Source organism: Pinus tabuliformis, chromosome 5_2 (genome assembly GCF_031772625.1).
Source record: "Pinus tabuliformis cultivar Carrire ecotype Pingquan chromosome 5_2, CPIR1, whole genome shotgun sequence".
Taxonomy (NCBI): Eukaryota; Viridiplantae; Streptophyta; class Pinopsida; order Pinales; family Pinaceae; genus Pinus; species Pinus tabuliformis.
Window position 1 is genome coordinate 964,947,095 of NC_142306.1, and position 72,089 is coordinate 965,019,183.

General features: G+C 37.2%; 1 protein-coding gene across 1 annotated transcript; it reads right to left on the reverse strand.

Moving 5' to 3' along the window:
• Nucleotides 1-13,088: 13,088 nt before the first annotated feature.
• Nucleotides 13,089-17,997, reverse strand: LOC149162507 (uncharacterized). Its single transcript, XM_089437305.1, has 2 exons — nt 13,793-17,997; nt 13,089-13,708 (listed from the first exon to the last, which is right to left on the reverse strand). Exons 1-2 carry the CDS (start codon nt 17,769-17,771, stop codon nt 13,260-13,262), a joined length of 4,428 nt encoding a protein of 1,475 aa, XP_089293431.1. The 5' UTR covers nt 17,772-17,997; the 3' UTR covers nt 13,089-13,259.
• Between the last annotated feature and the right edge of the window lie 54,092 nt (nt 17,998-72,089).

A 72,089-nucleotide genomic window follows, 5' to 3' on the forward strand; every position in this document is an offset into this window, starting at 1 on the left:
CATTATCGCATTGTCACTGTATTGTGAGATCGCAATATATCAATATCGCAGAAACGTTATATATGACAATCTTTGTTAACCTGTTTTCTACAAAATGCGATTTGCGATCGGCGTCATCGCATATCGACAAATTAAAGTGTTTCAATGTAAATTGTGCTTGATGTATGCGATGTGATACTTTATTATCGCGTATCGCGATATCACAATATTGGAATTCGGCTTGTAAGGTAGTATCTTGTCATCTTTTTGCGATGCAATAGTTCCTAAGGAAAGATTTTTACTTACCTTATCATAAAACTTAGATTTTTAGATTTCTCAAAGGGGGTTTTCTAAGCTTATGATGGTAATTTTATTTGAAAAGGAAATTTACGCACTACTTTGATTTTTTAAATTTTTAACTAAGGGTCCCCACTTATTTAGTATTAGGAATAACACTATCTAAGAAGGGTGGTTGTTGTTGGCCACAACAGGGCCACTACAAAATTGGTAATTAAATTTTGAGAAAAGTCCTCTAAATCATCATCACATATAAATTAGGCCCTTTGAGCTTATCACCTCATATGATTATAAATTTTCATGATTATATTAAATCTCCATATAACGAAAAAATATAACATACAATTTCTATCTGTAAAATAAGTTAATAAATAAAAATCTTGAATAATTAACTATACATAAATCCCAAAACTAATACATGGTCTTCATTTTACAATAAATTTTGTTTAATAATAATTATTCTTAACAAAAAAGTGTGATATAAAAATTGAAGGGGTCTTATTCAAACTATTCATAAATTTGTTTTCAACAAAGTCCCTTCCCCCTTAATATTATAAATTGTATTGAAAACCATTAAAAAAATATCTCATTCAATAATCATTATTCTAAACCACTAAGAAGCATCTTATTCAATAATCATTATTCTTAATGACTAAGAAAGTATCATAGCTTATAAAGAGATTTTTCAAATGGAAATATGTATATTTCCTTTTTCCTATACTGAAGGGGAATGACATACAAGAAAAAGCTATTTGAATATAATGATTAACTAAATTATCATATTTTAATTATAATTTTAGAAAATATATTTACATTATTAAATACTAATACAGACCAATACATATATATTACTTCAATATAAATAAATTATTTAGATTGCATAATCAACTAATTGAGCAAACTTCTCAATCCCATATCAATATAGAGAATTAATTAACTAAAAATTATCTTTGGACCTAAGTAAGTCTAACCAACACCTAAAAACTAAAAGCACACTCCTCTAACATATAATCACATCTAAAATAAAAATTATATGATATAACCATTCAAATTAATTGGAATAATCTAATAAAATCATTTTCCTCAACAAATATGTGTTAACCATTAAATGGAGTAACATATTCTAATCATTTTCTTCCACAAACATGTTCTAATTAGAATATGGAATGATTTGGTTAGTCCCTTATCTAAGGCAATTCAATCTATTTTTTGAACTCTTATGGATTTTGGCAACCAATTGCTCTAGTGATGCCTCAACCTCTTGAAGGGTCGGTCATTCATGAGGATTTGCTTTGGTACACATCATTATTATATTCGCCAACCACACAAAAATTCCATGCCCCATAATTTCACTTACATCACGTGATTCTTTTCTTCATCTTCTTCTTCCTTCCTAATCTCCTCCACCAATTTCTTGTCAATCACCACCAATAATCTATTGGGGAATGCATCGCCACCCAACTTTGAAATGTCAAACATGATTCCCTTCTTTTGAGAATAATGGATCTATGGGCTTCTTTCCTGTCATCGTTTCCAACATCAAGATGTCGTAGCTATATATGTCCCCTTTCATGGATGGGTGTCCTCCTATACCATATTTTGTAATCAACATATATATAACTTTTATCAATGACTCATATATATTCGATATACAATATTTCTCAACCAATAAAGTGTATTAGTGTTTACCTAGTGAAATGTAACCAACAAATCCTCTCACAAGACTAGAGGTGTCCCTTGAGATTACTATTGTTGAATTGGCATGCGCTTGTGATGACATCATCAAGCATGAAATATTGAAATCGACAACATGGGATATCATCGACTCATCCAATAAAACATTGGAAAGTTTTAGATTGCAATGAATAATGGTCAAAGATAAGTGATTGTGAAGATATGTCATTCCATGAGCCATGTCCTTGAGAATGCTTAGTCGTCCTTTTTAAACCCCACCTGCAATTATTTTGACTACAATGCAAATTCTTATCTAGGCTCCCCTCTGAGATGAACTCCATAACCAACGATTTTACTTGCAAACTTCAACATATGCCCAATGTTATCACCATATTCCGATGTTAGACTCTTCCCAACATCTTGCATTCTTTTATAAGCCTCCTGTATGCACCTCATGATGTGGCAGAGTGTATAAATTTGAAAGAAACGAGTGTGCCATTGTCTAATTTGCCCTTATACACTGACCCATGGATGCCACATGATCCGAACTTAAACATGAATGCAAAAAATTATAGAGATAACCATAAACACATATATGCAGCGGAAATAATACATCATTCATTAATGTAAAATACTGAAATATGCTTACAAACAGTAATGGAAATAAACCAGCTAGGGCGATGGTAGCTTATCTCTGAGAAGAGATGTGGTCGCTACATGCCTCTAAACTGTGTTACAATGAGGTTTGAAGGCCTATTTATTGTTGAGAAACAATGGAAAACCCTTAACATTCTAAAACCTAACCGTAGAAGATGAAATGTCAAACTGTGGGCCCTGTTTGGGTAAATTGGTACATCAACTTCCCTGGGTCGTAACTTTGGCATACGATCTCCGTTTGACACGTACAATAGCTCGTTAGAAAGATCTATCCGAGCACTACCACTTTGGGAATGGAAACATGGGTCCATGGACCCATGTTACCCCCAGATTTCCTAGAAAATGTCGTTTAGGGCCTCAAAACGGCTCCGAAAGTTCAGGACCCGAAAAACTACTAAAAATAGTGAGTTGTGCTACAATTAAGGAAACTAAAAATGCTGAGAGAAACAATGGTGGGGGTCCAGGTGGACTTGGCAGGTGGCCACCAATATCCACTTGGATCATTCCTCCCCTGTTAGGAAGCAATGGTCCCCATTGCATTGAGTTCCTCCACGAGATGAGGAAACGTTTGTTGAACTTGGTCCCTCGTGAGCCACTTGCCCTGGTGAAAGGAGTTGGCCTGCTTTGACAACTCAATACAGTTGGATATTATGTTGGTGAGTGTTCTTGATCTGTGTGTCCATGATCTGATCAGTTGCAACTTTTTCCATGCAATCTGGAGTTAATTCTATGGGTATGAGCTGTTATGCAATGTCAGATGTGTCTAGCAATGTTGGAAAGTATGGCCGAAGGTGGTCCACATTGAACACTAGGTGCAAGCCAAGGAATGGGGGAATGCTGAGCTCAAATGCATTATCTCCCATAGCCTTAGTAATGGTGTAAGGACCATATCAGTTTGGTCTCAGTTTCCGATAGGCTCCAGTAAGGCCTTCCTTTTGCAAATGCAACCAAACTTTGTTGCCCACTTGAAACTTGTGTGGCACCCGATGTTGATCATGTTGTTGCTTGTACTTGGCATTTGATTTCTCCAAAATTTCATGGACCTACTGGCGAATATGTTGGATGTGCTCGATGAAGCTGGTTGCCTTGTCTGTTTCGGACTAGACATGAGCCGAATCTGTGTGAGTAGCGGCAAGTGGCATGGCCACATCAATGGGGTATAGTGGCTAGAATCCCAAACCCACCTTAAAAGGGCTGTGGCCAATCAAGCTGTGAAGAGCTCGGTTTTAGTTGTGTTGAACATAGGGGAGGCTCTCGTCCCATGTGTGTGGATGCTTTGAGTTGTACATGCGCAAAATGTGTAAAATCATCCTATTAACAACCTCTTTCTGGCCATCAGTTTGAGGATCGAAGGCTGTAGACTTAGTGAGTTTGGTGTCCAGCATTGACCAGAGACTGGACCAAAATGTACTAAGGAACCGACTGTCCTGATCTAAGATGATAGACTGTGGGATCCCAAAGTGCACTCGCACTCGTTCAAAGAAGAGTTTAGCAGTGGCTTCTGCTGTGATATTCTTCTTGCAAGCCACCATAATGGCCATCTTCGAGAACCTGTCGAGACCACAAAAACACAGTCATTTCCATGCTTAGTTGAAGGATGGCTTGACATGTAAGCCATGGAAATGGATTCCCAAGGTCGACTAGGGGTACGCAGCGGGGTATAGAGGCCTTGCTTCTTGATGGACGGTTTGGCAATGGCACAGGCAGTACATGATCTGATGTACTTCCCAACATCCTGTCGAATATTCAGCCAATAGAAATACTATTGTAATACTGCGACCATTTTCTTGACCCCGAAATGCCCAGCAACTCGACTATAGTGTGCTTCCCAAATCATCTTGGCACGCTCGCTTGAAAGAACACAAAGGTGACCTAGGTGGCATAACAAGGCATCCTGGAGGTGAAAGTCTAGAACATGCCAACCCTCCAAGAGTGTCTGGTATGTGTGGTCGAATTCTGGGTCACTTTTGTAGAGAAGTGTCCAATCAGAAGTCTCGTACCCACAAGAGTTGAGGACGGTGGTTAACCCCATGATCGGTGGTCGACTGAAACAATCTACAACATTAATGGTGATGCCATTCTTATAATTGATATTAAAATGGAACTGTTGCAGGTATGTAGACCACTTCTGATGGCGATCATTCTGCAATTTCCCTTGGGTCTGTATGAACTGCAGGGGTCGGTGGTCTGTGTGGATGACCGTTTCCTTCCGCAAAATGTAATGCTTCCATTGTCGGCAGGCCTGCACAATGGAATACATCTCTTTATCATAAGTGGGATACTTCCGGACTTTGTTTGAAAGTGTTTCACTGTGATATGCCACTGGATGCCCATGTTGAGTAAGGAATGCCCCAATAGCATAGTCAGAGGCATCTTTCTCGATCTCAAATGGTTGTTGTAATTTTGGTAATGCGAGCACTGGTGTCATGCAGAGATGATATTTCAACTTTATGAATGCCTTCTATTGAGATTCAGACCAAAAGAATTTTGCTTTCGCTCCTCCATTGGTGACTTGACTCAAGGGCCAAGTGATATGAGAAAACCCCAACACGAACCTGCTATAGAAGTTGGCAATACCTAGAAAGCTGTAGAGCTCTATCAGAGTGGTTGAAGATGGCCAATCCCCAATGACTTGGATCTTGGCTAGATCCACATGCACCCCCTATTCATCAATAATGTATCCTAGATACTGAACCTGGGTCATGCCAAAAGTGTATTTCTCCAAATTGACATATAGCTTGTGTTGCCGCAGTGTTTGGAGAACCTATCGAATGTGGTGGAGGTGCTCTTCCCAACTCTGGCTGAAGATCAGAATGTCATCCAAGTATACCACTACAAATGAGTTGGTGAATGGCCGTAAGATTTCATCCATTAGCCTCATGAAGGTTGCAGGAGCATTTGTCAATCCGAAAGGCATAACCAACCATTCGAAAAGGGCCTCCTTGGCTTTGAAGGCAGTCTTCCACACATTAGAGGGTTCGATTGGTACCTGGTGATATCCTGACTTCAGATCGATCTTGTTGAAATATTTTTCCCCCTTTAGTTTGTTCAGGAGGTCATCAATCTGCGAGATCGGGTACCTATTATGGACAGTGATCTTTTTCAACACCTGATAGTCAATACAGAGTCTCCAAGTCCCATCCTTCTTCTATGGCAACACGATCAGGCTCCCACAAGGCGATGAACTTAGATGGATGTGACATTTCTGCAGTAGCTCCTGAATCTGCCTCTTGATTTCATCGTTCTCCAGAATAGAGCACCGATAAATTGGTCCATTGGGTAGTGACACACCTGGGGTTAGATCAATGGAGTGCTTGACCTGACAGTGCAGAGGAACCCCTGCGGGGGAGGTGAAGATGTCCTCGTACTCCTCCACATCCTTGTCCATCTGTAGTTGTCATGTGGAGGGGCCCTGTCTAGAGGTCGTGGCCACCGTCTTCTTTTTTCCTTGAGGGCATATCATCAGGAAAACAAATTTCCTGGTTTTGGAAATGAGCTTGCTGCATTGTTTTGCAGTAATCAAAGAGATGGTGATAGGCAGTGCTACCTCTGGTATCCTGTACAACTTATTTCTCAATGTAATAATAACAGTAAGGGGCCTTGATTCATACACAACATGTCGCTTCCACAAGTATGGTTGTCCTAATAATACATCACAAACTTCAAGGGGAGCAATGTCACACAATACCTCATCCGTTAAGGGCTTGATGTTGTATGGAAGGTGACACTGTTGGCTCACATGAAGATCTTGTCCGTAGTGAAGCCACCCGATAGTGTATGGCCATGGATGTGTTGTGGTCAGTAAGCCCAACCACTTCATGACCTCCGCTGAAATGAGGTTCTTTTGGCTCCCACTATCGACAATGAACTGTAGTGGGGAGCCCTTTACCCACATCTGGGAGTGGAAGAGATGCTCCTCCTCCTCTGGATCTTCGGGTTCATTTTTCTGGATCTTAGTAGTAGCAACAGTGGCGTAGGGATCCGCATCAATGATCTACTTCCCTTTGTCATTCCCCTTGTCGGGTTCTGACTCAGAGTTGGAACATGCATATGATTCTGAAACCTTTACCTCAGCCACCAGTGACTACTTGGCCCAACACTCACTTGTGTTGTGAGTGGAGCTCTTATGGAACTCACACCATTTTCCCATGTCCTTTTTCGGCTTCGCGGCGCTGTTCTTTGCTTGCAGCTTTGGCAGGTTTTCTTGGGCTGCCCCGCCTTGGCTTTGTCCTTTGTTTTGTGGTTTAGGGGCACCTTTCCCTTGCTTCGGATTTGCAGATCCAAAGTCTCACTTCTTTTGTTTAAACTTCTGCTCGACCTTGACGGCATACGGTATGATATGCCAAGCGAGGAGATGTTCAAAAATTCTATTTCTTCCTGGATGTACTTGTGCAGGCAGCCACGGTATTTGAGTATTAAATGCTAATCTGAATCATTGACACCCAACTTTGTGCAAAGGGTATGGAAAAGATTGGTGAACTCCAGCACATCTTGGTCCCTTCCTTGCCGCAGCATGGTCCACTTTATGTATTCATCCTCATAGCTTCTAACAGGGTAGTACTGCTCCTTGATGGCATCCCGGAATGAATTCCAGGTGGGTGCGACTGAAAATAGTGAGCCGATATTTTCATCCTTCTGCTCGCAGTAGGTTTCCCACCAGTCCTTGACATGGGGGGCTCCTTTGAGAAGAGTGAAAACAATCTTTTCCTGATTCGAAAATTCATGAATAGAAAAATAACCCTCTAGCAGACTTAACCATTTATCTACGGCATCTACGTCTATCTGACCCTCGAATATGGGGATTTCAAAATTAACTTGTACCTTAAAGGGTGTGGCATTTCCAGAGTAGCTATTGGAAGCCGATGCATCGCTTCTGGGTAGTCGCTGAAGGATCTGGGCAAAGCTATCCATCATCGCATTCCGTTGTCACTCTAGGGCTTCTTCGAGCAAGATTTTGATAGGATCTCCTACCCCCTCATCCTTCTTCTCATCCACCATGGGAGGTCGTCAGGATTTGTGAGGTTGGCCTTGCAAAGGTTCGATCAGTTCAAGCCCTAGCTCCTTATATCCCGACCTCGTTGGGGACATGCAAAGAAAAACAGAGAAAAAGCAAGCCGCTCTTATACCACTAATCTAGACTTAAACAGGAACGCAACAAATTATAGATATAACCATAAACACATATATGCAGCAGAAATAATACTTCATTTCATTAATGTAAAATACTGAAATATGCTTACAAACAATAATGGAAATAAACCAGCGAGGGCGATGCTAGCTTATCTCTGAGAAGAGATGTGGTGGCTACATTCCTCTGAACTGTGTTACAATGAGGCTCGAATGCCTATTTATTGTTGAGAAACAATGGAAAACCCTTAACAATCCAAAACCTAACCCTAGAAGATGAAACGCCAAACTGTGGGCCCCGTTTGGGTAAATTGGTACATCAACTTCCCGGGGTTGTAACATTGGCATACGATCTCCATTTGACGCATACAATAGCTTGTTAGAAAGATCTATCCAAGCATTACCACGTTGGGAAGGGAAACATCAGTCCATGGACCCATGTTGGCCCCAGATTTCCTAGAAAACGTCGTTTAGGGCCTCAAAATGGCTCCAGAAGTTCAGGACCCGAAAAACTGCTAAAAATAGTAAGTTGTGCTACAATTAAGGAAACTGAAAATGCTGAGAGAAACAATCGTGGGGGTCTAGGTGGACTTGGCAGGTGGCCACCAATATCCACCTAGATCATCACATCCCACTAGGTTATCCCAGTTAAAACCTTTATTTGCTTTGTTAACCACTTCCTCACTTATAATCTTTGTCTCATGGAGTTGGCTCTTGAGCATCATTCCTAATCTCACTGAAATAGTTTCCAACCATGTATATTCTATAGTACAAAAATATATCAAAATCATTAAGACTAGACAAGATACCTATAAAAAGCTAACCTAATTGAAGTGACCAAGGTAACTACCTCTAGGACATTGGTACAACATCTTGGTAGAAATTGGTTGGTTCCAATATAGCTGCCACATCAAATGGAAAATCCATAAAAGATGAGCCCACAATATTCTAAGAGAATAAACCATTCTAAACCAATACTTCCCTTAATGGAGCATCACCCATGTACTATCACCCAGAATACCAAAGAGGTAGACTCATAACAGTGTTAATGTCAGAAAACCTAGAATAATGATTTTCCAACCCCCCACGACTTCACTAGAAGAGTAAATCTAATTCCTTGGAGACCTGGGCTTTGACCCAACTAGATAACCCAGAGGCCCAATATAAATTATGCACACATAGGGCTCCAATCTAGTCCTTCGTCAATCTAGAAATAAAAAACACTACATTTACTTGAATATAAAAGACAATAACATAATGAGAATTGCATTCTCTCACCATGGGATGGAGAGATTTCCCCTGATTGATACCAGGAAATAAGGATAAAAGTACTAACCCAAATTGACTGACTACCCCCTTCAATCACAAACAAAAACAACCAATTTTTTTTTATAGCAAACAACTTCAGACCCAACATGACGGAATTAAATGGGATGGGAGGATAAGGAACATAATGACTATATTCATGAAAACTATTAAAACCAAACACAAACAACCCCACCCAATTCAGAATAATAGACACAAAAATCAAAACCCTCCTCCCCTCGAGATCCCAATCAAGCCAAATACCCCCACAACCATCCCAAAGGACCTAAGCCTTTCGAACGAGCACCAAAAATAACCTTCTTCCCCTAAGAAGAAATAATAATATAGATAAAGATGAAGTGAAATAATATACCTAGTAGCCTTGAAGAAAAATACCCATTTCCCATGCAACAGTCATGCACCCATCATTTTTTCATTCCACACTGTTGTTACGATACCACGAGTTTACATGTCACTGAGTTGGACCCAACATTTTTGTGGAAGGGGGGGGGGGGGGGGGGTGTTTCTATAGCACAAGACTAGAGATTCAAAATAATCCCCATTAGCTAGTAAGTTTCCTGAACTCTAAGAGAAAAAGTTGCTCTAGAGCTCAAAGACACCAAGGAAATTATAAATCAACAATTCCCCAATCTCTTCATCCAGCTTCCACAAACACTCCCCATTCCAGGTCGAAGATAACAAAATGCCTATGTCTCAAAGGCATCCACCCCTGTCCACTCACCCTTCTAAATACTAGATCTTTCTCTCTTGGTCAAATAAACCTATCATACAGCCTGCTCTCCACTGCTTGTCATAATTTCAAATGAAAACCTTCCATAATTTCCCCCTATTGCTCCACACTAGTGCATTGGTTTTGAACACCATACACAACTCACACAAATAGCTCCATACGTGATGCTAGTAATCAACACATCACTCATGTCTGAGGCCTGTGATTAGTCTTCATTACACTCTTGTGGGGTTGATGCCATGTTTCCACACATGTTTTCCAGGTGGGGTGGCTATGTTCCGCTCCTCCCATTTGTCAAGCTTGTCACCCCATCTGAGGGGGATCATTTACTATTATTGATATTAATACTATTGATTAATATTTTAGTGATTGTAATAATAATTTACACTTATTGTTTGTAAATTATCGATGGTATTATAATATTTATAAATCAAAATAATTTTGATATTAAATGTCATTCAAAATGATATATATATTGATATATATATATATATATATATATATATATATATATATATATATATATGTATATATATATGTATATGTATATGTATATGTATATGTATATGTATATGTATATGTATATATGTATATATGTATATATATATATATATATATATATATATATATACAGAGAGAGAGAGAGAGAGAGAGAGAGAGAGAGAGAGAACTAACCTTCAAGTCTAAAGTCATGTGGGAAGTACTAACTTTGATAGGTTGAGTTGACATTGCATCATCAATAGTCGTGACTTGTCTCTTGAGAATATTAAAAACCTCTAATTACAAAACTTTATCGTGTGTATGTTTTTTCTTTTGCAATATCAAAATTGTTTAAATAAAACTTCCATGGAGGAAAATTTATGCAAATAGAAAATACATAATTATTTATGACAAGTATGAAGCCCACCTATATCTTTCACTTTTGGAATTTTTTATAATGCCAAAATTACCATTATTCACCAACAATGGGTGCAAACCCTATATGATCTAATAGAAAAACCATTAAACATATTGCACTAAGTAGAAGGAGAGTGTAGCAAGTCGAAAGTGGGAAATAATGATGCAATAGTTCATAAAGAATCCACCAACCAAATCCATGTGGATTCTTCATATGGATGACATGTGGTGGGGTGTAATACCCTATAAAGCAAGGTGAGATGGAAATTTTCCATAGGGAATTGAAAAATGTTGAAAACTTGGAGAGGAATTGCCCCTTTAGAAATGAAGAAGTCTAAAAAATTACTTTATAAACATTTTCTACTATTCAACACCAAAATCTGATTAAGCTATGTTGGTTAAATTCCAATTTAATTTGCTTAAATTTCATATTTTAATGTAACAATGGATTTAATACCTAGAAAACCCTTATCACACCCAACTTGTGTAATCAAAATAACACATATTTGCAGAACCAAAAATCTTCTAAATTTCTAGCTAGAATTTGGGTAAAAGTGATTAGAAAAATGTACCGAGGAAAAATTCAAAAGGTAGAATGTTTAGTACTACTTTCCAAATGGAAAGATAACATAAGTAACATACCTTCAACGTGGAAAAGGGAGTGCTAAAGTGAATCCAATTGGTTACATTTCTCAAAGATAAGAGGTTATTTTTTTGGATGGTCCATGAATAATCGATAGATGCTTCACTCAATGTCAAATTTAGGAATGATTTAACGGTCATCAATTATTTTAAGCTTATTTTTTTGGGTGAACAATACAACTCAATGAGAATAAAAAAGTATTAGAATATATGAGATCAATATGCCACAGTGCAATAAAATCAAAGAAGACATTATCCTTGAGTTCTTGCATGGTGATTAATGCTCATTTTTATTTACCCTCTCCCCCAAGCTTATCTTCCTCTCCTTGTTAGTGAAACCACAACCCTTCTTATGTTCTCTCCATATCCACTTTGGACCTTTCTATTAAATTTTGAAATAATATTTACATATCTTGAGTACATCATGGAATATTTTACCATATGTTACATATAAAACATGCTTAGCACAATTAGTTGCATAATCATTCACTAGTTGGTGCTCTTGCAAGTCTATGCACTAGGAATTTCTTACACATATGTTCGTTTATTTAAGCTTATATAGTTTTGTTTCCATCACTGTAAAGAATTATTTACAATTTATACATAATTTAATTCAATAGATCCAATTGGTCAAAAATGGGTACAAAAATTAGCATACTCATATAGCATTATCAACAAGGAGAAAAGAACAACTCCCAAAGATGAGCATCCAAGGAATAATAAACATTGAAAAATCCTAACTTATGAGTTTTATTACTTGCTCAACCACTCAATGGATGTATGCCAATGTTGCTCCTTACCTCATAGGAATTTTAGGTTTCAATGTAGAAGAAACTACTATATGTACATCCCTTAAGATTCATATAAAGGAAACATTGCATCCTTTAAAAGGAGAATCATTGGAATTATTCCAAGAAGATACGAAACATATTCACAATATTTTCATTAATGAGATTAGCAATATAGGGAATTTTGTGCAAATTGACCGTCACTTTGTGAGCCTTTCTCATAAAATATCAATTTCATATTTAGTTGTCACTCTATACATTTTTTTCCAGACATAGTCCAACTACCCCCAATTATAGAAAAACCATCATATTTAGATCAATAAAAGGTGAGAATTTGTGGATATCGTGTTGTAAACTTGCAACTAGCCTACCAACAATAAGATAAATGGAGCATGTTATCTCTACTTGTGCCATGCATTAACAAATATTAGGGATGCAAATCCAAGTAGACAAGATTGAAAGTTCCTTAAGTCTAAAGCAAGCACATTCTTGTTAAGAATAAAATAAAAAATATTTATTGAATCAATATACATATTTACTATAAATGTACACAATATTCTAATGTTTAATGAATCAAATATTAATCTATGAAAGTACTATTGAGTATTTCATTTGTACATATCTATAATATAAAGATGACCAACAATTATAATATTAAATATGTAAGAATATGAGTAATGTCTTTACACAAGTTTTGGACCACTATAAAATTTGTGATAAACTGAGAAAAATAATCCCACTTATTATCACCTATAAATTAAGCTCTTCCAACTTATTATCTTATATAATTATAAAATTTCATAATTAGATTAAAATTCTTTATAACCAAATAAAATAAGACACTAATTCTATCTATAAAATAAATTAATAAAAAACGAATCTTAAAACATTAACTATACATTAATCCAAACTAATATATAACTTTTAAAATAGAGAAATTATTTGAAATATATAATAAACTAGTTGAGCGAGTGTCTCACTATGATATCAAAATCAAAAGCTAATTAACTAAAACCTAAATAAATCTAACCAATTCCTAAAAACATACTCCTCTAACATATAATCACATCTAAAATAAAACTTATATAAACAAAAGTTAAAACCATTTTACGTAGTCCACATTAAGTGGAATATTCTAACTATTATATGGAGTCCGAATCGGAATCTGAAATGGTTTGGTCCGTCACCTGGCGGTTTAACCCATTTTCTGAAATCTTATGGGTTTTGGCGACCAGCTGCTCTAGAGATGCCTCAACCTCCCGAAGAGTCGGTCGTTCACCGGGAGCTCTTTTGGTACACATCACACCTATCTTCACCAACCACACAGCAATTCCATGTCCCGTAATTTCACGTACATCACATGATTCCTGTTCTTCATCTTCTTCTTCCTTTCTAATCTCCTCCACCAAGTTCCCGTCAATCACCTCCAACAATCTGTCGGGGAATGCATCGCGCACCCAACTCTGCAATGATTGCCCTTCTGCTGAGAAAACTGGATCTGTGGGCTTCTTTTCCGTCATTGTTTCCAACACCAAGATGCCGTAGCTGTATACGTCCCCTTTCATTGACGGACGCCCTCCTGTACCATATTCTGTAATCAATTTATACATAAAACCTTTATCAGTGAATCATCAATATATATATCTGACATACAATATGGTGTCTCAGTATTTACCTGGTGCGATGTAACCAACAGATCCTATCACAAGACTTGAGGTGTCCACTGAGGTTGCTGCTGTTGAATCGTCCTGCCCTTCTGCAGATATCATGAGGCGTGAAATACCGAAGTCTCCAACATGGGCCGTCATCGTCTCATCCAATAAAACGTTGGAAGGTTTTAGATCGCTATGAACAATGGCGGGAGAGCAGTTATGGTGAAGATATGCCATTCCATGAACCACGTCCTTGAGAATGCTCAGCCGTCTTTCTAGACTTAACCTGCAATTATTTTCCCTACAATACAAATGCTTATCCAGGGTTCCCTGCGACATGAACTCCATAATCAAAGCTTTGACCCGCAAACTTGAGCATACGCCCACCATTCTCACCAGATTCCGATGCCGGACTCTGCCCAACGTCTTGCATTCTTTTACAAGTCTCTTGTATGCACCTCCTGATGTGGCCGACTGTATAACTTTGACAGCAACGATTGTGCCATTGTCTAATACACCCTTATACACTGACCCATGGCCGCCACGTCCCAGCAGGTTATCCGCGCTGAAACCACTAGTTGCTCTGTTAACCTCTTCCTCACTGACAATCTTCGTCTCCCGGAGTTGGCTCCTGAGCATCCTCCCTAATCTCGCTGAAATAGTTTCCGACAATGGAGACTTTTTACTACGAAAATATATCAAAGCTATTAAGAGTAGACAAGATACAAATAGCAAAGTTAAGCCAACTGAAGTGGCCACGATAACTATCCTTCTCTTGGAATCATGATGGAATTTACAAGGGGGCATCTCTATCCATCTGCCACAGAGTGCAGCATTCCCTAAGAATGATGTAAAATTCAGTTTTCTGAAAGCTCCAGAGGATGGTATTTCTCCGGTGAAGTTATTGTATGACAAGTTTAAATGCATCAGCTTCTGTAATTTCTCTAAAGAGCGAGGCAGGGGACCGGAAAGCTTATTGAAAGAGAGATCCAAATCTTGAAGGCCAGCAACTTGATCGATTGATGTCGGAATCGTGCCAACCAATGAATTGTTAGAAAGATTAAGGTAGTCCAGTCCAGCACAATTCACTAATTCGCCCGGTATGCTCCCCGAAAATTTATTAGCAGAGAGATCAATTGCTAGAACCATTTGCATTCCTCCCAGTTCGGCAGGCAACCTTCCTGTGAGTGAATTATGTGAGACATTAATGTAGAACTGTAGGTTATGAAGGCTAGCCACTTTCGATGGCATGATGCCGCTTAGCTGGTTGTAACTGAGGTCCAGAAGCTCGAGCCTGGAACAATCCCCGATACCGTCCGGTATATTACCACTGAATTTGTTGTAGCTGAGATCTAATATTCTTAGCTGCTGCAAACTTGAAAAAACCTGATGAATTTCTCCCGAAAACTCGTTCTTGGAAAGGTACAGTGCAAACAGAGCTTTCAATTGACTGAATTGGTAGGGAATATTACCTTCCAACTTGTTCCCGGATAGTTGAAGCAGCTGAAGAGTAGACATCCCTCCTAGAGCAGAAGGAACTTCTCCAGAGAACAAATTGTCCCCTAGATCCAACAGAATCAATCCGGTGAGGTTGCTCATCTCCTGGGGTATCTTACCAGTGAAACGATTCCCACTCAAATAGAGATAAAGCAGATTTTGAGAAAGACGGCCTATGATTCCAGGCAACTCGCCCTTAAGATCATTATTCGAAAGCTCGAGTCTTAGCAGATTGGTGCAGTTAGAAAGTGCTCCAAATACGGGAATGGGTTCCACATTAACCAAGGGATTATCATTAAGTAGAAGTCTCTGTAGAAGCCGAAGCTTGCCAAATTCCTGAGGTATGCCTCCCGTTAAGAAATTCAATGAGAGTGCGAGCCATAAAAGCTGAGAGCAATTTCCTAAAGATTTCGGAATAGTACCTTTTAATTCGTTTCCCCAGAGAAGTAGGATCTTTAGATTTGAGAGCTTGGTACCTATCTCTGACGGGATTTCTCCAGTAAGCCTGTTGTCACACAAATCTAAGTCGCTTAACTCCGTGCAATTAAGCAGAGAAGGCGGGATTCCTCCACTGAGCTCGTTTTGTCCTAGAAAAAGGACCTCTAATTTGGAGAGCTTGATTCCGATCTCCGACGGGATTTCACCAGCAAGCCTGTTCTCCTTCAAGGCTAAGGTGCGTAACTCCGTGCAATTCAGCAAAGAACGCGGAATTCCTCCACTGAGCTGGTTGCGTTCAAGAGACAGATTTTTAATTCTAGTCAGCAAGCCAATCTGAAAGGGGATAATGCCACTTAGGGAGTTATTTGCGAGATACAGGAACTCCATAGCAGAACAATTTCCCAATGATTCGGGCACTTTCCCAGTCAAACTGTTGCCGTATAGTGAAAGGAACTCTAAATTGGAGAGCTTGATTCCGATCTCCGACGGGATTTCACCAGCAAGCATGTTATAATCCAAATTTAGGAAGCGTAACTCCGTGCAATTAAGCAGAGAAGGCGGGATTCCTCCACTGAGCTCGTTTTGTCCTAGAAATAGGCTACGTATTCTAGTCAGCAAGCCAAGCTGAGAAGGGACAGTGCCATTGAGGAAGTTATTAGACAGATACAGAAACTCCATAGCAGAACAATTTCCCAAGGATTCTGGCACTTTCCCAGTCAATCTGTTGCGGTATAGTGAAAGGAACTCTAAATTGGAGAGCTTGATTCCAATCTCCGACGGTATTTCACCAGTAATCCTGTTGTCATATAAGTATAAGGTGCGTAACTCCGTACAATTAAGCAGAGAAGGCGGGATTCCTCCACTGAGCTGGTTTTCTCCAAGAGACAGCTCTTGTATTCTAGTCAGCAAGTCAAGCTGAGAAGGGACAGTGCCACTGAGGAAGTTATTAGACAGATCCAGAAACTCCATAGCAGAACAATTTCCCAATGATTCTGGCACTTTCCCTGACAATCTGTTCCCGTACAGTGAAAGGACCTCTAATTTGGAGAGCTTGATTCCTATCTCCGACGGGATTTCACCAACAAGCCTGTTCTCCTTCAAGGCTAAGGTGCGTAACTCCGTGCAATTCAGCAAAGAACGCGGAATTCCTCCACTGAGCTGGTTTTGTTCAAGAGACATATTTTTAATTCTAGTCAGCAAGCCAATCTGAAAGGGGATAATGCCACTTAGGGAGTTATTTGCGAGATACAGAAATTCCATAGCAGAACAATTTCCCAATGATTCGGGCACTTTCCCAGTCAATCTGTTGCCGTATAGTGAAAGGAACTCTAAATTGGAGAGCTTGATTCCGATCTCCGACGGGATTTCACCAGCAAGCCTGTTATAATCCAAATTTAAGGTGCGTAACTCCGTGCAATTAAGCAGAGAAGGCGGGATTCCTCCACTGAGCTCGTTTTGTCCTAGATCTAGGTTTCGTATTCTAGTCAGCAAGCCAAGCTGAGAAGGGACAGTGCCACTGAGGAAGTTATTAGACAGATCCAGAAACTCCATAGCAGAACAATCTCCCAAGGATTCTGGCACTTTCCCAGTCAATCTGTTGCCGTATAGTGAAAGGAACTCTAAATTGGAGAGCTTCATTCCAATCTCCGACGGGATTTCACCAGTAATCCTGTTGTCATACAAGTATAAGGTGCGTAACTCCGTGCAATTAAGCAGAGAAGGCGGGATTGTGCCAGACAAATAGTTATACGCAAGATTAAGCACGCCTAGGAACGACATATTACCAACTTGTGGAGGAATAGTCCCTTGCAGGCTCATGTTGTATAGATTTAGCCCAGCTACGCGCAGTTTCTGAGGGTGGCAGGTGACACCAGTCCAATTGCAGACATGAAGACCAACATCCCAGTTGGCCAAGGCGTGAGAAGGATCATATATGACGGAGCTTTTGAACGCTTGCAGGGCTTCTATATCGACCTGTATTCGTTCACGACTTTTGTGGCACTGTGCACAAACAAAGATGAGCATTACTGTGGTGCTGATGAGGATGAAATCGCTGGAACTCGCCATCTCCTCTTCTGATCGACTACTGCCTCCAAGGTGGAACGATTGACAATAAAGCAATTAGGCAAATTTCTCCCGGTTTGGGCTTTTGCCAGGCAATAGTGGCATTGTGGACACTGGATAACTAGTGGTATCTGTGGGGCGCAGAATTTTCGTTGATTTTCCTTTATGAGTGAAGCAAGTCGCCCAGTCCATCTAGTCTGCCCAGACGGTGCTATTTTTGGCTGTGATCAAATGACGATGATGGTGGTCGGTTGCTTTAGTACGCCACAAATGGTAATCGATACGAATAAAGAAAACCTACGACACAAATGGTAATTGATATAAACAAAGAAATCTACTAATGTTAGAAATCATTTTACTAAAGATATGCCACATGAGGTAACGAACGTGTGCTATTTTTATTGTAAAGCCATAATTAAAGTAAGATCTTAACAAATAGTTAATGGAAATTATTTTAAGTATAAATTTTGTGTTGAAAATGTTTACCTGAATAAAAAATATTATGAAAACGTATGATACCTTGATTATGTTGTTGAATAAATAAAAATTCAATATTAAATTAATTATAATGGTTTATTAATTTTATTATTAAGTAATATTGATTTAGAATTGTTTATTAATTTTATTATTAAGTGTTACTATCATATTTAAGTGTTTATATTTGAGTGTGGAAATTTGTTTAGATATTAACATACTCACTTTTTTAAGTGTTTAAATTTGAGGAGTATGGAAATTTGTTTAGATATTAACATACTCATTTTTTCAAAATTGGGAGGAAAATTAAGGAATGGAAATTAAAACGTATTTTAATGAAAAGAATAACATTTTAACCTTCTCAAACTTGGATGAAAATTGGAAATAGAAATTAAAAGGTGTTTTAATGAGAGTAGTTAAGAGATGAACAAAATTCACACGTAAGAAAATATGTTATTTGTTTTATTTAAAAAAATTTATGAGCTTCTTGTTTGTTATATGCGGATTATTTTTTCATATAACTTTGATCTATTAACCTACGAAATTTTTGATTCTTGCTTAAAGAATCAATTTAGATATTGTTTGACATATGATATTTAAAAGAACATGATGATGTATGTTTTAGCTTATTATTTGACTCTATTTTGTTTGTTGATTGGACAGTATGCATTAACATTAATATAAAATATAAGGTCAAATAGAGTTTTATTTATGTATCTTGGCACTTATTTCATGTATCTTCACATTAGGAAGAGGCTTGATCTTTATTTATGTACTCAACTTCTAACCCTATAATGCATTCTAATTAAGAATTAATAGAGAGAGAATTATTGAATCATGTCACCTCAACTGAGAGTAAATAAGATCCTTTATCTAACTCAAAAAGACAAACATTAGATACATGTGGAATTTGAATCGCAAATCCCTATTGTATTTTAAAGCAAATCTAGATAGAGGAGACAACCATTAATCCCCTAAGTGCAATTATGTTTATGTTAGAGAAAAATATAAAACTTTTTAAGAATTAGGGAACTTATTGATAGAGTTTCTTAGAACTCTTATAGCAAGGAATCCATGGTTCTTCATTATTTATATGGCTCAAGATGAAAGAACTATTGTTGAAAATGCAACAAGAAAATCTTGATTTAATTTTGTCATTGAATTAAATTAGGAATAAAATTGTAATTCCATATCACAAGATAACTTATACGAGTTAACAAAGTTAATTTGACTTAGTTGGATCAGTTAATTCAAGTTGAGGGTCTAACTTGAGTCATGTAGAGTGTCGCCAACTTTATAGGAGCCCTGGTTGAGTTTATTTTGAGTTGAAATTTGATCTGGACTTATGCAGGAATGCAACACAATAAAAATATACACATAAACACAAAGATGCAGTAGAAATAAAACTTAATTTCATTAATATCAAAGAACTAAAATATGCTTACATACATAAATGGAATTATGCAGGAATGCAACACAATACAACTATACACATAAACACAAAGATGCACTAGAAATAAAACTTCATTTTATTAATATCAAAGAACTGAAATATGCTTACATACAGAAATGGAAATAAACTAGCTCAGACTGATCCAAAATGGATCTAGAATAGACTTCTAAGTCTAGGAATTTTCCTCACAGAGGAAAAACGAAAGTCATTGGATCATTTTGAAAATAGTCTCATGTCGTAGATTTTTTCATTCTTAATCCAATGCAATTTGAAGGGGCAAAAATGGACTCCAGATGGGGGAGTTATTGTAAAAGAAGATTGCCCATTGTTCTTTGAAAATGAGGCATTTCTTATTAAATTTGGCCTAAGGGTTAATGTTGGCCTTATGCACTAAAAACATTTGTAAATCTGAGTCAGATAAAGAAAAGGGTAAAGGTGGAGTTTTATATGGAAAATCGCAACGCAATAATATAAAGGGCAGACTTAGACCAAAGGCCTTAAGGACCCCTGATTGGCGATCTCCGATCATATCACATTGGGAAAGGCTTACATATGATATCGGAACCCCGGGGTAGGGCGATTGGTGATATTCCAATGTTGTGATGGCCGACAAGGCGATTGGTGATGGAGTGATGTGGAGTCGGACCCGAAATGTTATATTCCGCAGCCTAAACCCTTATCAGATCTATAAGATGTATCGGATTGGAGCGTTGAAGGGACAAAGTGACTTACAATTGTGATGAGACGGGTCAGTGGATCGACATTGTCGAAGTATAGACCCCCGGGCCATGGCGATTACGATATGCGATGTGCCGACATAGGCAATCGGTGATCGGCGAATCACATCACAACAATACAAGGGCCATTGACATGAGATATTGCAATGAGCGATGATGCGATTGCATCCTGACCGTTGGATCGCAGAGCTGAAAAGAAGCTGGAGATTTAAAGGGGAATATCATATCCCTGATTGTTTTAAGTCCATAGACCGGGGTTCCTGCCTGTTGAGATTGCGATATACGATCTGAGCACAGACCCAATGGAATTATAAGAACGATTTCATAAATTTTGAAATCTGAATTTACGGGATTTCTTTGTAACCCGTGTATTGATTTTTTTGGCTATTCACAAAGTGATTGCAATATTGGATGAACACGGACCCAAGAGGGAGATAAGCGTGATTCTATAAAATTTGAGTTTCGACTGTATTGGCTAATGATGTGTTTTTAACGCGTTTCCTGTGTATTTCCATTATGCTGCTGTTTTCTGGATTATGGCAGGAGGAAGGCTAAACGACCAGGTTTCCTGCGCTGGTGGTTCATTCCAATTGTAAACTAGTTCTCTCGATTGAAACATGTGGGTTTCAATGATGAAGGATTGTAACTGATGTGTTACAAAAAGCCAGAGAGCATAATTAGCTGAGAGTAGCTAAAGGTTGCTGGGATTCGCTTGGAGGTCGAGCGAACCATTGATAACATAGAGAGGCAGAATTATGCTCAGGAGAAGTGCAGGGAAGTCCAAGAGGCTCATAGATGCATGAATGTTGAGTGTAAGCCAGAGCTAGAGCCAGAGCCAGAACAAGAGCCAAAGCCAGAGCCAGAGCTTGAAGGCCGGAGAGCCAGAGAGCAAGATAGCTACAGAGCCAGAGAGCCAAGAAGAAGTAGAAGCCACCAGAGGTTGGAGGCAGAACAGTAGAGAGATCAATTGATCAAGTTGTTGCTAGTGTTTGAGGTGTGCTGAAGACAGGAGAAGGAGTTCTAGAGAAAAATGCAGAATTCTGAGGGAGTCAGAGAAGCTAGAAGCTCAAGAAGCTTAGAGCACTGACTGAAGGAGTCAAGTCTAGAGAAGCCTAGACCTATCTGCAGAGTATGGATAGCCAGCGAGATAATATGTTATTCTAAACCCATAGGTTCAGTTATAAACCAACGGAGTTGAGTGTGGAACTTGTAAAAGAAGTTTACCATAATCCCAAAGAGTCTAGTTGAGTTGACTAGAGATCAAGGAGATGTAGCCCAACATATTAGGGTGAACTCTATATTATATTGTTGCCTTATGTGGTTTGCTTATTTGCTGCACTGTTTTACTGTTATGTGTTTTATTTCAGTTTAAGAAAATGAATATAAGAACTCAATCAGATTAAAGGCAAACAAAGACATATACCTAGTTGAAGTTCTTTTAATTCCGCAAATCATCAGTCATAAGCATAGATCTTGGAGATTGTTTAAGTTTTGGAGTGGGGGAGGTTCTTGTAAGCTGACAAGAAGCCTTTAGGTCCCCATTTCAGATAAGGTGGTATCAGAGCTTGGAAAGCTCACTACCTTAGGTCAGGTGGTTATATCAAAGCAAAGTTATACCAGAGCAGGTTGTATCGTGAAGCAGGTTGTATCATGATGCAGGTGGTATCAGATCAGAATGCTTGATTGACAAAGAAATCTATATGCTTGTTGACTTGAAAGGTGTTTAAACAGTCAAGGATTGATTGTTTGATTTTTTGTAAACTAACTATTGTTGAGTTTGTAGAGGTGAAGGGAAAGTTGTTGATAGCTAAGTCCAGGAGAGGACAAGAAGGAAGAAAGGTTGAAGGCATTCTTCCAATCCCAAAGGACCTCAAAGAAATCCTTGAAGCACAAGAGGTTTGTTGCAAAAGGTTGCTTGAATAAGCTCTTTGTTAATCTTGTTTGAAATTCTTTTTTTCATTTTGATAATGAAAACTTCTACAAGTGAGTCCTCAAATTCCTCCTTCATCACAAGATTCTGTGATAAAGACATGAAGCAATAATTGTTCACGATGATGGATATGGTGAGAGAAATGTATGAGGATGGAATGAAGAGCTTCACACTTAGAGAGCAGTTGAATTCCATGAAGGAAGAGAATCAGTCGCTTTCTGACAAATTGCAGGAAATGGAGAGACAACTTCATATTGAAAATATGAACTTGGAAAGGATTCATGAGTTGGAGAAACAACTCCTTGTTACCGAAGACGCCTTAGTCAAGTATCAGATTTAAGAAGAGGTAAAAAATTCTAGTTTGTCTTTGATAAACACACATGGACAAAAAAAGAAATATGAATGATAAATCATGAGATACAATTTTTATTAACAAGAGATATACATTTATAGTACATGTTGTGACCATTGGGTTTGACACCCCAAGGTCTCTTGGACTCCTTTTGTCCATTCGGCTTCCACACTAACCCATTGAGGATTAGGTGTCCAACATTCCACCCCTTAATCTGAAGGGTTATGTATGAGTCCAAGAAGAGAGCTGTAATACAAAATGTGAAAAAATGCATGGCAGCACTAGGCTGAATGTGCTCTCTGAAATGTTGGTATAAAGGGCAGTGGTTTAAGGATGACCACCAACACTGGAACGCTTAGTGCAGTTCCCGGAACTCTTCCAAAACTGGCAAGAAGCTGAAGTATTTTGCTAGAGGAAGTGCTCCTATTTTTTTGAAGAGGGAAACCTTCAACCAATAAAGGGAGGTCTCACCCTGCATAAAAGGGAGAACTTCAACCTCAAAAAGGGAAGTCTAAACCTGTGATGGTTTAAGGATGACCAACAAATCTGGAATGCTTAATGCAATTCCTGGAACTCTTCCAAAACTGGCAAGAAGCTGGAGTCTTCTGCTAGAGGAAGTGTCCCCACTTTTGTTCCTGGAATTCTTCCAAAACTGGCAAGAAGCTGAAGTCTTCTGCTAGAGGAAGTGTCTAAGATTACCAACTGAAGGCATGCTCACGGGAATCTTTGTCTCTCGCTACAACTTTGAAACTGGTGTGGCAAGTTGTGGCTCAGGCTCGCTTGATGTGACTTTGAAGCTTGTAGATGACCATCATTTCCCCCCCTGTCAAATACAAGGTGAGATGATGGAGAAAACTCAACTACAAGTCTATTCAATACTCTAGAACAATTTCTGACATGTGTTTGGAATATCTTCTTGGCTGTTGATGACCATTGCCAAGAGGCGATCCATCCAAGATGAATCTTTGTTCTTGTAGGATGTTTGTTTCTGAAGCATCTTTCTGAAGAATGGCTAGTTTTATGACAATGCTTACATGGATGAAGATCAAAACAGTGATCTTTCAAATGGCCAACTCGGTCACAGTGTTGGCATTTCATGATCTATTGTTGTTGTTATTGTTGTGGAAGAGGGGAAGAATCTGGAACAGCTCGATATGAACTATCATGAGGAGCAGCTGAACTATCATAAATGAATCCAACACTGTGAAACTAAATGGGCTTGACGTAGTCTGGAATATGAAAGGACAAGTCCTTGTCATATCCAAGACCAGTTCTGTGCTTGTTGTGGACATGTTGTTCCCAAGGTCTGATGATGGGCTTTAGAGGTGCAAACTGAGTTTCTACATCTGCACGTACAACTCCTGCTTTATTGGGCACTGGATCTGAATGAACTTGAACAATATTGACTTGCTGTTTATGGGAGTCTACTTCATTGTTCTGAACAGAAACAGGTTCAGAATGACTCCTTCATTTTAATTCTTCTTGTTGTAGCTGAGTTTCAAGCTGCAAAAATCAATTTTCTCTTGTGCATTTTGTAGACAAACCTGAATGTATGTGAGAGAAACTTTGCTGACTTTTAATGTATCATGATTAGTAGACAATATGAGAGTTTTGAGGAACTCTAATACTTCACTGATTCTAGCCATTTTTGCTTCAATGTCAGATTTACACCTTAAAAACTGATCACAATTATTACTCAATGCAGAAAAGTAATACCCACTCACAGTACATAGCAATATCCTTTATAAATGTGTAGCAAATGAATCAAGGAATCAATGCATATATAGGTGGAAAGATACTATAATGAGTTTTAATACCACAACTGGGGCAACAACAACTGCAAACATGCTTGGATCCTTCAAATACTCCCTCACTAAATGATGGCTATCAAAACTTCAACAATTATAACACAGTTCTCTGATCTTGCCACTTTTTGGCAATGAAGATAAGCAATGAGAGTAAATTCCAGCAAGGACTTTTAGACCCAGAATGCTACTCCAACACTTGCTCAGGTCATAGGCATTGGAATGAGTCTCTAGCACGCTGAAACAACAATGATAAACCTCCTTACATGTCCAAATACTTAGCAAACTATACAGTGCTGGTCCTTTGGCTTATATTAGTCAACAGTACAGTGTTTGTGGTCCCACAATGTCAAAATAAACTCCACTCAGAAGGGTATCACAGCTACGTCCAGTAGAGGTGGTGCATTCCTTGTTGTTGGTTCATGTAAATATATAATATGTTGGACAAATACTTGTGGAAGAACTTCAAAATTTTAATTTGATATCAACTTTAGACCCAGCAAGCATAAATCATATTAATAATACCAGTCATCCTTTCCTCCATGCACATCATAAGGAGAACTCCACACTTCATAAAAAGAAGTCAACGCAGAAATTATGAATCCAATATTAAAAAGGCACCAAGCACAGTCATCGAGTTAATGCACTAGAACAACAGTGTTCTTAGACAACAGTATTCTTGGACAGTAGATGACAGCGATCAATACATGCTACGTTCAATGTAATATACAAGACATCGTAAATATAAGAACTGTGTTAACGATCCAGGTGGATGTTTGTGGCCACCCACCTATCCCATCTAGACCCCCACAACTGTCCCTTTCAGTTTTTCAGTTTCCTTAATTATAGCGCAGTTTACTATTTTTACAAGTTTTTCGGGTCCTAAACTTCTGGAGCCGTTTTGAGGCCCTAAATGACATTTTTTGGGAAATCCACCGCCAGCGATTTTTCTACCAAAAAATCATCTTTTCCATCGTATTCCTTGGAGAGATCTTTCCAATGGGCTATCATGCACGTCAAACGAAGATAATACGACCAATTCGCGACCCTGTGAAGTTGATTTACCAACTTACCCAAAAACGGGGCCCACAATTTGGTGTTTCATCTTCTAGGGTTAGGTTTTGGAATGTGAAGGGTTTTCCATTGTTTCTCAACAATAAATAGGCCTTCGAGCCTCATTGTAACACAGTTCAGAACAGTTCAGAGGCATGTAGCCACCACATCTCTTCTTAGAGATAAGCTACCATCGCCCTAGCTGGTTTAGTTCTATTCTGGTTGTAATCATATTTCAATATTTTCCATTAATGAAATGAAGCATTATTTCCACTGCATCTTTGTGTATATGGTTATCTCTGTATTTTGTTGCGTTCCTATTTAAATCCGGATCAGTTAACATATATTTTTTTTTGAAAAGTTCCATCCTTCAATTCTTTTATAAAAGTCAAGTTTACAACAAATGGGTAGCCCCAACTCTCCATCTTGGCTCGCTTCTCAAATCATGTAAATATCACCAAATTACAATACTATGGAGTGTTACAAAAATTTGGTTTTCTTGGACAATTCACCAAATTTCAATGCACAACTCTAGTTCACAAAATTTCGTACATACCTTTCCCTTGGGCTCCAGTTCACAAAATTTCATTGAATCCTCAACAACCAACCCCAGCATGTAAACTTTCAAGAATCCACAATAAAAGCAGAAAGCGAATGCAAGAGCGTGATGCCAAAAACCAATATTTAAAAACAGCGCATATATCAACTATGAAAACAACACATAGGTTCCCTCATCCCAAACATAAACATCTTGACCAAAACCTTGACTTGAGATATCTTATGAATTCGGCAGTAGTGGCTATTTCAAGTTTCAATGATACAAATATATGGTACAATTATGAAGACAGACCTGTATTTTTTTTTAAAACTAACCACAAATGCTTATTTCATTGACCCGCCTAGAACTATAGATACTATAGATACTACTAGCGAAACCTTCATTCCACGCTCTGATTTTTATTCACTGCCTCGGCCTTTTCAACATAAACCCCTCAAAATAGGAGTTAGGTATGACCGAACATCGTAAGAAAGCGTGCTTAGCTCATTTTGAAAGGAAATAAAATCTAGACGGGCAAAATGGAAATGCGAACCAGAGGATTAGTCACTCGTTCGAATCTCATAGCGAACGAACTGGTGAACAGAGATATATATCATCAGCATTTTGATACGTTTCCACTCTCGCAGCAGCAACACTCACTCACAACAGCACACTCACAGTGGCACTCTCAATAGTCCTCAGTGGCAACACTTCAATCACCAGCATACCTCGTATATCTATATATATATATATATATATCTATCTATATATATATATATATATATATATATATATATATATATATATATATATATATATATATGACCAAGATACCATTGATCAATGCACCATGCACCAGGAGATACATCAACACATGGGTTTCTCTTGGCTCAAGTGACAAGTTTAAGGTGAGACAAGCGTTCATACAATCCATGCAAATACATAACAGACCACCACCTAAGCTTGTATTCTATCCCATGTTTCCGCAGCAACTCCACTTGAGAAGCACTATCACACTGAGTATCCAAGTCTCAGTTCCCAGTCAGCTGGCATTCAGAATACAAAGGAACGCACACCATTAATTCGTTGAAATGAAACGACCTTTTCTTCTCAATCATGCAAAGAATTAAAGCATACCACGATCAATAAACAGGTTTGGAATTAACACTCAACTCAAGCACACAAGGATGGTGGACAAAAATGACCATGGGGAAAGTATAGCAGAGAATAATGACAATAGAAAGGTGTTACAGGGAAGTGGGTAAAGAAGACGTTATGACCATACAGAAAAACCGTGCCAACTGTTAGGACACAAACAATGATTATGGCAGAGAGGTCAGAGATGTCAGTCAGGAGAGGCAACGGATTTCTGGCAGGCAATGGAAGATAACACTTCAATGTTTAAATCAAAGGGCCAGCGTTACAAATTGAGGAATGCACAGAGGCCATAGTGTGGAATACATTGCAGTCAAAGATATGTTCTTGCTAGGGTAGAGATGGTAGGTCTAATTAAGGAGCGTTTTTAGAAGGCATGTGAATAAAAATAGCGCTGGAGAAATAACAGATTACAGCTAAAATTTGGGTGAGACAATATTCATGAGAAAATATTCATGAAGTTCATGACAGAAATAAATTGCACAGAAAATCCATAAAACAAATGGCTCAAATTAATTATGCAGGGTAGGAATACGCCTGCTCTGATACCATGATAAACACACATGGACAACAAAAGAAATATGAATGATAAATCATGAGATACAATTTTTATTAACAAGAGATATACATTTATAGTACATGTTGTGACCGTTGGGTTTCACACCCCAAGGTCTCTTGGACTCCTTTTGTCCATTCGGCTTCCAAACTAACCCATTGAGGATTAGGTGTCCAACAGTCTTCAAATTCCTCTAAGAATGTTTATACTGGTTCTTTTGAAAAACATACCAAAGGCATAGGGTCCAAGTTAATGTCCATGATGGGCTATGAAGGAAAAGGCTTGGGAAAACATGCACAGGGTATTGTTGAGCCAATAATGGTTGATGAAAGGCCTAAGTATTTGGGTCTTGGCTATGGACAATATTATGGAGAAAGTTCCAAAGCTGCCATGAAGACAATTGAAACAATTCCAAGAAGGAGCTCCATTTCAAGTCTTCTACCTCAAGAGTGTAAAGATTGTATTCATGGGGAATGCAATAGTTTGAAACATCAGTTGCAGGATGCAAGTGTTCATAAGCATACACTTGAACCAGATAGTTTTGGAAACTCTGAAACCATTGAAGAGGTTGATGTTGTTCCAAAGGGGGCTAATTCTTCATTTGATTCGCCTCCTCATGAAGGTAATAAAGGTGAAAAAGAAAGGTATAAATCTAGTTCTAATCATCTTCCTTTTGATTATGTTAAGCACGATAAATTTCCATATAAGAATGGGAAAAGAATTACATGTTCCTTTTGTGGTTTGGATAACCATAATGTTTCTAGATGTTGGAATAGAATGGCCACATATAGGAAACTTTTGAAGGAACATAAGCAAGAAGCCAAAGGTCCACTAGATAAGGAAAATCATGTTGTCAAGAAGATGCACATTTGTTGCACTTATTGTCATAAGCAGAGACATATTGCTGCAAAGTGTTGGACTCTGAATCCAACAATGCTTCCACAAAAATTGAAGAAGGTGGAAAGAGAAAATGGCGAGGATGGAAAGAAAGATTCCATGATTGATGTGTCTCAGGATGATTCACATGTTGACACTAATGTGTAGACAAAGGGAGGACCTTTGAAATGAGTTGGTAAGAAATGGTTAGAATTCTTATCCATTTAAAGGTTGTATGTCTTTTGATGTGAAAAAAAATGTATCACATCTATTTGCATTTCTTTGTTAATGGAATGCAAGTTGCAGGATTTTGCCAAGAAGGTGAATGGAAAAGTTGAGTAGGAGACTCACTTTGTTGCTGCAACATTATATTCATTTCAGCTTCGAAAGTACAACGTACTTAAGCAAAAGTTGAAGGATAAATGCATGCATAATCTTGATATGCATGAACACATGGATGTTGATGATTTCCTTGTATTTGAACATGTATGTGTGATTAACTTGGAGGGTTAATTACTTTTTTGTAAACATGCATGTAATGTAATATTGACTTGGGAAAAGTTGATTTGGTCTCCAAGATGGAGATAATGATGAAGTGTTTCATCTTTGAAAAATAATCCTAAAGTTATTTTTCTACATGCTTGACTTGAAGGGTCAATTGTTTTAAAGGCATGTTTTTTTGGCTTGTTATCTAGTAAATAATTTGTATGCAGATGTAAAGACATGGAGGTGTTCATAAGATATGAAAATTTGTTTCTTTTGTTGAAGCATGAGTTTAGGCCATCCAGTTGTTGTCTGTATTTCTATTGTTGTTGACAATATGTCAAACAGGTACAAATGAAAAATTTTGTGAAGAATATGTAGCTTCACATTTGTTTGAGCCACCTTGGATCAATGTTCAAGGAAGATAAGTTAAAACTACCTCGTGTAAACCTTCTCAGCAGGAGTTTTGCATGAAGTCAAGAAGGAAGATAGTTCTTCCCAGGAGAACAAGCACATCCAGGAAGGAAAGTGTTGATTATCTTCGACCTTTGGATTAGAAGCACTATGCAAGGCAAGTGTATGGAGACTAAAATAAGAGGGTGAGGTACTCACATGTACTATTTATATCATTATATCAATATTTTCGGGTCCAAAATATTTTTTTAGTGGGAAGGTGTGATCCAAAATGGATCTAGAATAGACTTCTAAGTCTATCAATTTTCCTCATAGAGGAAAAATGAAAGTCATCTGATGATTTTGAAAATAGTCTCATGTCGTATATTGTTTCATTCTGAATCCAACACAATTTGAATGGGCCAAAACGGACTCTAGATGAGGGAGTTATTGTAAAAAGAAGATTGCCCATTATCATTTAAAAATGAGGCATTTCTTATTAAATTTGGCCTAAGGGTTAATGCTGGCCTTATGCACTAAAAACCTTCATAAATCACAGTCGGATAAAGAAAAGGGTAAAGACGAAGTTTTATAGGGAAAATCATATCACAATAATATAAAGGGCAGACTTAGACCAAAGGCCTTAAGGACCCCCGATTGGCAATCTCTGATCATATTGCATCGGGAAAGGCTTACATATGATATCGGAACCCCTGGGTAGGTCAATTGGTGATATGCCAATGTTACGACGTGTGAAAAGGCTATCGACGATGGAGAAATGTGGAGGTAGACCTGAAATGTTATATTCCATAGCCTAAACCTTATCAGATCCATAAAATGAATCAGATCGGAGTGTTGAAGGGATAAAGGCCTGGCGAGAGGACAAAGCGACTTGCGATTACGATGAGTTGGATCGGCGGATCGGCTTTGGCGAAGTATAGACCCTTCAAGCCATTGCAATTGCAATATGCGATGCGTTGATGTCAGTGAATCACATCGCAACAATACAAGGGCCGTTAACATGCAATATTGTGATGAGCGGTGATGTGATCGCATCCTGACAGTTGGATCCTAGAGCTGATCGGATGGTGGAGATTTAAAGGGGAATATCACATCGTTGATTGTGTTAACTCCATAGACCGGGGCTCTTTCCTATTGCGATTGTGATATACGATTAGAGTGCGGACTCGATGGAATTATAAGCATGATTTCATAAATTTTGAAATTCGGATTTACGGGATTTCTTTGTATTTTCCCGTGTATTGATTTTTTTTGGCCATTCGCAAAGCGTTTGGGATAATGTGATGAACATAGACCTGAGAGGGAGATAAGCGCGATTCTATAAAATTTGAGTTCCAGCTATATTGGCTAATCACGTGTTTTTAACGCGTTTCCTGTGTATTTATGTTATGTTGTTGTTTTCGGGATTATGGCAGGAGGAAGGCCAACTGACTAGGTTTCCCGAGCCGACGGTTCATTCCAATTGTAAACTGGTTCTCTCAATTGAAACGCGTGGGTTTCAATGATGAAGGACTATAACTGATGTGTTACAAAAATCCAGAGAGCACAATTAGCTGAGAGTAGCTGAAGGTTGTTGGGATTCTCTTGGAGGTCGAGCGAACCACTGATAACACAAAGAGGCAGAGTTATGCTCAGGAGAAGCACAAAGAAGCCCAAGAGGCTCAGAGATGCTTGAATGTTGAGTGTAATCTAGAGCTGGAGCCAGAGTGAGAGCCAGAGCTAAAGCCAGAGCTAGAGCTAGAGCCAGAGCTTGAAGGCTGGAGAGCTAGAGAGTAAGATCGTTGTAGAGCGAGAGAGCCAAGTAGAAGATGAAGCCACTAGAGGTTGGAGGCTGAATAGCAGAGAGATCAAATTGATCAAGTTTTGCTAGTGTATCAGGTGCACTGAAGACAAGAGAAGGAGTTCCAGAGACAAGTGCAGAATTCTGAGGGAGTCAGAGAAGCCAGAAGCTGAAGAAGCTCAGAGCACTGATTGAAGGAGTCAAGTCCAGAGAAGCCTAGACCTATCTCTAGAGTATGGACAGCCAGCGAGATAAGACAGAATTTTAAACCCATAGGTTCAGTTGTAAACCAATGGAGTTGAGTGTGAAACTTGTAAAAGAAGTTTACCATAACCCCAAAGAGTCTAGTCAAGCTGACTAGAGCTCAAGGAGATGTAGCCCAAGATATCAAGGTGAACTCCATATTATATTATTGCCTTATGTGGTTTTCTTATTTTCTACATTGTTTTATTGTTATGTGTTTTATTTTAGTTTAAGAAAATGAATATAATCACTCAAACAGATTAAAGGCAAACAAAGACATAAACCTACTTCAAGTTCCTTTAATTCTGAAAATTATCAATCATAAGCATAGATCTTGGAGACTGTTTAAGCTTTGGAGTGGGAGAGGTTCTTGTAAGCTGACAAGAAGCCTTTAGGTCCCCATTTCAAATCACGGATGATGGTAGTTTATCTCTGAGAAGAGATGTGGCAGCCATATGCCTCTGAACTATGTTACAATGATGCTCAAAGGCCTATTTATTATTGAGAAACAATGGAAAACCCTAAACATCCAAAAACCTAACCCTCAGAGATGAAGCACCAAAATTGTGGGTTCCATTTGGGTAAATTGGTATATCAACTTCTCGAGGTTGTATCTTTGGCATATGATCTCTGTTTGGCTATCATAATATCTTGTTTCAAAGATATCAAAGAGAAGGCCAAAAATAATTTTGTAAATTAGATTGGGGCTTTTCTGGTCTCTCCTTTTTCTCTAAAAACGTCTTTTAGTCCCTCAAAATGGCTCTAGAAGTTTAGGACCCAGAAAACTACAAAAAATAGTAAGTTGTGCTACAATTAAGGAAACTGAAAGAAACAACAGTGGGGATCCAAGTGGAATGGGCGGGTTGCCATCAATATCCACTTGGATCAATAACATCCAAATTACTTAATGAAATACCAGCGATTGGAAAATTGTATATATGCAAATCCCAAGACACCATCAGTTCACCAAAAAGGCCTAGATCCCCTATGCTCATCCAAGAAGAAAAAAATATGTGATGTTGATGAGGTAGTTGAATCTAGTTTAGGTCGTATATACCCAAATTAGTAATGTGTCTAACAAGAGAAACAAGTAGGGAATGATTTCCAATAAATCCTTTAATAGGATCAAGGCCAATGGGCACCAATCTCCCAACACTGATAAAACTATAATATGTATTATTATTATTACATACTACCACCTCTCTTTAATTGGAAAAGTAACATTTGTATAATAATATACTAGAAATTTCTTGTAAGAAACAGAAAACAAAAAATGGGTCTTACTAAAAGAGCGAAAATATTTAATAATAAATTAATAACAATACATATGATCTACCAACCTAGATCCATTTTAACTTTGGACTGCTAGAACTAAGAGAGATTAAATCTATTTTCACTCTAAAAGAAATTTACACCTCCATAAATTTGATCACTTTTAGATATTTAGTAGATCTAGAATTATAATTAATCTAAGCTAGTATATATATATATATATATATATTATTAACAAAATTATTGGTTGTTAAAACTTAAAACCCAAAAAATGTAAATTATCTATTTTACTTTTATTTTGTATTAATTATTAAATTTATTTTATTTTTAAATTATTATTTTACTTTTTATTTTTATATAATTCAATCAATTTACATAACATAACCATACATATCATTACTACATCTCTTCTATAACATAATCAGACATGTCAAAACAGGAATCAGTTTGTCTTTAGGGGCTATATGAAGTTTATCAGATTTTTCAGACAGTTCTTCAATAGATTCCTGAGTAGATTGTTTTCCCATATCTACCTTCCTTTCAACATCTTCTATCCTTGTTAAGGATTCTTTAACAAAACCTTTCAATATAGTAGTGGAATAGTTCAAATCATTCAGAGTTCTGCTAATACTATTTACAGAGACTTGTATATTGTCAAACTCTTTTTTAACTTCAATAGAATTCGCACAATTTATTTCTAGCCCTTTAACTGCTGTATTTGTCTAGTTTATCTGTTCACTGGCTTTTTGTATCCTACCATCAATGCCAAGGACGCTGTCATCTTTTATGACCAACAGAATGGCTTTAACATTGTTCTATGCTTCTCCTAATACAATTCCTTTGTAAGGAGGGAAGGTGGTAGGAGTTTCAATTTTACTGCCATCTATGGCAGTCCAAGAATGTTTTGCTGAGGATGATTCAGCATCTACCATTTGTACATCTGTATTTTCTTGCTTCCTCTTCCATTCATAAAAAGACAACCAGACATTGTTCTTTTGCATGTATGTTTTCCATTCATGGGATAATCTGATTTTTTCTGGGTATGGAGTGGTAAGGTAAAAACTTTCAACCTCGGGATGAGTGTATAAATCCTAATTAAGCATATTTTTCATCCATTGATGATCAATTGTATGCTTCCTACATCCTTCCATAACCGAAAAGAACTTGTGCATTTTTGGTTTTGACGACTTCTTACAATCAGAAGGCACAAAGTTGTCAAATCTGGATTGAGGGATTATTTCATCAAGTTGTTCCAGATATCCTAGACCATAGCAAGGCATACCAGCAGGATGCATTTTTCTAAACATGTCTTTGAGGCAGGGGTCTTCATTTTCCAAAGATGGAAGTTCATGAATCATTAATACATGATCAGTATCATGAGGGAAAGGTATTCCAGAACACTTAGGATTTGGACATGGAGTGACAGAAGTTGTAGGAGGAGATACTTATGTCGTTGGATGGTGGTTCTAATGTATGACAAAATTAGCAAGGCTACTGAGATTTATCTTTTGATTGCAGCTTGGGCAAATGACTTGCAGGGATGAAAATTTACAATCTAGGCATATTCAAAAAGATCTATATGAGGGCAATTTATAGATGGTGTAAAAGAACTGGCAACATCTACTACTTGTATATCAATATACATTGATGATGCTTTGCAATCTAAATCGATTCTTCTGTGATCTAGTGTAGATCTTCTAAGAAAGGATACTACAGTAGATGATGGTCCTTCTTGTATATCAACAGAAGTAATCTTTTTCAATGTTGGAGGTTTTGGGTTATCAACAACCCAATTTTCTGGGAAACTTAGGTCCTCGCATTTAATAATCTGATGTTCTAACTTTTGATTCTAGGTATCTGTTAGAACAACCACACTAGATTTGGATTCTTTGCTTGGAGCATGTAGAACTGCAGGATAGAGGGTATTTGTGTGTCTAAAACGACCATAAGCTTGAATGGCAATATTATTTCTCTTTTTCTTCATATCAAACCCTACTGTTTGAATCTCTAGTTGTAAAATATCCTTGATGTGTTCATCAAATGTATATATAGAAAAGTTGGGATAGCAATCAAAGTATACTGGTCCATTTGATAATGGAGCAACCATTCCTCCTATCAATGAATCTGAATACTTGTTATGTGTCAGATCTCTGATTGTGACAAGAACAAAAGTATTCAATCCTCTATGGACTAAGGGATTGATCCCTACCCTTATGCATGCTAGATGCAAATATTTGGTTCCCAATCTTTTGGCTTCAACCTAAAGTTTCTCAGTGTCAAGAAGAGAAAGTGTTTGTACAAAATCTGAGTTCTCTTGTATTTGACTAATACTTTCTTTGATAGATATTCTAGTTACAGCTTTAAGATGGAACATAGATAAGTCAACATATACTTTTGACGAGGAGATACTGGGCAGAAACCACTTAGGTGTAGGATGACTTTCCAAATATCCAAGTTCTGTAGAATTTATAACCTTTTTAGATGATGAAGCAAACATATCTCTTAATGGGTTTTCTTTAGCTTGTTGTTCAACTTCAAGCTCTCTGAAAGAGACTGATCTTCTAGAATTATCCATTTTAGAGACTTATAGATTTTGAGTACTAACTGTAATGAACTGGACGTTATTGGCTCTAATACCAATTTGCTGTAGGGGCTTCAGTCACAAAGCTTGCTCTCGTTGAGTCTCTTCTCTATGATCAATACACGAACCTTTACACGAACCTTTGGACTTTCACGCTCTAGTGTCCTTCACATGGCCTCCTGCCTTTAACGAACTAGTGTTCCTTAGACCTCGACGAACCTCAAGTGAACCTCTTGTTTCACAGATACTACCTCAACAGACAGTTTTAACACATGCAAAAATGAAAAATGTACTCAAGAGGAATGTATCATGCTCAAAAAATGGATACTCATATATTTATGCATAAATTTCTTTACAAATTCAGAGAAAAATTCTGAAGCTCCTTTCCAGAGATAGATTGTTTGGGCATTTATCAAATGTTGTGACTTGTCAAGCAAGAAGCTTTCTGAAGGATTCCTGGCCTTTCACAGGCTCTGTCTTAGAACTTGAATTCTTACGAAAACATAGAGACTCCAGAGACCTAAGAATTTGGCCACTTTATGTTCTCACCAGAGCTCTCACTCTGATGCGCAAGCTTCTCAGATCTGACTCTAAAAAGATGGAAGCAAGAACCTCCTCCTTGGACTCAAAAACTCAAAACCATAACCAAAATCACACTCACACTCCGAATGCCCAGAATGAGCCTTACTCCTTCCTTATATAGGAAAATGAGGGGACAAACATCCGACACTCAGGTAGATAGATTCAGTACTTTCTTTCATCAGTCGAAGAGATGTGGCCCAAAGCTCACCATCGGAGGAGTGCTCTGAGTCTCGTCACTGAATAATATTCGTACTAAGTTACATTGTGGAAGATTTGAACAAATCCCACAGAAAACATTGTACTGTAAATAAATTTTACATAGTGGATGCTTTTAAATAGAAAAGCCCACGAGAAAATTGGTCACATTCAGTCTTGTGACTAGACATCATTATTACACTGTGGAAGCTTTAAGGACAAGCCCACGAGAACCATTAGTCCCCGAAGGGTGTGGTCCTTGGAAATCTTAACTGAGAATATCTACAAGAATCCCAAGCCTTTTTATAAATTCTTCGTACAATCATTGGCTTTCTTAAGATCATTTGGTGTTTAATCTTAGTCATGACTAACCATTCATGGTGTCTTTTCATAAAATAAACAATAATTTGACTATCTTGATAATTATTGACATCTCCAACAGTTTTACATGGAGAATGCCAACATTCAGTTAAAAATCCACAAGTTTCACATTCATATCGAAAGTCACACTGGAAGAAAAGAGGATCCATAGCAGTCTTATTGAGGCTAAACGCGTTCCACCATTGTTTAAGCCATTCAACTTGCCATTGTCTTTGTTTGGTCCCTGTGGCCCCAAATTTTACTCTTGTGTAGTGAGTTTCGTTTTTTTCCATCTACATTCATGATGTCCCACCACAACTTTTTGTAGTCTAAAAAGTTGTAAATGGTATCTGGGAAGATAATGCTTGGATTACCCTATGGCCACATTTCTAGCATGTCATACAATCTCGGCCATATGGTCTGATTTATGGCAAGATATTTGTGGAAGATTCTCCTCTGGTTGCTCCCTTCTGTCCAGATTACAATGATATCTTTAAATTTTGGCTTAGGGATTCTTCAGCCAAATGTGTGGACATCATACTCCTCTGATACACCATGTCATGTATCCATTTGCTACCTTTGGGGTAGACTTTCCTTTGAGGTACTAAGTTCTGAATATCTAAATGAGGTTGCAAATTTGCATCAAGCACTTTTGTGTTTCTTAGATGCCATGTTGGTTTCCATTTGGAATAGTGTTCTTCCCAGTTCTATGTTTCAGAAATACTTCTCAGAGTACTTTCCGTTGTTGATGCACTTTTGTATTCTTGGGAGACAATTTGATTTGAAGGAAGAAGTTGGCCTATGTCATTGGTCAAATAAGCAAGACTTCAAATAGATCGTAATATTATCGTGTATGATTGATCCTATTTACATTTAATTAGTGGCAAAACTTTACTTTCATGGATTATATGTTAGATTTATTGTTTCTGTTAAGCATTAATTGCACTATTGTATGATGCCTAGTTGAAGTTGTGTTTTTCATATATAACTCATCATATATGTGATATATTTTATAAATTCTTTTGACTAACTATTTAGTCAAAGGAATTATTTTTTACATTATCATCTTTGTTTAGTTGTGTTCAATATTTATTATCACATGCTAAATAGATATCCTTGTAGATCGCATATCACACAAGAACACTCGGGTTTATATTATAATAAGTTAGTTAGAGTAATTGCATTGTAGAATAGATCGCTTAGATTATCATTCTTTTATTGCAAAGCATTCATAAGCCACCCACTCTCATCTTCAAACCCACATTAGGAAACTGGTCCCATTATCCCCAATCAGAGCCACCACTTTAAATAGAAAAGGAGTTTTCTTAAGGTCCAGACCGAGTGGTTATCCCCCATGTTTCGGCAACAAAATTTTGAGGCCACAACAGCATGGAAGAAGTAGAATATTTGGGACACATTGTGGGTCATGAAGGAGTGAGGTTTGATCCAAAGAAGATTCAAGAAATGCAAGATTGGCCCCAGCCAAAAAAATTGAAGAGTTTGAGGGGATTCTTGGGTCTCACTGGCCACTATCATAAATTTTTCCGCAATTATGGATGCATTGTCAGACCCATCACTAATCTTCTTAAGAAACAATCATTTCTCTCGACTAATTTAGCTCAATAGGCCTTCTTCGCTCTCAAACTGACCATGTGCTCCACTCCAGTATTGGCCTTACCCAACTTCACCAAATGTTTTGTGATTGAATGTGATGCTTCAAGTATAGGTATTGTCATCATATTAATGTAGGAAGGTAGACCATTGGCTTTCCCTAGTCAACAATTCAGTGGCAAACATCTGGGTCAATCTGATTATGAGAAAGAAATGATGGCCATCTTACATGAAGTAGACACCTGGCGACCATACTTATTGGGGCGACATTTCCAAATTTGCACAAACCATGATAGCATAAAATATTTTCTAGAGCAACTTCTATCATCGCCACAACAAAATAAATGGTTTTCCAAAACGTTGGGATATGATTATGAGATAATCTATAAGAAGGGGTGTGAGAATGTAGTGGTTAATGCCTTATCGTGCCAATTTGAGGATGAGAGCACCCTTCTATCACTCTCTCTACCCATACCATATTGGATTGAAGAGGCCCACAATGAATGGTTGGCCCACCCCTCTCTGTCCCAACTCATTAATAACTTAATAGAAGATCCTAATTCCTCAACGGACTACTCTTGGATGGATTAGATTCTTCGCTATAAGGATCGAGTAGTGTTATCCCCGGCCTCCACCCTAAAAACCCTCATCTTGGATGAGTTGCACTCATCTCCGACTGCAGGAAATTTTGGATTTCAAAAGGCTTATGCATGAACACGTCATTCTTTCTTTTGGACGAGCATGAAGAATGACATTCTTACTTTTGTATTTGCATTCATCCTAGTTCGGTAGGAAGCTTTCCTATGAGTGCATTATGTGAGACATTAATGTAGAACTGTAGGTTATGAAGGCTAGCCACTTTCGGTGGCATCACGCCGCTTAGCTGGTTGTGACTGAGGTCCAGAAGCTCGAGACTGGAACAACCCCCAATATTGTCCGGTATTTTACCACTGAATTTGTTGTAGCTGAGATCTAATCTTCTTAGCTGCCGCAAACTTGCGAAAACGTCATGAATTTCTCCAGTAAACTCGTTTCTGGAAAGGTATAGTTCAAACAGAGCTTTCAATTGACTGAATTGATAGGGAATATTACCTTCCAAGTTGTTCCCAGATAGATGTAGCAGCTGAAGAGTAGACATGCCTCCTAGTGCAGAAGGAATTTCTCCAGAGAGCAAATTGTCTTCTAGACTCAACAGAAGCAATCCGGTGAGGTTGCTAATCTCGTGGGGTATCTTACCAGTGAAACGATTCTCACCCAAAGTGAGAGAACGCAATTGAGAAAACTGGCCTATGCTTCCGGGCAAGTCGCCCTTAAGATCATTCTTCTGAAGAGTGAGTATTTGCAGATTGGTGCAGTTAGCAAGCATTTCAAATATGGGAATAGTTTCCGCACTAACCAAGTGATTATCCTCAAGAAAGAGGTTCCTTAGAAGCCAAAGCTTACCAAATTCCTGAGGTATGCCTCCTGTGAAGAAATTGTGAGAGAATGCCAGCCGTAAAAGCTGAGAACAATTTCCTAAAGATCTCGGAATAGTACTGTTTAATCCATCTCCCCAGACCAGTAGGGCCTTCAAATTTGTGAGCTTTGTGCCTATCTCCGACGGGATTTCTCCACTGAGATTTTTCACACACAAATCTATTATGCGTAACTCCGTACAATTAAGCAGTGAGTGTGGGATTCCCCCATTGAGTTGGTTTTCTTGAAGAGACAAGTTTTGTATTCTAGCGAGCAAGCCAAGCTGAGAGGGGATGGGGCCACTGAGGAAGTTATTTCCCAAATCCAGAGTCTCCAGCGCAGAACAATTTCCAAAGGATTCGGGCACTTTCCCTGTCAATCTGTTCCCGTACAGTGAAATGATCTCTAAATTGGAGAGCTTGGTTCCTATCTCCCACGGGATTTCACCAGCAAGTCTGTTGCCCCGTAAGTATAAGAAGTGAAACTCCGTACAATTAAGCAGAGAAGGTGGGATTCCTCCACTGAGCTGGTTTTCTCGAAGAGACAGAGTATTAATTCTAGTGAGTAAGCCAATCTGAGAGGGGATAGTTCCAGAAAGGAAGTTATTTCCTAGATCCAGAATCTCCAGTGCAGAACTATTCGCCAAGGATTCAGGCACTTTTCCTGTCAATCTGTTCCCGTACAGTGAAAGATTTTGCAGGTTTTGTAATTGGCCGAGACCACTTGGAATACTCCCTGTCAAATAATTGGAGGACAGATTAAGCAGCCTGAGAGCAGTGCAATCTTTCAAAGCCTCTGGAATGGCCAAATTCAAGTCATTCTTATTAAGTAACAGACGCTTTAAGCGACCCAACTTGCCCAATTCGTTCGGGATTGCACCAGAGAAACTGTTATAAGCGAGATTCAACACGCCAAGAAACGAGACATTACCCAAATGTGGAGGTATAGTCCCTTGAAGGCTCATGTTGTATAGATTTAGCCCAGATACGCGCAGTTTCAGAGGGTGGCAGGTGACACCAGTCCAATTGCAGACATGATTGGCAACATCCCAGTTCGCCACGGCCTGGGAAGGATCATGTGTGACAGAGCTTTTGAATGCTTGCAGGGCTTCTATATCGACCTGTATTCCTTCCCGACTTTTCTCATAATGGTCAATCAGATGGCCGTTTGCACAAACAAGGATGAGCATTAGCATGGTGCTGAGGATGAAATCCCTGGAAGTTGCCATCAGCTCTTCAGATCGGAGATTGATAGAATTAAGGAATTAGATTTAATTTCTCTCGCTTGGGGCTTTTATCTGCGTCTTGCTCAATGATGGCAGTGTGGATATTAAATAGATTTGATAATTGTGTCTGTGGCGCGTAATTTTCGTGGATTTTCCGTTTTTGTTGACTCAATCAATATGGGTGACTCATGTCGTCCAGCTCAACTAGCAGATGGTGTTATCTTTGATCAAATGACCAACTAATGGTCATTAGAGTTTTAAAAAGAAATTAATGATGTGGTGTTATCTTTGATCAAATGACCCACTAACTGTCGTTAGAGTTTTATGAGTTTAAAAAAAAAAGTTAAATGTTAAAATATGCTTTTTCCTATTTTTTTGTATATATATTTAACTATTTTTATTATTAATATTTTATAAAATATTATATATCAAATTTATATTAAACATTGAAAAAATTACAAATATTTCTATATATTAAATTAAAAAGTAGTTATTAATGAATTAAGAATTTTCTTAATCTTTCTCATTAAAGTGAAAATATAAGGAAAATTTCAATTTAAATTACTTTATTTTTCTCTATATAAAATATCTATAAAATTATGTTATTTAATATAGACATTGAAATATTTTACTTATGGTTGAAAGTGAAAAAAAATTAATACAAAGATACATTTTTGTTTTAAATATCACATGTAAATGGAAAGTAGAATGAATTACACATACTGTAATATTATTTGAAAAAAATACATTTCTTTATTGTAGTAAAAAGTAAATTATATTTGTTTACTCATTACATTTCTTCCTTATAATCAAAGCTAAATAATCATTTTTTACTTTTGGTTACTTTATATCTCTATATAAAATTATATAGAGATATAAAGAATTGTAATTATAACCAACATTAATTTCTTTTGTTATTACTATTTTTAATTTGTTAATTTAAATTATTGGTTTATTATTTGTAAATGTAATGTTCTCTTAAAACAACTATCTCATACTTAGTTGTCATACTTAGTTGTTGATCGCCTCATATAAAAATATAATATAGATTAATAGGAAGATTAACATACCAATTTTTAATATAGAAAAAGTCCATCAACATAGCTAATAAAAAACTTAAAATTATACCCCACATATATTCTCCATAAAGAAACATTTGGGTCTATGCATTTACTTTACTAGTAACCTTCTCCACAATTAGGTGACATATTACCAAATAACCAATCTACTAAGTAATTTAGGGAAGTAAACATTTTCTTCATTGCAAAGTTGAGGTAATGTGTTTGTAGTATCTTCAATGTGGATTGTGATTAGAGTAGAATCTCATTATCATGTCATTGATGGAGATTCTTTTTTACAATGTTTTAGTGTCATAAAAGGAACAAGAGTTTAATATCAAATTAGTTTGGGATGGTTTACTATTTATTTATTTTTACTATAAGTAAATGTTGCTTAACATTCTAAATTTTACCTATAGAGGTGTTTCTATTTTAGTATAGCAATGGGATTCCATTTTATGTTTTGTTTACATTATTTTTAACTACAATAATCAAGGTTCTGGGTATTGTAATTCTTTATCATTGTGACCATTACTGTTATGTTCATTTCACCTTGTGAATGTATAAAGAGTACTCTAGCAATCTTTACTTACATTAGCCTTCATTTATCTAAGTAATAATACCAATACCATTTAACTTTTAGAAAATCATAAGAAGAGAAAAGAATAGTAGCCATTCCTTTAAGATGTTGAATGGACCAAAGGTATATTCTATCGAACAACTCATACGTTTACTTAATTTTTTATAATATGTTGACACCTAATCATCAGGATTTGGTGATCATAATGTAAATAAATAAATAAGTAATGTGAACAGTCATTGGGAGATGAAGTGAACAGTCTCTCCCTCATGTATATAATGAAGACCAACCTGAAGGAATAAACATATGAATAATTTTTGCTTTCAGGAGTTACTGCCTGGCCTGACATGGTATCAGAGCCAACTCCCAAAATAGTTGTAACTCCCTTCTTCCTACTACTCTCTATCCACTGCCTACTGCTTTTTTTCCACTTTCTATTGTGCTCTTTCTCCCCTCCATGATCGCTGCCTTTCTCTAACACACTGTTGGAAGAAGCAAAAGCATAATGTTTGAATTATTTCACTACATTGAATGAACCAATCCACCCTTTGTTTCTCTGCGTTGAATGAACCATTCCGCCCATTGTTTCGAAACCTTGGTGGAGTTGTTGGGTCATCCTCAGTTGATGGGAATTTTGCTGGTGCGTCTTCCGAAGAGTCGGCGAGGACTCCGAACGGATGCCAATATTACAGAAAGTTTTTAACGCTGGCCTGGTATTAGAGTAACGCTAGCCGAATATATACATTTCATCTAGTTACCTATTTACGAGGTCTAATCTCTACAAACTTCGATTTATAAACTTTTCGATATTTTGGCATCTCTTCAAGTAAGTTATAGTCCACATGGTAATCACTATTCAAATGCGCTATGAAAATTATCCAAGGTAAAACAACACTCACATAAGTCAAGCGATACACTGCTAGCTAGCATATTCACATTGTTTGGCATTGTATTAAAGATGTTTTGGTATGCTATATGTTGAACGTTGTTTTGGGACATCGGTAAGCCATGTAAAATATGTTAAATGGTATGCATTGAATTTTTTTGAAGTTGCATTGTTCATTGCGGTGGTGTATTGGTAAAGTGTTGCGCTGATTCGAGCCCACGATGGTAGCTGAGAGACGTTGTTTAAGTGTTGCATATACCTCTATTGAATGCGCTGTAAATTTTTGTATTTACACTGTTCAATTCAGAGTGATGTCCAGTTGAATGTGTTTTATACTTTTGTGTATTTACGTGTATTTACAGTCTTGCATATTGACATTTTAATTTTCTATCCAGTAATATTAGAAATACACTTTTTTCCATTAGGAGAAAAAAAAATATTTGCAACAAAATTTTTTGTTACAGTATGCATTCAATCATATCCATTGTGGGAATAGTTCTCACTGGAAAAGAGAACTATCTTGAGTGGTCCCGGATGATAAAACACAACCTCATTTTCAATGAGTTGTGGAAAGGAGTGTGTGTTGGAGACAAAGACAAAGAGCTAGAACAAACTACATCAGACAAAAAGCTCGTCATTTGGGAAAACATGAACAACAAAGCTTATGCATTAATCGCAGCATCTATAAATGAAGAGGTGAGTCACCATATTTCGCCATTTTCAACTGCTTTTGAAGCCTTACAAAAACTGAAAGAAATCTATGACTCACATTCTGCACTTGAAGTTGTTCAACTCATGATTAAACTCTTCACTCTCGAACTGCAAAATAATGATCCTCTTGCTCTTGCATCTGAAGTAAAGTCTATAATGCAAGATATCAAATCCACTAAGGTTGAATTGGATATTCCTCTTATCGCTTTTCTCAAGGCAATTTATCCTACTTACTCCAATTATCTTGAGTCATTGCAAACAAATGGAAATCTTAAAGATATCACCTTTGAATATCTTGTGAAAAAGTTTGCTGAAAGAGAGAAGGCTTTTGGAAAGAAGACAACCCCTAAATCTTCTAAAGAGGCTGTGTGCCTTGCTCATAAAGAAAAGCATCCTGCTCAAGATTCTTCAAGGGGAAGAGGTGGTTGAAAAGGAAGAGGAAGATATTTCAGAGGCAGGGGGGGCAAACACTCTCAAGGAGAAAAAGCATATTTTTACTGCATACACTGTAAAAGAAATGGATCACATGATACCTCTACATGCAAGTTACCATGGGACAAAAGTGAGCAGCAAAGAAACCAACAGAAAGGTAAAACTGATGATACAGAGAAAGGTGAAGCACTTGAATTTGCTCACTATGTTCTGGCACTATGTAATATTGGAGTAAATGAAGATTTATTTAATGCTTCACTTGCTTCTTGGAAAAATGATTGGTTTCTTGATTCAGGAGCAGCCTGCCACATGACTCATAGAAAAGATTTTTCTTAAGAATTTACTGACAATTTTGATGGAGCAGTATACTTTGCAAACCAATCAAAAATCAAGCCATCAGGGCTTGGCACAATCAGGCTTAAACTGCCTAGTCTTCCAGACTTTCTTCTGCATCATGTTCTATATCTCCCACAGCTCAAGAGAAACTTGTTGTCCTTGGTCCATATCCACCAAAAAGGTCACTCCATTCATATGTTTGATGGCAAGCTTGAGGTAAGAAAAGCATCTAACCACTCACTTGTCATGAGGGGAATAGAAGAAGAAAGACTTCTCAAGCTACAAGGAACCTCTGCTCATGCACAACATTTCTCATACAAATCTCATTATGAAGAAGGTACACTTCCATCAAGTATATTATGGCATGCTAGATTTGGACATTTGAAATATGATAGTCTCCACTTGTTGAAGAAAAATGGTGTTGTTGGTTTGCCTACAATTCCTAGGAAACTTAAGCAATGTGATGCTTGCATTCTAGGAAAGCATAGCAAATAGTCTTTTCATGATTCACATTCAAGAGCACATAGAAAAATTGAACTCATTCATTCATATTTATGTGGTCCAATGCCTATTCCTTTTGCAAATGGAAATAAATATATGATGACATTTATTGATGACTACACCAGAATGTGTTGGGTTTATTTATTGAAGAACAAATCTGATGCTTTTCAAACATTCAAAAACTTTCATAAATGGATTGAAAATGATGCACAATATCATATTGGGTCTACTTGCATTGATAATGGAAAGGAATACACATCAAATAAATTTGAAAACTATCTTCGCCAACATGGGATCAAACATCAAACAACTGTACCTTATAATCCCCAACAGAATGGTGTAGCTGAAAAAATGAATAGGACAATCTTAAATATGGTACAATCCATGCTCTTCTTCAAAAATGTAAAGATAATGTTTTGGGATGATGCTATTCTATGTGCTACATATATAAAGAATAGATGTCCATCTAATGTTATTAGAAACAAGACTCCATATGAAATGTGTTATGAACATGTTCCTTTGGTAAAGCATCCAAGGGTCTTTGGTTCCACCTGTTATGCCTTGATACCAAAGGTACATAGAAACAAACTTGGTGCTAGAAGTCATAAATGTATCTTCTTGGGGTATTCAAACAACTCCAAAGCATGCCGTCTCTATGATGAAATCAATAAAAAGTTTGTTGTATCTAGAGATGTAATTTTTCTTGAAAAATCCAAAACTGACAATGTTGTTGAGCAACAACTTGATCGCTTGGATAGATTCTCAAATGAAAAATAATTTCAAGAATTTGATAATCAGATTCCACATCTTGAAGGGGGGATTCCTATACTAGATCAACATGTGGAATCTTCTTCTGAAGAACACTCTCCCGTGCATGAAGCTCCAACAACGGATGATGCTTTAAGTGATGTGATTAATAGAATTGGGAGACTCAATCTTGATTCAGTCCCAACTCAATCAATAGATCAGCCTGGACCATCTGATAAAGGTCCCCCAAAGTGGCTAACAAAGACACTTGAAAGTGTTCATCTTGATGAGGTTGGAAAGACAGGAACTAGAAATTCAAACCGGCAAAATGGAGGTGATGTAGATGACTCTAATTCACCTATTGAAATGGATGTTTCTTATGATTGTGAATTGAAATTGTCTACAAATTTTGAACCAACTTCCTTCAAAGAAGCTACTTCTCATGATGAATGGAAAGAATTGATGCAAAAGGAGTATGATGCCCTCATAAAGAATGGCACTTGGAAGGTGGTTGATCCTCCATTAGGAACCAAACCAATTGGCTACAAGCGGGTCTACAAGAACAAGTATAACGTTGATGGCTCACTTGACAAGCACAAAGCTAGGCTTGTGGCAAAAGGTTTTGCACAAAAGGAAGGGGTCAATTATGAGGAGGCCTTTTCCCTCATAGCTAAATGGGCTACCATCTGGACACTCTTTGCCCTAGCAGCTCAGAATGGTTGGAAAGTCCATCAAATGGATGCAAAAAATGCTTTCTTGAATGGAGATCTAAAAGATAATGTTTTTATGTACCAACCTGAATGAATTTTAATGAAAGGACATGAACATAAAGTATGCAAACTAGTGAATTCCTTGTATGGCCTCAAGCAAGCACCGCGAGCCTGGTATGAAAAACTAACTGAGCATCTTCTGAAACTAAATTTCAAACATTATGATCTTGATGATGCAACTTTATTTGTCAAGAAAGTTGGAAAAATAGTTGTATATCTAGTGGTATATGTAGATGATCTTTTGATCACAGGGAACAATGAAAGCTACATTGCATCCATAGAAGGAATTGGGGAAAAGTTTTGAAATGAATGATTTGGGCTATGTTCATTACTATCTTGATATTGAAGTAACCCTGTTAGTGTCAGTCTTTTCAGCCTTCCTACAGTGATCAAATATGCTCTTACAAAGTGATCTCAGAGTGTCAAGGTCAAATTTTGTTATTTCAGTGAATCTTCAAACAAAATTTGGTCACTAAGCATTAGGTCTAGTGTTTGCTTTCACTCTGTTCAAAGTTGCCCAAATGTCAGTCTATGTCATCATTCAGCTGAGTGTATCATCATTCAGAGGGTTTTCATCATCATGTCAGTATCTAATGGGTCATTTTACATCTTGTTCATGCTTCAGTTGTGCCTAGGCAAGCTCATTTCCCTCTCCTAGGGTTTTGAAAGCCAATTTTTCTTGGATGGTCAAATCACCGGCAAAACTTGTTTCCAGATGTTCATACACCTTCCCCTATCCTTAAAATACCCTATCAAACACTTCCCATCCCTTAGATCCGCCAAATTCCTCATTTTTCCACAAACCCTAGTTTCTAGCTACAACCTGGCAATTTTCTAGGTTGGGCCTATGTTTTGCCCTTTTGGACCCCTTCCCCTCGCTCAATCTCTGAGCTTCCACTTTTCCCTACTTCCTAACATCCCTCCCCACTCCCAAAAAGTTCCCCAAGAATTTAGAAGCCCCCTATCCCCTTCATTTCGCTCCATTTCGACAAAATTCCTTGTTTCACACATCGGGACAAGTCACACTCAAATGATTTTCCATAGCAATAAAAGATGAATTTTGGAAAACTGAGAGAGGTTTTTGTCCATACCATTCCAAAGAAGAAAAACCTCTTTCACTTTTTACACAGGTATCATGGTTTGAGAGAAATGTCAAAAATACCGGCGAGAACGAAGGTGCTCCAAGGACAGTTGGCCAAAGCACAAAAAAGAAGGAAAACGCCCGATCCACTCCAAATTTTGGCCAAAGCCTCTTTGATTGAGCATGGTACTTGATTGGGGACTCCCAGCCCAAATTTCAAGAAATTTGGAGAAAATTTTGTCATTTGTGAATTTTTTGTACAATTTTACAGGTTTTGGCCATTGGAGTGGTCTCACCCCCCGCGCGACCACTCGGGAGGACTGCTCAGAATCACAAAACGTTGACATTTTTGGAAAGGGCATGCAAAAACTAGAATTACCTATACTTGGGGTCAACTTTATTTTGAGATTTGGGCCTCCAAAAGCTCAAAATACATCAAAATTTTGACTTTCTGCCCACTTTTTGAGTTGCAGAATGTGACCTTGGGAGAATTGACTTTTGAGGGGTCAAAGCAACTCCAAATCCATAAATTCCACTTGGGATGGAAAGTAGACACACAGAGCTTTCCCATGAGCCATCTTGCACTTGATTTGGACAACTGGAACCCACTCAAAAGGTGCTGCAAAGGGGCGCGACCACTCGAGCAGGGGGCGCGACCACTCGAGCTAAAATTGCCAGTTTTGACTTTTCAAGCCTGCAAACTCTGTTTTTTACCTTGTTTGATCATTTGTACTTGTAAATGATGGATGTATGGATAATTTTCATGGCACATTAATAGATTTAATCTCTCTTAACCCTTCTAGAAGCTTCCTTGATGTAAATAGTGAATATTTAATGCATGGATGAGTTAGCTAAGTTTTAGAGGCAAGTTGTTTTGACTGTCTATTATCTAGTGCTAAGTTTAGAATTAGTTCAAACTGCTCCTAGGAAGCTGAAATCGACCCCTAGAGGTGGGGAAAGGAGTTAGATGGTCTATATTATGCCTTATCTTGCTCATTTTCATGGTTGGACTCTTGAGGGAGAAGCTCTATTGTATATTTTACTTATATCTCTGCAATTTGAGGAAAAGGAAGGCCAGGGTTTTGCAGACATCATTGTGGATTCTTGTGGATTATTGTGTTGATGGTGTGTTTCCTACTTGTCATTGTAAGTGTGTTTATGTGTTCCATCTCTTATTCTATTGCTGCTAATTAAACAAATGAAGTGATAAAGTTTGAATTCATGCATGTCATGCTCAGCTTTAAATTTTGTTTAATATTTATGTTTTCCACTGTCTAAAGAGGATTCAAAGTCATTGTTTGCCCTCTTTAGCTCCCTCTCTTTCTTCCTTGATCATCCATCTCAGCTTAAGGCATCAGCACAAACTCCTACCTTGCCCCAAAGACCCACCTGCAAAAACTGAGCTCAATCCCCACACCCTGAATTGCACTCCCTCCAATTGCCACCAAAAACCCCAAAAACTTTAAATCAACCTTCCTTATCAGTTTACTAGCCTAATATCAGTGTTCCTAATTGGGTCAGCTCATCCTATTGAAAGATCTACCGAGTTTGACCGGAGAGAGCCTTCTCATACCCCGTAGGGCTAGCTACGAGGTGAAATGGTTTGATGTTGCCTTGAAGGTTTACCTTCCTCAGCCTAGGGTGAAATCTCAAGCGCTAACATATTGGCGACCATACTGGGGAGAAAAAATTTGTTTGTGGATTGATGTGTTATTTCATAAGTCTTAGACAGAGCCTGAAGTTACGCCAGGTAGCCTTCGAAAACGCTCTTGTTTTACATCAGCGCAAGTAGATAAACGCTGCTTCAGTCAATCTCCGTGAGCTTGTGAATGTAGCGCTTCATTGACACTTTGCCCCAGTACATGTATCAAGTTCAGATCTGATTGTTGATGGTGGACAACGATCAGACACTTGAAAGGCTGAAATCATTCACTGGCGACTCCTTTCACTGAAGAATCCAGCAATCAGTGCTTCATGGTGACTTCACTGCAGAGAGATCAGTAGCTTTGAGATTTCTCAAGATGGATCAGATTGCAAGAAGATATGCTCCCTTGAGCCGAGATCACATTCCAGGTTTTCCGAATAAAATTCCGAAGGTAGATTGGTCAAGGAATTTGCCTACATTTAGTGATGATGGTAAGAAGGATGCTGCTTTACATCTAGTCAGATTTCATATGCATATTCGCAAATTCAAGATCGATTTTCCTGAGGATTGCTTGATGAAGATATTCTTGGCCACTCTGGAAGGTAAAGCCCAATCATGGTATGAAAGTTTACCGCCTGCTTGTATTAACTGTTTAAAGGATTTTCATGCTATGTTCATTGAAAGATATAAGGACTCTTATCCATCATTAAATCTAGCTCAAGACTGTTGCAAGCATGCATATAATTTTATTGAAAGCCTTGAGAAGTTTTATGAAGATGATAATTTCATGGATGAAGAGATCATGGAAGCCCTGTATGAAAAGCCGTTTCAGCAGCACATAGAAATCTTAGAGGATACTTGTCAAGATCAGCAGGTTGAAGATGGCCATATGGCTGTAATTGATGAAAGAGAAGAGCTTGTTTCAGATCTGCCTACAGAAGAAGACAGCGTGCAAGATAGCCAAGATTCAATTTTAGAATATAATGCAGTTAACTCAGCTATTTCAGATCAAAATTCAGATCATGGTGACCAAGCATACCTTGTGCCGAATCCTGAAAATGAGAGTTTTGTTGTTGAGATCATAGACGGAGTTTTAGATTCAGATGTTCATGAACAGCAAGGTGAGATCTTTGTGCAAGTAAGTGATGAATCTCCTTTCAATAACTCAGTAATAAATGATAGTTTGAATGCCTTGTCATATGAAGATAATTATTGTTTAAGCAAAAGAAACCAAAAGGCATTGTCTCCTTTGTCTGAAGAGGAGATAGATCAGCTTTTGAAAGGTCTTGTTACATCCCAAGCTACAGCAGATTTGCAATGCATACATAGTCAGGAAAGTGTTGGGGAAACTTCTTCCTCTGTTGAAGAAGATGATTGTCTTGTAGATCAGCAAATAGATAATGTTTTCCTTCACAAAGATGATAATCCGGCTGTCATATCATTTGAAGATGACCTACCATATTGTCAAACTACCGAAGATCATAGCATTCAGGATTCCATTTCAGATTCTTCCTCATATGTCTCATGTTTTGAAATGTTATTTTAAGAGGAGATCTATTCATCTACTTGTTCAGAATTTTTTGAGGACCAGGAACATACTCTTTCTGAAGCGCATGATGAAGGCAGATCAGAATTTGAAGCAAAGGAAACCTTGTTCTTTCAGCAGGAGGTGGCAATGGCAAATCCTCATGTTTTTCACAATCCTCTAGCAAGTTTGTTGTAGCCAGCAGTGATAGTGTTTATTGCAGTGTTCAGTGATGAAGGAGGTCATGGTCAGCTATGCTTTTGGATGCTCAGTTATAGGTTTGTATTGTTGACCAGAAGATCTAATCAGGCGAACCAATCAAGAAGGCATCTGCTTGATTGGTTGCATTGGCATTTTGATATAGTTTGATGTATATTGTCTTGTAAGAAACACAGGTGGTTTTCATCATGATTTCAAATCTTGATGGACTGCTGCCCTTCAACAAGCTTTGTAAGTTCTTGTTTTAGTTAAGTCAGTCATGAGTCATTTGTGTTGGTCTATTGAGTGAGTTTTTCAAATTATTTCAGCTTGTCATTGAGTCGGTTTGAGTCAAGCTTAAGTTAAGTTGCAGTCAATGTTCAGTCAAGTTTTCATCTAATAAATGTGTCAAAGTGTTGGGTCACATGTGTAAATAATGACTCCATTGCCCAATGACTATAAGGCACTGGTCTGCTCTCCTAGAGGTCTGCGGTTCTTGGCACCTCCAAGGAGCTACCATCCCCATTGGAGCCAATATTAGTGTCAGTATTTTCAGCCTTCCTACAGTGATCAAATATGCTCTTACAAAGTGATCTCAGAGTGTCAAGGTCAAATTTTGTTATTTCAGTGAATCTTCAAGCAAAATTTGGTCAGTAAGCATTAGGTCTAGGGTTTGCTTTCACTCTGTTCAAAGTTGCCCAAATGTCAGTCTTTGTCATCATTCAGCTGAGTGTATCATCATTCAGAGGGTTTTCATCGTCATGTCAGTATCTAATGGGTCATTTTACATCTTGTTCATGCTTCAGTTGTGCCTAGGCAAGCTCATTTCCCTCTCCTAGGGTTTTGAAAGCCAATTTTTCTTGGATGGTCAAATCACTGGCAAAACTTGTTTCCAGATGTTCATACACCTTCCCCTATCCTTAAAATACCCTATCAAACACTTCCCATCCCTTAGATCCGCCAAATTCCTCATTTTTCCACAAACCCTAGTTTCTAGCTACAACCTGGCAATTTTCTAGGTTGGGCCTGTGTTTTGCCCTTTTGGACCCCTTCCCCTCGCTCAATCTCTAAGATTCCACTTTCCCCTACTTCCTAGCATCCCTCCCCACTCCCAAAAATTTCCCCAAGAATTTAGAAGCCCCCTATCCCCTTCATTTCGCTCCATTTCGACAAAATTCCTTGTTTCACACATCGGGACAAGTCGCACTCAAATGATGTTCCAGAGCAATAAAAGATGAATTTTTTAAAACTGAGAGAGGTTTTTGTCCATACCATGCCAAAGAAGAAAAACCTCTTTCACTTTTTACACAGGTGTCATGGTTTGAGAGAAATGTCAAAAATACCGGCGAGAACGAAGGTGCTCCAAGGACGGTTGGCCAAAGCACAAAAACGAAGGAAAACGCCCGATCCACTCCAAATTTTGGCCAAAGCCTCTTTGATTGAGCATGGTACTTGATTGGGGACTCCCAGCCCAAATTTCAAGAAATTTGGAGAAAATTTTGTCATTTGTGAATTTTTTGTACAATTTTACAGGTTTTGGCCATTGGAGTGGTCTCACCCCCCGCGCGACCACTCGGGAGGACTGCTCAGAATCACAAAAAGTTGACATTTTTGGAAAGGGCATGCAAAATCTAGAATTACCTATACTTGGGGTCAACTTGATTTTGAGATTTGGGCCTCCAAAAGCTCAAAATACATCAAAATTTTGACTTTTTGCCCACTTTTTGAGTTGCAGAAAGTGACCTTGGGAGAATTGACTTTTGAGGGGTCACATCAACTCCAAATCCAGAAATTCCACTTGGGATGGAAAGTAGACACACAGAGCTTTCCAATGAACCATCTTGCACTTGATTTGGACAACTGGAACCCACTCAAAAAGTGCTGCAAAGGGGCACGACCACTCGAGCAGGGGGCGCGACCACTCGAGCTAAAATTGCCAGTTTTGACTTTTCAGGCCTGCAAACTCTGTTTTTTACCTTGGTTGATCATTTGTACTTGTAAATGATGGATGTATGGATAATTTTCATGGCACATTGATAGATTTAATCTCTCTTAACCCTTCTAGAAGCTTCCTTGATGTAAATAGTGAATATTTAATGCATGGATGAGTTAGCTAAGTTTTAGAGGCAAGTTGTTTTGACTGCCTATTATCTAGTGCTAAGTTTAGAATTAGTTCAAACTGCTCCTAGGAAGCTGAGCTCGACCCCTAGAGGTGGGGAAAGGAGTTAGATGGTCTATATTATGCCTTCTCTTGCTCATTTTCATGGTTGGACTCTTGAGGGAGAAGCTCTATTGTATATTTTACTTGTATCTCTGCAATTTGAGGAAAAGGAAGGCCAGGGTTTTGCAGACATCATTGTGGATTCTTGTGGATTATTGTGTTGATGGTGTGTTTCCTACTTGTCATTGTAAGTGTGTTTATGTGTTCCATCTCTTATTCTATTGCTGCTAATTAAACAAATGAAGTGATAAAGTTTGAATTCATGCATGTCATGCTCAGCTTTCAATTTTGTTTAATATTTATGTTTTCCATTGTCTAAAGAGGATTCAAAGTCATTGTTTGCCCTCTTTAGCTCCCTCTCTTTCTTCCTTGATCATCCATCTCAGCTTAAGGCATCAGCACAAACTCCTACCTTGCCCCAAAGACCCACCTGCAAAAACTGAGCTCAATCCCCACACCCTGAATTGCACTCCCTCCAATTGCCACCAAAAACCCAAAAAACTTTAAATCAACCTTCCTTATCAGTTTACTAGCCTAATATCAGTGTTCCTAATTGGGTCAGCTCATCATATTGAAAGATCTACCGAGTTTGACCGGAGAGAGCCTTCTCATACCCCGTAGGGCTAGCTACGAGGTGAAATGGTTTGATGTTGCCTTGAAGGTTTACCTTCCTCAGCCTAGGGTGAAATCTCAAGCACTAACAAACCCAACATTCGAAGTCCATATTTCTTTCTCAAAAGAAATACATTGGAGATATGTTGAATAGGTTTGGCATGACAGAATGCAATCCTATTACCACTCCAATGGAACAAAAATTAAAGCTCACATCTATTGAAGGAAAAGAATTTGAGGATGCAACAAAGTATAGATAGCTTGTAGGAAGTCTCAACTACCTAACTACTACCATACTAGACATTTCGTTTGTTGTTGGAATCCTCTCCAGGTTTATGCAAAAACCTTGTGAGGGAAATTGGTCTACTATAAAAAGAGTTCTAAGGTACTTGAAGGGAACTCAAGATTTTGGAATCAAGTATACACAGGTGGATGACTTCAGCTTGATTGGATACTCTAATTCAGACTTCTATGGAGACAAAGAAACTGGGGTATCTATTTCAGGATATACTATGAGTCTTGGCTCAGGAGCTATCTCCTGGAGATCACGCAAACAATCAGTTCCAACGGATTCCACAACAGAAGCATAATACGTGGTAGCAGCTGAAGCAACTAAAGAAATTGTGTGGCTTAAGAAAATTCTTGAAGATTTGCAGGTAAAACAAGTACAATCAACTCCACTCATGATTGACAATACCTCTACAATAAAGTTGGCAAAGAACCCAAAGTTCCATGATCGAACGAAGCACATCAATACTAAATATCATCTGATTCAGCATCATGTTGAGGCCAAAACAATCCATCTCCATCATTATTCCACTAATGAGCAAATTGTAGACATTTTCACCAAAGTGCTTAGAAGAGAAAAACTTGAATGATTCAGAATGACGCTTGGACTCACGAACATCCCTTCAGATTAAGGGGGGGGATGTTGACACCTAATCATCAGGATTGGGTGAACATAATGTAAATAAATAAATAAGTAATGTGAACAGTCATTGGGAGATGAAGTGAATAGTCTCTCCCTCATGTATATAATGAATACCGACCTGAAGGAATAAACATACAAATCATTTTTTCATTGAGGAGTTACTGCCTGGCCTGACATAATATCATAGGTTATGGCATTTAGGACTTTATAATACTTCATTTCTTCAGTGGATTATATATCTATAGTTTTGTACATACGATACACAACTTCTTTGAAGTTCATGTGACAACTAGGTTGATGATTAAAGTGAGATATGAAGTTCAGTACTTTGTAGTTGTATTTTTGTATCCCAACATGCTTTGGTGCCATTGCCAAGGAGGATGCTAAAAAACGTCACGATATTGGAAAAATAAAATAAAAAAAATCAACATTCTACAAGGAATACCACAATAAAAGTAACAATTTCTTTGATAATACTTCTATCCCCCCCATGCTAGCTCACTTGGAAAGTGTTATGAAGTGTTATGTAAACTATAATGCCCTTTGATGAAATCCCTTAACTATCAAACTTGTGTGTCATCCTAGGGGTTGGGATGGCTACACCTAAATGTTATAGTGGTAGCGATTGGAATCAATCTCATGTCACACGAGTATGAGAATGACCCAGTTGTCAATTTCGATAGTCATTAAAAATATATTAAATAAGTAATAATAATATATGCACTAACATAGGGATAATATAGGACGCTTCTACTAGAGACTTATATTTTTGGTGTAGGCCAAGAAGAGACTAGTAGCCACTAGGTATGATCATATTCAAAAACACCTAAGTAGAACGAGAAGAAATTTGAACTAGAAAAGATGAAATGGACATCCAATAGATTATTAAGAATTTGTTGAAAGAATCAACCAAGAAAAGCAAGAAGAATTTGAGCTACAAAAGGTCCAATGAACATCCAATATATTATTAGGAATTTTTTGAGAGACATGAGGAGAGAGAACAACTTGTTTTAGGAACATTTTCAATTTTTTCTTACTTTAAGATAAGAGTCAAATCTATAGAAAGATCACTATCTCTAAATATCATGGGAAAAGAGAGATAATTACCTTAATTCCTTTTCATTACCAATTTAATAAGTGAAATAAGATGGAAGTATGAAAAACATAGAACCTTATTTTCTCCCTCATTTTAATGAGTTAGCCATTAAAGACTCAAATATCATTTTCTTTGAGTTGAAGTTCTCTATAGAATTTATGACTATATTAGTATAGATCCATATTAACTTTGAATCTACCAAGCACTGAGAGGGATAAAATCTCTCTAGGTGCAAACCTTTTTTTGAATGCAAAATTTGAAGAAATGTTTGCACCTTATGAGATTTGATCCCTCTCGGTGCTTGGTAGATCTAGAGTTAAGATGGACCTATGTCAATTCTCTATAATACTATTTATGTGTGTGTGTTTGTGTGTGTGTGTGTGTGTGTGTGTGTGTGAGAGAGAGAGAGAGAGAGAGAGAGAGATTTTCTATATATATTCTCGGATCTAGATCTCCAACCCAATCACCATCGACAAAGTTGCATATTTCAAACACTCTATCTAATCATGGTCTTCCTTGGTAGCACAAACCATAATCACTAGTGCCACATAGATACCTGAAAACCTACTTTACTTCTGTCCAATGCTCATTCCTTGGTTTTGAGATAAATCTACTTAGTACTCCCATTATATGTGCAATGTTCAGTCTGATACATACCTTTGCATACATCAAACTACCAACTACACTTTCATATGGAAGATGGGACATGTCCTCTTCCTTTTCATATTTCTTAGTACACTATTTTATAGATAACTTTACACCTACAGGAATAAGAACCTTCACCAATTTATTATTCTACATATTAAACCTCTGCAATATTGTCTCAACATACTTCCTCTAGTTTAACCAGGGATTCCTCTTTGCCCGACCTTGTTTAATTTCCATGCCAAAAATAAAGTTTGTAGCACCAAATCCTTCAGATCGAATTTAGAGGACAATTGGGTTTTGACATCTTTGATAATTTCTCTGTCATTTCCAATCAGCATCATATCATCCACATATAAGACCAAATATATAACATGATCACCAATTAATTTAAAAATACACAGTGATTTTCTTTACTCCTTGTGAAGTAAAATACTTTTTTTGGGTCTATGCATTTACTTTACTAGTAACCTTTTCCACAAACAAGTGGCATATTGACAAATAATCAATCTACTAAGTAATTTGGGAAAGGAAACATTATCTTCATTGCAAAGTTGAGGTAATGATTTTGTAGTATCTTCATTATGGATTGTGATTAGAGTAGAATCTCATTATCATGTAATTGATGGAGTTTTTTTCAGTGTATTACAATGTTTTAGTGTCATAAAATTAATAAGAGTTTAATATCAAATTAGTTTGGGATTTTTTACTATTTTAACTTTTTAATTATAAGTACCACATTTAACTATAAGTATTACATTGAAATTTTTAAATGTAGGAACTATGGCACTAACGTTCACTAAAAAAATACATGCAAGGAAAAATATGCTACTTGTTTTATTTGGGAACACTAATGAACCCCATGTTTGTCATATGTTTCTCAACCTTTCCAAATGCATTTTTGTTATAATCACTACATATTAACCTCAAAGATCTAAGAGATTTTGAAACTATTACTTGAATGACCAATTTAGATATTATTTGACATATGATATTTACATAATGTGATTGACTTAATTTTAAGAGGAATATGATGAATGCATGTTTTAACTTATTATGTCAATTGTGTTGATTGGAATAGTATGCACTAACATTGATATGAAACATAAGGTTGTTGTAAAATTATATTTATGTATCTTGGCATTGATTCCAAGTATTTTTCATAATGAAGAGACTTGATCCTCATATGACTACTTCACCTCTAAAACTACAATGCATTCTAATTAAGAATTAACCAATTGTTTTACCCAATTTTTGTTTAGTTAGATTATTTGTGTTTTTATTTTGGTATATTAATCTCCATTTTCATTTTATATTTTATTTACATTACTTTTAACTACAATAATGAAAAATATGGTTGTGAGTTTTGTAATTATTTATCACTATGATCATTGTTGGAAACTAGATCACTACTGAGAGCGTGGGGTTAATAAATAGTGAAAGCACTTATAATTTTTTCTACAAATTATTATTCTTTAAACCATGTGTAAACTGAAGCACATAAACAAAGACCAGAACATCAAACATAAACATGAAAGCATGAAATCGATTCAACACATGGGACACAAGTATATCTAGTGGAAAATCCTCTCCGAGGAAAAAAAACTACCCGTTGATGTTGTGTTTCTCAAAGACTTATTATGCTAAGAAAATTATTTAAATAGAGATTCAGCTGGATACTATCAAATGAAGATTTATTTCTCATGTGGATCTATGGACTACCATCCACTGGAAGCCAAAAAAACCAACAATCCTCGCCTTCTTACTCCTAAATTATCAACTAATTTATAGACTCCTATCTGTTGGAAGCCACCATGACCAACGAGCCTCACCTAGTTTCTCCCGAACTATCCAACTACCATTGGATTGAGAAAATGACTCACTTATATTGATTTCACCTGGGTCCTCCAACTCCACTCCTCTATGTGGTTCTCGTTTCATACATTTTTAGACTGGAACTGATAACTGCTCAACATGAACACCACAACATCAAGTTTTCAGTGAACGCAATCAAAAGCAAAAACTACGCAACAAGCTGCATCAGAATATCAGCATACACTTCATAAAATAATTTGATCAACACATTAGCTAAAACCCTCTCTACAACAAGTAAAACTTCTCACAATTGAATTATGCACTGAAACAATAAATTGGAGAATTTACTAAGAGAAAAACAATCTCAAAATATGCCTGCAATCTAACTCTATCTCATCTCCTCGCTCATTACAAAAATTGTTGGTTGAAACATACGTTTGTCATCTACTGCTGCACCTACAAATAACTTCAGAAATTATGCTTTACAACTCTCACAACTTACACACAATCCTCCAATATTACACTCACTCAACACATCAAAAGAATCACTCATACTATCATTGAGCTTTCACTAATATATGGGTGGACTAAAGTGCTCAACTCAATAATTACCAAGAACTATTGAGCTCCACAAACTCTATTCACACACTTGGTCTTATCCAGATTCATCTCATTGACTTGATCAAGATAATAACTCCACTCCATAAAGAATATTTTCAATGTTAATCACTTTCTAGAAGTTCCCTAACCTTTTCCAACCTTTACATGAAAAGTTTCAAACAAGGAAAGACAGAAAAATTATAAATTAACTTGAGATGTGCAAGGAATGCAGAGGAAAAACTCCCGAAAAGGGTAATTCTCCCTTTGGATGGCTTAATTACGTTATAACTCACTTCTCCAAGCAATTTCTAGTGTTAGTAATGCTTTTTTGGCAACTGATAGCCTGCATTACTCCTCTTTAAACCTTCTTCCACAAGGAAATTTCCAATTCTTCTTTGGGAGTAAGCTTGAGACATCAACACCTACTTTCTCAAGCAATATCATCACATGAAAACAAGCATAAGTGTCAAAACTAGGTCATCCAACTCATGAAAACATGGAATACATTAGGTGACCTTCATTTTCTCATTCAGAGCTTGTCTAACATCTACAAATCGTGCAGTAGCACTATCAACCCATCCAACTACCTTCACCACTTGTAACGGAAACAAAAATCTAAAAAACAATCTCCAACACCTATAGAAACATCTTCAACACATGTAGAAGCATCTCCAAAATTTGTAGTAGTGATTCCAACACCTACAAAAGTGACATCAAGTCATCTAACTATGTACAACATTTGTAGAGGCACCTACAAAGAAACATCAACATGTAACAAGCCATCATAAACATGCCCTGAAACCATCTCTACTTAGCCTCCAATTCCTACACTAAGTCATGCCACAATCAAGTTGACATCAATGGCAACCAATACAACTGATAAGTTGACCATTTCTACTACCAAACAACCATCAAAATCATCATGAAGAGGACTACCAATATCATATGATTGACATAAGATGTATGGAAAGCAGCACCATGACCCTATTGACATCAATGCAAACACTACAATGCTGATAAACTCCCCCTTTGGCATTGATGTCAACCTCAATTTGATATCCACCATCTGAGGTTGATCTCCATACACTCTCCAACTCTAAAGTTGCAACATTGGAGATTATCTCTATCAATCCAAATTATCTCCCCCTTTGAAATCAATGGAAAAGGGTTATACCAACATTGAATAATAATTACAATAATGTTGCGGATGAGAAAATATCTCCTACAAGATAATAATGTAGAAAAGGGATCTCGGCTGCCAACATGTCTCTACCAATGTTGTGCAACCTTTGAAATTGAAGATGCTCCCCCTAACCATGTAATGGGGCTGCAAACAAACTTTATTTGTTTATGTAGCAACACATCCACTTGTTGCAATAAAACTCCTTACCAAGTGCAAGAGACCACTCTTCATGAACCAAACTCCAACTGACTTTGGACAATGATATACAATGAAGTGTCATACATATACAATGCTTCATGGAGAAAATACATAGTTGTGACAAGTACATAGGACTAACATATGACTCCATTGTAACAAACCTTTCACTAACCAATGACTCTAATAACCCAATGTTACACCATCCACCCAATAGGGCCACAACAATGACATACAAAGTAGAAAATTACTTGGACTTCCATTAGCCCATACATGGTTGATTTGATAAAACATACTAGACACCATGGGTCTCTCCTTGAGCAATATGCTAGCAAGATATAACAATAAAGGTACATGGCTTTTACATATGCACATAAGTGTTCTCTCATCTATGCATTCCCAATACAATAATATGAAAAAAAATCATGGTCTTCATGAACAAAGATGTATGCTCCATAAGGCAATAACAATGAAAATGCAATACATGGCATGTGCATCAAAACATAAGGCCTCCATGAGTAATAACATAACATCCATATGTATAAGAAGATAGAAATACCATACATAGAACATGGTATTTCATGTCTACTCTCAACATTTCAGCCTCTCACCAATAGAATGTGTGTATCAGCAATAATAAAATTTGCATCAAAAACATTATAACCACCACCATGCTCCACATACACATCTCCAACATCATCATCTGACAACACCAATATGAACAATATGGCCTATAAATATAGCACATACATCCTCATCATCACAAACCATCCATGAGGCTCATCTAATAGCAATAATGTGAATTATATGACATATAAACAACAACATATGTATCTCTTCATCATAAGTGAACAACATATCATCAATAAGGTGCAAGCAACAAGTCATTGAGAAGCAAAAACATCACTATACATCAACAACAATAACATGTGTTATACAAAACTTTTATGATTACAGAGAAATGTGAATTCCCTAGACCTAGTGCCCTAATCTAGAACAACAGAAGATGAAAAGCATGAAGTTTTCCTTAGAGAAATTAGAGTATGGGAAAGAAGCCTACTTGGAATCTGAAGCAATCATTTCTTTCCTCCTCGTTTTTAAGCTCCAACTATAGCTCGAAGTGTTATAATTAGAACCTGCACACACGACTAAAATAAGAAAAGGATCCACAACATCCACATAGCATAATCTAAAATATCTATTCAATGAATCAACATGGCATTGAAATACATGAGTGCGAACATAACACAACAGATATAGGAAAACAAGACACTCTTTGTATTAATAGAAATAGGAAAGAGTTTACAACCATAAATAGTAGTTGATCTTGTAGATGTATCCCTAAGTTGACTTTTCATTCCTTGTCACAAAGCACACCTCAATATCAACCCTAATGCATGAATATGATAACTCCTTTAGGTTCAAGACAGCAACATAAGGGCACTATCAATCTCCAAAATCCAACCCTGATGCTATGGATGGGAGTAGATTTATAGGAGAGGTGTGGTAGTTTAGAATTTACCATTATGGGTTTAAGATACACATATGATGGGAGGATGAGCTCAAGGGATAAGAGGTGAAGTCTCCAAGATAGGATCAAATAGGATTTAAGCTTCTTATCCATGGTAAATAGTTAAAACAACCTTGGAAGCTTCAGAATATTTTTTAATTTTCATGAATTTCTAGAATCAATGCACCTGCAGAAGGGAGAAACATGTGTTGACCAGCGTAGGTGGACAAGCATGCAACATGCACTAAACGTAGGTGGCCAAGAAGGCAAGGTGCACTAGGGCTAAAAACATTGTTTTTTAGCAATTTGTCCCAGAAACTCAAACTTTTTGGAGAGGTCATGCTTAGGGAATTATGAAGGAATGATGACAACATGTTCATGGATATTGATTGATCTATTTTTCAAGTCTATTGACCAAATGTGACAAAATGTCCTATAACAGATTCCCCCTAAAGTACAAATTCAGAAGCAGTAGCTAATGACTTAAGTGCTTTATCTTGTGACAAGTTGCTATAGGGATTAATGCACTTGTGGTTTTGGATGAAATACCCTCTCAGGTCTTCCTAGGACCCAAGGCAGACTCTTTAAGATTAGCTACAACTATCACAAAGAAGCACACATATATTCATATTAATACATGATTGACAAAGAAAAAGGAGAAATATTACCTCAACCTTTGGTGTAGCCCTGTTGGAGAACTCAGTGTGGCAAAGTGGAAGACCTCTTCGCTAACTCGTAAATAAAAACCTTCACATAAAAAAGATAAATCGTAATCTCCACAACATATAAACCTGGATTATCAAACGTTAATATATAAGATAATATAAGCTAGCATGCATCTAAGCTACTTATTCATCACAAAATTGAATCAACATTAAAGGAATAAAATATCAACACCATCAAGTAGACAACACAAAAATAGATCTATATTATTTATAGAAGAAGAATGATTACAACTATCTTGGCTAAATCAAGCCTTCTCCGGTCCTTTAACTCCACTTTCTCTCTCTCTCTCTCTCTCTTAACTTCTTAGTAGCATAACCATGCTAAAGCTCTTGCAAACGTTTGACAACAATTCGACCTTTGTTACAATGACTAAGCCTCTAATTTATAGATGGATAGAGGTTCATCTTTGCCAATTCTTTCATGAGTTCCAATGAGGCAAAATATTGGATGTTGCCTTGATTTATTGCTCTTTCCCTTCATGTGAGACTCCATTAGGAATAACAATGTCCTTAGTTAGGCATAAGGAGGATGTTTCCTTGTTTTCGAGATGACATTTGAGTGAAACGTGGAGTGTAAGTCAGTCAAATCGCCCTTTGACCTCCGGAATCTCATAAATATCTAGTAACAATGCCATTTAGGAAAAATAGAGCATTAACCTAGGGCTAACGCTTTTTTCTAAGAGTTGGAAAGCGTAATAACTCTCCTTGCCTATTTTTGGGGTGTGTTACCCTGGAAAATAGGCGTGTAACTTAGGTCTTTTCTTCAACCAATGTGTCTTATCCTTTGCGCTAATGAGGAGGTCATTTTGTTGTATAACACAAGTTTGGATCAAGAACAACGGGTTGATATCATCATCTGTTACAATAGATTTTCATTATGATATCATTGTGGGGGGAGGGATACCCATGCCCAACACATAAGATATTATTACATGTACAATGGTCAAGAAGTCTCATCCACTGATGACAAACAGTAGACCCGTGCTTGGATGATGTTTATGATCATAGCCATCATACTTTCTAATATTTATATTAATCCTGAAATCACAGCATGGATGGATGAAAATAGATCCAAATTCTTCTATCTCATTCTCTCGATCGTTTAATGTATGAGTCTAGCCATGTGAATAAATGAGTTGGAGTTGAACATGGTAGACACCATCTGATTACTGACCAATGATGTAAGTCGTTAACAAAAGTGAGAGAAACCATCGACAGTGTTAATGTCTCTCTAGGTACCATAGTACAATTTGTATGGTGTTAATATATGAGTTGAAGTCAAACACAGCACAAAATCTTTCGATCAAATCCCTATGATGAAAACCTGTCACTGAGAGCAAGGAAAATTTCCATTGATGTATGCAAGCTCCAAGGTAACAAATGTATTTTCTAGGAAAACTTCTTGGATAATGAGCTAATCTCGACAAGAAGCGACCTGTTGCAGGAGGGTCTTGATGTATCCCCCATCGATGACATGAAATAGGTATCAATATTTGACACACAATGATGTTGAGATGGAACTGGTTCAGGAATGAAGGACATGAATGAGGCTTAAGAATATTGTAGCCAATATAAATTGTAGGACTTCTCTTCAACATACCAACGACATTCTTATGGAGTTGGTAGCATTGACCCAAAACTGAATATGGAAGTTTTTGATATGTTATGATGAGTCGATGAGGAAAGATGATTTCCCAACCGGACAATCACAGAAATGAAGTGAAAGAGTGTGATGTTCAAGAGTGACTCGCTGTCATTAATAGGTCAATTACCATATTTCCCCAATTTACCCAACCATTTCTTGATTATTTTACGAGTCCAACGAAGGTATAAATCAACTTACTTTTCATGTCTAGAGAGTTTGAAAAAAAGGCAAAAAAGATAAATCCATAGGTTCCTTTTCGTAAATAGTATCTTGAGTCCGAAAAGGTAAAAAATCATACTCAAGAGAACCTCTTAGCCATGTTTGAATAAGGTATTCATTTTTCATAAGTAGTCTATATGAATTTAGAAAAAGATTAAACTAATACTGAGTAGATGCCTTTTCATTTACTTTAAAGAGATCAAAAGACAAATGCTCGACAATCTTTTCATGTTTAGGGAGTCTGAAAAAAGTTGAAATAGGACTCCACCTGGAGGAATGAGTGGTATAAAGGGTAGCAACTTGTTCTGATCATTATGGAACTTCTTAAAACACATGGAAGCCAAGAGGATGCCTAATAAGACCACTCATCGTAACAGTTCCTCAGGGAAGGGTAGAAAAACCAATTGAAAGTGTATGATCGCCCAAGAAAAGTGTAACAATGGAACGAGAAAACCAAGGTTCATCTGGTAGAAATGGGCTGATAAAAAATGGCAATCACGCAGGATAAAATGAAAATGTTTCCATTTTTATACAAACTTGAAACATGGGAAATTATGTTTGAAATTAGTTTCATTTTTACATAAGCTTGAAACAGAGATAAACTATGCTTGAAATGAATTTACATGCCCCCAACATAATGACTCAATTCTAGGCACATGCCCCCCAAGATTTATTTCATGGGAATGATATGGGGAGAGTTCATTTTCGGGGGCATGTGGTGGACATATGTCTGGTTATGATACCGCCTAGAAGATTTTTTCTGCTAGCTACTTTTGGCCTACTATATTTCACGATTGTATCCTCATTGTCCAAAAGTGTCATGCTTGTTAGATTTATGATTGTAAAGACTGTGCTCCACCAGCTCCTTTACACCGTGATATTGTTGTTGGAACTTTTGCAAAATGGGGAATTTACTTTATGACATGTAACCCTCACTCGGTCAAGGGGCATGACTGCATCATTGTGGTGGAAGGTTAATTTACCAAGTGGGTCGAAGAAATTTTGTCCATGAAATTAAACGCATTTTGCAGCCATATTTTGATGAAGTACCTGCCCACTAGAAACATTGTGCGGATAATCCCATGCATCTCAGGTCTATATCTCTACGTTATCAACATTATAACATCAAACACAATCCACACAAGTGTTTTTTTGTGTGCAATCCATTTCTCTTCTTGGCTTTATTGTGTCAAAGTAAGGAATTCGTATTGATCCAATTAAAGTTTAGGTGATCCTAGATTTGGCTACTCCTTCCTCTCTTGTCCAGTTACAATGAATCCAAGGGAAGGCTAACTTTCTATAGAGATTTGTTCCCAATTATGTCAAATTGACCAAAGGATTTACTCGATTGTTGAAGAAATGGGTTCCCTTCCATTGGGATGACACTCCCCAAAAAGCATTCAATCCTTTGAAAGATGTTCTAGTTCAAGCATCCTTGTTGTATCCCCTATATTATCAACATGATTACTTCATGTATCTCATCGTTGCAGTTACTACCATATAGGGAATGAACATCCCATTTATTATTTGTTTCAGAACTTAAAAGATACTGAATATACTCATGTTGAAAAGTTAGCTTTGGCAGTTGTCTAAGTTTTCCAAAGGTTTCGCCACTACATCCTGCTTTGCAAGACTATGGTTGTTTCTGATTGCAACCCCATGATGTACATATTGTCATGAAAATTGTTGAGGGGAAAGTACTCCAAATGGATTTTCATCCTCCAAGAATTTGATTTGGATTTCATCAAGTCCAAATCAAAGAAATCCTTAGTCTTTTTCGAACTAATCTGTGACCTTCCCTCGTCTGAAACTGAGTCTACTTCTGATGATTCTATTCCACACGAGTCATTGTTTTCGATAAGTTCATATGATCTGTGGTATGTGGATATAATCATTTATCTCTAGACCCAGAATTTCCAGATATATACCTCTCACTCTGACCAATGACATATCTAATACTAGGCTAAAAATTATATTATAATTGGAAACCATACTGGGGATGGTTTCTTCCCTTAGTAGTTTCCTTGACCTTAGCACCTTTTTCACCTCTTAAACTTACCTTGATTGACCTTAGGAAAATGCTTTTGTGATATTTGTTTGATCTTTTGTGTCATATTTTGGTCGAATCTACCTCAGCGCGCCCGTTAATCTAAAGATAGAGTGCTTGAGTGCACCCTCTCCTTCTCTGCACTTGCGTTGTAGAGCACTGGTGCTTGTTCTGCACCTATGATGATCCCTATAGGATGCAAAAAAATATTTTCATGCCTTTCTCTCTGATTTTCTTTCTTCCGGAATAGTTTCCTTCCATCCCTAAGTGTGTCCTTGTCTCTAAAATTCCTTCACTTTGTTTTCTTTTAGTTTTTATATCCTTCGATAAGAATCTGTTTGGATTTTAATTTGCTCTTGTTAGTTAGGTCATTTGCAAACTTTTGCTTGATCATTGATTGCTCAAACAAATTGATATTACAGTCATAATTGTGTGTGATTTCTTTCATCAGTGATTTAGCAACATCTTAGTTTTCATTTCGTTTGAATAGTAAGAGGATTGAAAAGAAAAATCTCATCATTTTGCATTTTGCATTGCATATAGGGTTTTGTGTGTGAAATTGGAAATTGGAACAATTCCCTTAGGGAAATTTAATTAAAAAAATTTGTTTGCTACATTTTGTATGTTGCACTACTCTTTATTTCTTCCCTCCCATACATAGATTTTCATTGAAAATAAAATCTTTCATTTTATCATGTTATATTTCATTTTAGGATATTCAGGTGAAACTCATGGTGAGCCTTGAAAATTGAAACTTAATTCAAGATAAAATTTAAAATTTATTGAATCAATATTAATGATAATTTTAAACATTAACGCAAACATCTAGAGGTCTAGGCTAGAGATGTATTCTGGTGTTTATAAACATAAGTGTTGTAATTTTTTTCTACATTGCATTCCGAGGGTGATATAGCATTCAACGTACATAACTGTATAGGACATTTCTCCACGTACCTTCAGGTATATTGGATACTGCTCCATAAATGGTATTTATATGGGAATGCTCTCATCAAATGGTTATGCAATAAAAACACTACTATGGACTGTGCTTCCATGTACCTCTGGGTATATTTTGGAAGTCCACCATAGGATGCAAGCTAGCCTTAGGGATCTGAGTCGATCACCTTATCACTCGTGATACACTGAACATAGCATTAGGGGAGATTTCCTTCTTGTACGTAAATCCTTGGTTCTCCAAGGTGGTATATTGCAGTTCAAAATTTCTTGGTAAACCCTTTTGCCTAGTTACCCCTTTGATTTATTTTTGTTGTTAGTTTTAAAAAATTATTAAACCAACATGGAAGAACAACCCCCTCAACCCCGTCGATCTCATAGGATGCAAATATTTCATCCTCTTCCACCTTAGACAAATCCTAGATGTCGAGAGAACAATAAGACACAAACTATCGAATCTAGTACTTCGGGAGAAACCGCTTCTGAATCTTCATCCAAAATTACTCCACCAAAATTGTCTCTTCCTATAAGTACTCATCCCGAGATCACTTCTTTATTACTTGGTGAGTCTGATGCAGTTGAAACAAAAGTACCTGAGACTTTATTACCTGATTTCATTGATCCTGAGTTTCTTGACCAAGACACATTACAATTTAAGATTATGCAATCTGAGGACCCTTAGTTAACTACACTGGTTACTTCAAGCCCTTCCTCTTCTCTTCCTCTATCTTTGGCTCAACCACAATCTATATATCTTGGACCCGAAGGTGAAGAACTTCCACCTGGTCTTTTGAGTATCCAGGAGATCCCTCAAGAATAGTCTTGAACTTCTTCTCTTATTCGTTTAAGAGGGCTTCATCTTTATCAAGTCCCTCCTCCTCATACTCCAGCATAAGCTCCTTTGCCTGATTCTCCTCTTTTTAACTCACCCTTGAGTTTCCCTTAGAAATCCTCTTTAGGAAATTTAACCATGACTGAGTCTCCTATGGTTTCTCATCCTGTATCTACCACTATGACTGTGATAACCAATGTTACAACTACTTCCATGTTTGCAACATCAATAAAGGCACATTTGTATGGTGTCCTCTCTATCCCACCTAGTTACCAATCATTGTGTGGTACCTTTCTTGGTGCAACATCCAATCCATGGACTTCTCCCATGTTATCATCTTCTAGAATCCTATCTAGAACTTCTTTGATGAGTGCTACATAGCCTTCTTTTCCTCCTCTCATCATATGTGGATCTCAAGCTGATAATGATAAATCCTAAACTACCACACTTATCTTATAAATTTACTGTCATCTATAGCATCAGGGTGGGATTTTTGAGATTTATAGTGCCCTTGTGTTGTTACCTTGAACCTAAAGGAGTTACCATATTCACGCATTAGGGTTGATATTGAGGTGTTGTTTGTGATAAGGAAGGACAAGTCAACTTCGGGAGACATCTCCAAAATCAACTACTCTTTATTGTTGTCAACTCTCTCCTATTTCTATTAATACAAAGAGTATCTTGTTTTCCTATATCTGTTGTGTTATGTTTACACTCATGTATTCCAATTCCATGTTGAATCATTGAATAGATATCCTAGATTATGCTACATGGATATTGTGGATCCTTTTCTTGTTTTACCTGTATGTGCATGTTCTAATTTTAACACTTGGAGCTACAATCGAAGCTTATAAGCGAGGAGGAAAGGAAATCTCACTACAGATTCGAGGTATGCTTCTTTCCCATTCTATGATTTCTCTAAGGAAAGCTCGATGCTTTTTTTCTTTTGTTGTTCTAGACTAGTCCACTACGTCTAGGGAATTTACATTTGTCCGCAATCGTAAATTCCACATAACAAATTGGTGACCTTACTAGGGAGAGTTCCTTTTCTTGTGTTAAGCTCATTGAATAGGTGAAAAAAGGTGCTAAGGTTAAGGAAACCACTAAGGGAAGAATCGTTCCCCTTATTATGATTGCAAAAAAAGAGCAAGGCAAAGGAATGCAAATTTTTGCATCTTACAGGGATTAGGGCAGGTGTAGAATAGGCATTAGTTCTTTACAGCATAGGTACAGAGAAGGAGAAAGTTCGTTGAAGTGCTCTGTCTCCATACCATGGGATGTGCTGAGGCATATTTAGCTAAAACATGATACAAACAAATCAACCTAAAGAATTTTTTTTCCTAAATTCATTCAATGACTGAATGAGTCAATCAAGGTCACTTTAAAAGGTAAAATAGGGTGCTAAGGTCAAGGAAACCACTAAGGGAAGAATTGTTCCACAGTGGATTCACCAATTTGTTATACAGAACTTTCACGATTGCGGAAAAAGGTCAATTCCCTAGACCTAGTGGCCTATTCTAGAACAACAAAAGACCAAAATCATGAAGTTTTCCTTAGAGAAGTTAAAGTATGAGAAAGAAGCCTACTTGCAATCTAAAGCAAGCCTTTATCTCTTCCTCGCTTGTAAGCTTCAACTATAGCTCCAAGTGTTGTAATTAGAACCTACACACATGACAAAAACAAGCAAAAGGATCCAAAACATCCATGTAGCATAATCTAAATATATATTAAATGAATCAACATGGCATTGAAATACATGAGTGCGAACATAACACAATGGATATAGGAAAACAAGATATCATTTGTATTCATAGAAATAGGAGATAATTTACAACTTGTTAGTATCCTATAATTATAGGTAACTTGATTATTTAGCTGTTTATTTGGAATTGCTACTATGATGAAGGCATCTGGCTTGATTAGGCTCAGTTGACTTCCTTTTGCCTAATCCTTCATCACCCTACTGCACCCTTCATGCCTTGCCCTCCATTTCTTCACCCCTCCATCATTTTCATCCATTACACACATAAACAAGCTTAGGATAAAATAAATAAATAAATAAAAAATAAAATAAAATAAAATATTAGGTCAATTAGAATAAATTAGTAGAACTAGGTTAGAGTTGTTAATAATAAATTAATTAATAATTAATTAAGTTAGTAATTAGGTTAGTGTTTAGGTTCGAATTTTAAAAAACTAAAATAAGAAACATTAAAGACAAAATAACAAAACAATTAAAAATATATAAAAAACATTATAAAATAAATAAATAAGTAAAAATTAAAAAAGCATACCACAAAAAACTTACCATGCTCCATGCTCCCTCTCTTCATTTCGGACCCCCCCCCCCCCCTTCATCACTCAAGCCATGGGGGGGTGTCAAATAGGTGGTTTTGAGGAGGAGGCCCCCCCACGTGGCACAACCTTAGAAATTTGGATCCCCCTCCAATACCGCTTACCACTCTAAGGGGGGGGGGGGGTCAAAACTACCGTTTACCCCTCAAAAAACCACTTTTTCTGTAGTGCTACCAGTCTATTTCCGAGAGAGATTCCTGGGAAACGAGAAGGAATTTTGAAAAACTAAAAGAGGATTTTGTTTAGAATGGTCCGAGAAACAAAAACCACTCCCATAATTTATACAGGTGTTAAAAGTTGGGAGAATCAAAGCCATCTTGGATCCCGATTTTTCAGGTTTCCTGTTCTTCCTATTTTGGTCATGATATTGCACTAGAGATTTTGGTGAGCTGGAGATAAATTAAGAAAAAATGAATGAGGATTTTATTCAGCACGGGCTGAGGAATAAAAACCTCTCCCAGAATTTACACAGCTATCTTTAGTTGGGATAATCAAATCTCTAATTTTACCCCTACTTTCAACAGTTCAGTTTTGTTTTTTATGGCATGGAAGCTGTGATTTTGCGGCAGAGATTTTGGCGAGATGGAGATGAATTAAGAAAAAATCAAAGAGGTTTTTTTTCAGCATGGGCTAGAGAACAATACCTCTCCCAAAATTTACATAGGTGTCTTCAGTTGGGAGAACCAAAACTCTGAGTTTACTCCTGTTTTCAGGTGTTCGACCCGTTTTTTGTGGCAATCTGTCCAAGATTTTTAGGGATTTGTGTCTATCTTTGGCTGTGGTAGTTGAATTCAACCTCTTGATCCTAGGAGAGGATCTCTTCTATATATTGTGAGAATTCTAATGAGGAGGGAATGGAAAAATTCATAAGAAGGGAAGAGTCCCATTCTCTCTCACTATGTTTCAACTGATGGTTTGTAAAGGAATAAAAGATTATCTGTTTAGGATTCAAGAGGTGTACCAAATGATGAAGCTTTCTCCTGTTGTTATGTGTTTATCCATTATATTTATTTCTCTGTATTTCTAAATCCTCAATTATAAAACAGAGAGTGAAGATTAAGATTTTCTATTCGAGCACATTATTTTTGGTTGTGTTACAATTTACATGTTCTCTACTGATGCCAAATCGAGGAATT

Coding starts and splice junctions, on each gene's coding strand:
- LOC149162507 (XM_089437305.1), bottom strand. CDS start 17,771: ATGGCGAGTTCCAGCGATTTCATCCTCATCAGCACCACAGTAATGCTC. Junction 13,709..13,792: donor TGTTGGTTACATCGCACCAG/GTAAATACTGAG, acceptor AATTGATTACAG/AATATGGTACAGGAGGGCGT.